At 43.2% G+C, this 72089-nt stretch overlaps 1 protein-coding gene across 1 annotated transcript; it reads left to right on the plus strand.

Annotated features, from left to right (window-relative positions):
* Positions 1-1929: 1929 nt before the first annotated feature.
* On the plus strand, positions 1930-37603 carry LOC115102825 (ski-like protein). Its single transcript, XM_029623153.2, has 8 exons — positions 1930-2073; positions 4328-5677; positions 29292-29393; positions 29833-29918; positions 30744-30889; positions 31335-31642; positions 32094-32324; positions 32715-37603. Exons 2-8 carry the CDS (start codon positions 4520-4522, stop codon positions 32979-32981), a joined length of 2298 nt encoding a protein of 765 aa, XP_029479013.2. The 5' UTR covers positions 1930-2073; positions 4328-4519; the 3' UTR covers positions 32982-37603.
* Positions 37604-72089: the final 34486 nt, after the last annotated feature.

Consider the following 72089-nt stretch of genomic DNA (forward strand, 5'->3'; position numbering starts at 1 on the left):
GGATGTGCAGGATGTGTTCCGGAAGGGTCTTGGAGAAGATCAAGATGTCGTCGAGGTACACAAAGATGAACCGATTCAACATATCCATAAGAGTGTCATTGACCAATGCTTGGAAGACTGCCGGTGAGTTCACAAATCCAAATGGCATGACTAAATACTCAGAGTGGCCACTCCGGGTGTTAAAGGCAGTCTTCCATTCATCTCCCTCCCTGATTCTCACCAGATTATAAGCGTTGCGGAGGTCCAGTTTGGTTAAGAATTGTTCCCCCTAGGCCAGCTCCAAGGTGCCGGACATCATGGGTAGGGGGTAACGGTTCTTAACCGTGATCCTGTTCAGCCCTTGGTAGTCGATGCAGGGACGCAGACCTCCATCCTTCTTTCCCATGAAAAAGAAACCTGAACCAGCTGAGGATATTGAGGAGCAAATGCAAAAAAATCAAAAAACCTGTTTTCACTTTGACATTATGTGGTATTGTGTGTAGATTGATGAGGATTTTTAATTTTTCAAATCCATTTTAGAACAAGGCTGTAACGTTACAAAATGTGGAAAAAGTCAAGGGGTCTGAATACCTTCCGAATGCACCGTGTGTATGCTATCTTGAACATGCACGCTTTAAATGATTTCATAAGAAGAAACTTTAACTTTTTTTCTAAATATCATTCAATTTGAAATCAACCAGAGCTTGAAACCCTAGGCCTATTGTAATTGTCTATTTTTTGTTAAATTCTGTGTTGAATTGAAACAATAGCTGTGGATGGGAGACCAAAAGGTAGCCGTAGATCGATAAATTCTCCAAAGGAGAACACTACGTTGACACATTACATTTAAACAACGTTGGTTTTACCAGTTTGTGCCCAGTGAGTGGTCTCTGTTCCACTCCGTTGGTGGAGTTTATCAGAAACTTCCTTCACCATGGAGTGGAGTTTAGTCAGCTATGGCTACTTTAAACAATCAAAGAAATGTGACCTAAAATCTGTTGTAATGATCTCTATCTGCCTGACAGAAGAGTGAACTTTTGACATTTACTTTCCTCTTTATATTAACACATTTTACTGCCAATCTCTGAAAGGGATTGCCTAGTGTATAGAAAGTGAGTCCAATATGAAACATTACACAGTCCCTTTAAGTACACTTATATAGTATAAAACTCCTCTAGCCCTTCTGGTTCAGGTCCTCAGGGAGGGTGTAGGGCTTGAAACAGTATCTGGACAATAGATAGAACTGAACTCAGACCTCCATTGCCCCTTCCCTTCCCACTTGTAAAAACACATAACATGTAAGAACATGAATGGCTCATTCATGATACAGGTATGAGTCTGAGGAAGCCACAGCAGCAGCAACTCAGTCAGAGGCGTAAATCATCACTATGTACATCCTAAATGGTACCATATTTCCTATATACAGGTATAGGATCTTAATTGGGCCTCTCTGCCTCAGTTTGCTCCTCAATTCATGCACCTTGGTTAGAAAGCAAGGTAGCAGCAGTGATCCATTCTCTCCTTTGACCCAACTGTTGCAGCATAACTTTCCTGCAATTCAGGGAATGTAAAACTTGTAGTGTATTTGAGGTTAAAAAGCTTTGTTTGACATTTTTTGGGGGACCTTCAGTGTAACGTGGCTCATTTAGCGAACATCGCTAGAATATGTTGATTATTAAAGACACATAGGGAATTGTTTCAAATAGAACATATTATTAATAGTTGGGCATTTGAAAAGAACACACACCTTGACTAATATGTAACTTATTTAAATATTTTACAGGTCTGGACATCAATGACAAAACGAATGGGAAACAAAACAAATCGTTATGGCCGGTGAGAGAGCGCAACATTCTCTCCCTGTCCATGAAGGCAACACAAACCAACCAGACTGCGAAACAGACACCCCTGCACACTGTTTCCGTGACGTGCCCAATTCGAGTCTGGGTGACGTATCTCCGTTAGTGATGTGACGTTGCGGGGCTGTAGATGTAGTGGTTTCTAGCTGCATCTTGTTGACGCTCGGTATTACAGAGGAGAACCAAGAGAAGAGGAGCTGAAACGACCTCACTCAGTCTTTTTAATCGGGTTTCGGTACGTCCTTATTTGCTTCTATGTACATGATGAAATGGGTAATGTGATGTATCGGGTGTTGGATTATTTTGACGGTTTACCGAAATGGTGGCATGCTTTAAGGGTTTAACAAGCGTTCGCTAATTGTTAACTAGCCTAGGCTAGTTTGCTATGGCTTCATACAGCGCAGGGTGTGTAACAGTAGCGGCTATGCTAACCTAACCTGGCTAATCCGTTTCCCCAGCTCGGGTATAACGTAGTACATTTTTGTAGCTAAAGCAATGCTAATTCGAGCTATCGAATTGTCTTTCTCTGTTTTCTGTTACGCGGTCCTCAGATGTGTTGCCATAATCATTGTAACGTTATTGGTTTCCTTACCGTTATTGGTTTCCTTACCGATACTCAATATATTCGCTATTTTATGTTTTATTTCCTTCAAGACAAGTATTTATCGAGGTTCGAGGTGTGAAATACACCACACAGCCGCATTTGCCAGCTTAATTCTCATGTCGGCTCAACTTGCTGCTACAAGCCGGGTATTTGGTTCTACGTTTAGCTAATGTTAGCTGGAAATTGCAGGTAGTTAACTAGGTCGATAGACCGTCCAGTAGCAGACGGTAGTTGAGCCAGTGAACGTCATTATCAGTGCTGTCTGCATACCCGTGCCACCGTGGCGAGCCAGAGGAATGGAACAGAGCGCAGGTTGTGCGCGGTGTCCTTGCTAGCTACGAAGAAGGGGGTGACACTGCTCGAGATGGAGGGAAACGACAGCAATGGAATCTCAGCGATATTTTCTGGAGAAATAGTTAGATTTGTTCGAATATTAATATGGTCTAAAAACCTTTCTTAGCCGGAACTCTATTATTTTGTTGCGTGGGGACAATGTCAGTTTTGGTTGTAAATCCACGCAGGAATCACGGGTGGTGAAGCTTGCATCGCCGCATACCTCCTTGCATTGATAATAATGTAATTATTACATTACTGCGACCAAAGCCTGCTCCGTGGTCCGACTTTTTGTACCCAGATAGTGCTAGCTTTGGTGGAAAGATCTGGCGGCGGTGTACTTACTGTAATTACTGCATGGAGGTCAGTGCTGGTTCTGGTATAATCTAGCTAACGCGTTAGTGTTGTCGCTGTAGTCCGCACACAGCTACATTTGAACTGCCTAAACGCATGTATAGTCTCTCTTCAGTTGTTTTATATATAATATATACACATTTAACCCCATTTTGTATTTGGCAGCCGATTTTAAATGGATGATATTGCAGTGTAAAATACATTGATCACCCACAAGCAAATACGATTGTAGCTTTATTGGAGGGTGGTTGTTTACACCGCCCAATGTTGAGGGTTCCCAGTGAAATGTTGTAGCCACATATGTACATTTTCCTAAAATTGGATCACAGTACAATTTCCTGTTAACAAAACCGCCGTTTATAGATGTAGCTAGGTATGAACAGTTTTTTATTATTTGAATTGATGCAGTGTAAATGCAGCTAGATTCCGGGGCATAGGGAAGATACCTCTTCAACATCCATTCCATGTCACGCTGTGCATTTCGATAACAATTGAACCGGTTGAATGAGAGCCTTTATACTCCTTTATCAATTGTTTTCACATAGTTGATGGGGTCAGCGTGGGGTTACCAGCAGAGCAGACGTTGGCTTGAGGACAGCAAGCAGGACAACTGGTGGGGTTGGGGTGGCTAGCTATTTGGTCAATTTACAGCCATTTGGGCAAATTGTTAATTTTATTACCTAGGCTACACCAAGTGTGAACTTTTTTGTCACAGTTTCTAGTGACTGAAAGAAGGCCAGAGAGAATTGCTAGAAACTAGTTGTTGGTTGCCTGGCCACCTGGTTGGTTTTACTTGACAAAACTAGCACTTTCTGTTGGCAATGAAATGGTGTGGTGGGTGAAAACGTGTCATTGCCCCATGGGGTTCAATGACAAGGGCTGAATGGGCAGATGTTTGGGTGGTGAGGTATGGTAAATAGCCATTTGGCCCCCAATGGGTCTATTGAGCCACTCAACCCCCAACCAGGATAGCCTCCATAAAACACCTTCAACGTTATTTTATGCTCAGAGAAAAACGCATCTGATGGGATAGTCTTCTACTTAGACCAATCCTTTCAGTTGACATGAAAAATGCTACATGCAGGCTTAACATAGTTTGAGATTTACTAGGGAGAAAAATTAAAATGTTCTCCCTTCGGTTTGTGTTAATGCCTGAACCATTCCACTCCCCCACTACCCCACCTCTCGTCCCCTACAGGAAGCAGACATACAGACAACAATCTGAACAGAAACACAGCAGTCTCCACCATGTACCTTTCTGAACACCAGAAGATCTGGAACATTTGAAACGAGAATAAAACAAACTAACAAAACCCACATTAACTCAAAGGGTTCTATAAATCCAAGTGAAGGTGGTATTGGAACGAAACGGACCTCTATCAACGCCGACATGGCCAGTACTCAGACGAGTCTGAAAACCTCTTTCAAAGATCTGACCTCGTTCAAGGGCAACATGAAGCGGCTGTACCGAGAGAGGCTAGAGGACGCGCCCATCAAGAAGAGGCTGATGGCTGAGATGAACCTGAAGCGACGCAGCCTAGACACCCTGCCCCAGACCCCCAAGGTGAAGAGGGAGTCTGGGGAGGAGCACACCCAGCACCGGGAGGCAGATAGAGGCATGGATAGATCCATAGAGATGGACAGTAGAGGGGAGCTCCAGGTATGTGGAGCCAAGGCTCTGGATCTCAGTCCTGGGCTGAAACACACACTGGCTGCCTTCACCCTCAGCAGCCAAAGCTCTCTGGGGGGCCCAGCAGCCTTCTCAGCCCGCTCCGGCCACGAAGCCTCCCCCGAGGTCAGCCCTGATTCCTGCCCCAGCATGGCCCCTCTACCCTCCCCACCAGTCCTAGGAGGTGGACCCCTCTTGGTGCCCAGCGACAGCTCCACAGAGTTAAGCCACTCCCTTCTAGAGGGTGAATCCATCTCCTGCTTTGCTGTCGGTGGGGAGAAACGCCTCTGCCTCCCCCAGGTGCTCAACTCGGTGCTCCGCGACTTCTCCTTGCAGCAGATCAATGCGGTGTGCGACGAGCTCTACGTGTACTGCTCGCGCTGCGACGGTGAACAGCTCCACATCCTCAAGGTGCTGGGTATTTTACCCTTCAACGCCCCGTCTTGCGGCCTCATCACCCTTACCGACGCCCAGCGCCTCTGCAACTCCTTGCTCCGCCCGGGGGCTGCCCTGCCCTCTGACCCCAGCACCAAGCGGCCAGGCCAGGGGCTCCTAAAGGAGACAGAGTCTAGCTTCCAGGTGGAGCACCAGTGTCTAGGGAAATGCCAGGGTCTGTTTGTACCCCAGTTCTACACACAGCCTGAGGCGCCCTGTGTTCAGTGCGTGGAGTGCCAGCTGCTTTTCTCACCGCAGAAGTTTGTGATGCACTCACACAAGTCCCCGGACAAGAGGACCTGTCACTGGGGCTTTGACTCTGCCAAGTGGCCGTGCTACCTGCAGCTGGGGAGGAAGTATATGGGAATGCCTGAGGAGCCGCAGCTCAAACTGCTGCTAGAGGACATGAAGGACAAGTTCCACTACAACAGGACCACTGACAAAGTAAGCACTGATTCTCTTATTGTGTGTCAGACTTCTTTAAATTTTATCAGTTCGTTTGGTTGCACTGTCGATATAACTACCAATAAATGGTATCTATTGAATCTCTAGAAGCCAGCCCCCAACTATGGGTTTCATTAGGTAGGTGTGTGTGTGTAAGACAGGGGACAGGTGTTTACCCCTCCTGCTGGCTGTAGTGTAGTAGATCCGAGCATTTCGCAGCACCTGCGATAACATATGCAAATTTGTGTACGTGATCAATAAACTGATTTTGCGGAGGGGCGGACAGGATGACCACTGACCAGCTGGTCTCTCTCTCTCTCGGTTGGTCCCTGTGTGTGTGTGTGTCACGGGGAAGGGCATCATTTGTCTTCCAGGTCAGCTGGAGGTCACTAGAACCATCACTAGACAATAGGCCACAACACTAACCGAACTAGTGGACTCTCTCACAGACCTCTGGGCTTGAATGGATGGGCTGACAATTTACATCCATTGCATCCACCCCGCATCACCCTTCCATATTTAAATGACTTTTTAAGTATTTTGAAGTAATTTAGTTAATTGATACTTTTAGGGATCGTTTAAAAAATATATATATATACATACATACATACATACAGTGGGGCAAAAAAGTATTTAGACAGCCACCAATTGTGCAAGTTCTCCCACTTAAAAAGATGAGAGGCCTGTAATTTTCATCATACACTTCAACTATGACAGACAAAATGAGAAAAAAAAATCTAGAAAATCACATTGTAGGATTTTTTAATGAATTTATTTGCAAATTATGGTGGAAAATAAGTATTTGGTCACCTACAAACAAGCAAGATTTCTGGCTCTCACAGACCTGTAACTTCTTCTTTGAGAGGCTCCTCTGTCCTCCACTCGTTACCTATATTAATGGCACCTGTTTGAACTTGTTATCAGTATAAAAGACACCTGTCTACAACCTCACAGTCACACTCCAAACTCCACTATGGCCAAGACCAAAGAGCTGTCAAAGGACACCAGAAACAAAATTGTAGACCTGCACCAGGCTGGGAAGACTGAATCTGCAATAGGTAAGCAGCTTGGTTTGAAGAAATCAACTGTGGGAGCAATTTATTAGGAAATGGAAGACATACAAGACCACTGATAATCTCCCTCGATCTGGGGCTCCACGCAAGATCTCACCCCGTGGGGTCAAAATGATCACAAGAACGGTGAGCAAAAATCCCAGAACCACACGGGGGGGACCTAGTGAATGACCTGCAGAGAGCTGGGACCAAAGTAACAAAGCCTACAATCAGTCACACACTACACTGCCAGGGACTCAAATCCTGCAGTGCCAGACGTGTCCCCCTGCTTAAGCCAGTACATGTCCAGGCCCGTCTGAAGTTTGCTAGAGAGCATTTGGATGATCCAGAAGAAGATTGGGAGAATGTCATATGTCAGATGAAACCAAAATATAACTTTTTGGTAAAAACTCAACTCGTCGTGTTTGGAGGACAAAGAATGCTGAATTGCATCCAAAGAACACCATACCTACTGTGAAGCATGGGGGTGGAAACATCATGCTTTGGGGCTGTTTTTCTGCAAAGGGACCAGGACGACTGATCCGTGTAAAGGAAAGAATGAATGGGGCCATGTATCGTGAGATTTTGAAAACCTCCTTCCATCAGCAAGGGCATTAAAGATGAAACGTGGCTGGGTCTTTCAGCATGACAATGATCCCAAACACACCGCCCGGGCAACGAAGGAGTGGCTTCGCAAGAAGCATTTCAAGGTCCTGGAGTGGCCTAGCCAGTCTCCAGATCTCAACCCCATAGAAAATCTTTGGAGGGAGTTGAAAGTCCATGTTGCCCAGCAACAGCCCCAAAACATCACTGCTCTAGAGGAGATCTGCATGGAGGAATGGGCCAAAATACCAGCAACAGTGTGTGAAAACCTTGTGAAGACTTACAGAAAACGTTTGACCTCTGTTATATACCCTTTGTTAGCAATGACAAAGTATTGAGATAAACTTTTGTTATTGACCAAATACTTATTTTCCACCATAATTTGCAAATAAATTCATTAAAAATCCTACAATGTGATTTTTCTGGATTTTTTTTCTCATTTTGTCTGTCATAGTGTAAGTGTACCTATGATGGAAATTACAGGCCTCTCATCTTTTTAAATGGGAGAACTTGCACAATTGGTGGCTGACTAAATACTTTTTTTGCCCCACTATATATATATTTGACCGATATCAGATATTGTCTTTGCCAAAAAACGATACCAATACCCAATATATATAGTTTTAGCTGCCTTTTTAAGCTTCTAGAAGGCAGCTAGTACAGTTAAATAGTTAACACACACATGAATGCATTGGTCTAAGGCACGTCATCTCAGTGCAAGAGGCGTCACTACTGTCCCTGGTTCGAATCCAGGCTGTATCACATCCGGCCGTGATTGGGAGTCCCACAGGGCAGCGCACAATTGGCCCAGCATCGCCGTGCCGTCATTGTAAATAAGAATTTGTTGTTAACCTTCTTGACTAGTTAAATAAAGGTTATACACACACACCACACTGACCAAGAAGGTATTTTGTTGGCATTTACGTATGTCCCCATTACCGGTAAAACAATCAAAAACCTATTTCTTTCACTTACTTGCTGTGCTGTTTCATTGTTCAGTTTTTTTTCATTCTCAACCAGGTTTTCTATGGAACGCCGTTTGGGTATTTGCATGTCAAAAAAGATTCAAATGAGCTTACCTGAATATGACTGCACGTCACATAATAATTTAACGCGTTCATACATGTTTTACATAGTTATTACACATTGATTACACTATCACTCGTATTTCATATGTTACAGGGATTCATCGATACATGTGTTATGACGCTGGTAAAGTTGTCTCGCGCATCTACAGTGCTGGTCATTTAAAAAAAGCTAGCTTGCTAATGGATGCAAACAATGTTCTTCCCCCAAAACATAGCAAAACGACAATCTGTTTCAGTAGCTATAGTTAGCTAGCTAACTATTTAGCTTTGTGTCATCTAAAAATAACCCTAATTTATAAGACATTTGATTAATGGTGGTCAGACCCATCTTTGTGAAGCTAGTCACAATAAGGATTTGCTGCAATAGTGGACTTTGCGGTTAGCCTTCAAAATAAAAGTATGGCATAAATATATTTATTTTGACCTCGACCCACAAATTCCACTATTGTGCCTAATCCTTATTGTGGCTAGCTTCACAACACATAACCCAGTCCACACATCACTAGCCAGATGAAGCTAGCGGGCTGCTTATAACGTTAGCTTTGGGAAACAGGGTTAAGTACCTGGTTAGCTATTTATTTTCATGAACTGAAGTTCAATTTCAATAGGTAAACAACAAGTGGCATCCTAGCTAATACTTACTCACAAGGATACCTAAATCATTGCTAAGAATAATGAAAATGACTTCAGTTTCTAATGGTCATTGTTTTCAGGCTGGTTGTATTGGTGCTAGCTAGGTACCAAGCTAAAGCTATCTACCCCAGAAGTTGCGGTCAAACAAATGATGCTTTATTACCAACGAGGTATTGTAAACTCATCGTTCTTGGCCGGTGTTTGCTTGTTTGCAGACTTTTTTGTACATCATTGACAGTGCTACTGTATCTTTTTTGATATGCAAACACCCAAACTGCGTTCCATAGTATGTATGTCATGAAGCTAATAGCAGCGACGCTATTACTGTGTAACTCCGGTAGGGCAACATCTGAAAAATAGCGCACTTACTAATGTGTACCGGTGCTCGTTCAGTCGGCGAAAGCAAACATCACCCACGACAGAGAACAGTTGATTGTCAAGGGGATGAATTCCATTATCTCAGCTTTAATGGATTTCGCCTTTGAGTTGTCTTGCTGAAATGTTCTTACTTTTTCAAATGACTGCTCGATTTGTTGACTGCTCGATCCACACAGCAAACATTGTGGGCTAGGTTAGGAATGCTGTGTTGCTCGTGTAGCGCACAATTTTACGCGGCGTCATTAGGTCATATAGGTATGCACGGTAGCTTTGACATCGGTTTTTAACATCGGCTTTACACTAGACATCTGGCCGATACCGATGTTGGCATTTTTAGCTAATATCAGCCGATTCCCATATGTTCACATATATATATATATATATATATATATTTTTTTTGGACTGATTACAGTTTCACCTGTTTTTTTTGCTCTCAAAACCACTAATTTTTAATGTAAAACAACTAAATTTTATGTTTTTAGTTCACAACAATACTTAAAACACCATCAGGAGACTTGAGGTCTGGAAAAAAATAAAGGAATGTGTAGTTACCATTTACCATGCAGGAGACCGTTGTTTGGTTAGCAATTTTTCTGTAGCGCTCATGTGATTGCAGAGTTGGCAAAACAAATGGACACTGGATTTATGCAAATAATCATCATTCGGCCATGTAGGCATAGGCTACTTTGTAGTTAACATTTCATTTAGGTGGTTTTTGGGAAAGCTGTTCCATCTCTACCAGAAGGTTATGATTAGCATCATCACTGGCAGCTACACAAAGTGGGCATTCGTGTTCCATTTCAGAAAGTTGCAGGAAAATACGAATCACTGTTTCATTTTGTTCATGTCTTGTGATTATCTTGGGCAAATTATCTTGGGTTGGCAAGTAGCCTAGTGGTTAGAGCGTTGGGCCAGTAACCGAAACGTTGCTACATCGAGTCCCCGAGCTGACAAGGTAAAAATCTGTTGTTCTGACCCTGAACAAGGCAGTTAACCCACTGTTCCTAGGCCGTCATTGTAAATAAGAATTTGTTCTTCACTGACTTGTCTAGTTAAATTAAGGTTAAATGTATAAAAAAAAACATTTGTATTTTTTATAAGTTCATTGCATTTAAGTTTTTCATATAGTTAAAAAAAATATATATTGTTGAATTATGTTTTAATGTCTTCGCAACGGGGACTAGGCTTAAGATGTTTCTGGGAAACCATCCTTTGATCTTTTTTTGTACCACTTAGCTGGAAGTGCACAGAAACAGGCAACCCAAGCCCTTGCATGGGGGAATGCCCATGTTGCATCACCACCAGTGCTTTCCACTAAAGACCAGAACCCAAGGGAGGCTTCTACAGAGCATAGGGGGTTTTGATGGGTTTTTTCTTTCTGTCATTCTTACAAAAAAGAAAGTGACAGTGGGAGAGAGAGAGCATTGCACAGGCTGGGACCTATAGAAATGTCAGACACCCTGAAGAAGGCAGGGATGCTGAAATGTTGGTTCTTTTACTCAATAAATTACTTGGAGTTTATACATATATATGGAGTGTGCGACTCTCTTTTGTTTTTATAGCTGAAAACACGAAAAGCTATAGATTGGTTCCCTTCCATTGACTGGTTCCCTTCCATTGACTGGTTCCCTTCCATTGACTGGTTCCCTTCCATGTCTCATGTTTTCTTCTTGACCAAACCGGACTATTAAGTGCGTCCCAAATGGCACTCTATTCTCTATATAGTGCACTACTTTTAACCAGGACCCATAAGTCTGATCAAAAGTAGCGCACTATCTTTGGAATAGGGTGCCATTTGGGACGTAGGCTCAGTTTTGTATTGCTGAGATAAACACTGACTTTAATTGGTGTTTTCTAGGTCAAGTAATTTGTCTTCACTGTAGCCGCCTGGCACATATGGGTTAAATAAGAGACTATGGACTCGGAGCAGACAGGCTTTAGTGTGTGTGTGTGTGTGTGTGTGCGTGCGTGCAGACAGGTGTGAGAACACTACCTGCTGTACAGTCATTTGGCACTCCCTGTCCGCTGTGTTTTGTGTTTGGCAGAAAGAGAGAGAAAGAGCGTGAGGAGCGAGAGAAGCCCCAGCCTCCCCCTCCCTGTGTGTTTGACGTGTGTGCGTGATTCTGCCGGAAATACTGTCTGGTGTCTAGTCTAGTGCCCAAACCACATTCCCACCCCCTTTTCTCTCTCCCTCGCTCCTCGGCTTGTCTCACTTTCGTCTGAAAGAGTCAGACAGATCGACCTGGGGCCACTCAGTCACGCAGACACGTCTCCACCACAGAGCAGACTAATCACACACACACACACACACACACGTACCTTATGGTGTATCATGTAGCCTACCACTGACTGGTTAGGTAAGCCTGTCACATGCTATCCAGTCAGCGGTTCGTGCATATATTATGATGAGATTTTGTGATGTTTTTGTTAGTTTAGGTGTTTGGCTGTTTTTTTTTTGTGGCTGTTCGCTACGGCCTGGACGATACCAGTATCGCGAGACTCATGGAAAGGAAACAAAATACAAAGCAGATTTAACTTCTTGAATGAATCATAAATAATGAGTGAGGAAGTTTGAGGCATAAATATCATACCACCCCCAAAAAAATGCTAACCTCCCCTGTTATTGTAATGGTGAGGTTAGCATGTCTTGGTATGGCATTTGAGCGTCTGTGACTTTCTCACTCATCATTGTTCACGATTCATTCAGGACTTACCGTATTCATGGTAACATCCATATTAATGTAAATGTTTTTAGAAACAAATTCTATTCTTATTTACATTAACAGTGACTCCAAAATGACACACGACATTATTTACCATTCATTTCTATTTACCATTCATTTCTATTGGGCACAAAATAATCAGAAACGCAACCAAAATAGCAAATGCATCCAACACATTTGTAGAGTCCCAAGCTAGATGTAGTCATTGTGTGCTAGGAATACGGGACCAAATACAAACTTTTTCCTTCTTTAATACACATACACTAAGTGTACAAAACATTAGGAACACCTTCAGGTTATGGTTACCCTTTGGGTTAGAATGACCAATTATCAGTCGTTCTCTAGTAATGATATTGTCAACCGAGATGTTGGTGAGACAACAGACAGATGCTACAACAAATGACTATAACTTTACAGTTTGTGTGTTTGGCGTCTAAAACAACGATGTAATGAGCCTGCGGGGATGACAAGCAGCTTGTACTTCCCTCTCGGCCAGACACGCACGCACACAGATTGATAGGGTGGCGTCATCTATGTTGGGAGGTGTTTTGTCTCTGTTCCCTGATTAGAGGGAAGCAGAAATTCCCAGTGTGTGACTCCTCCTTGGCCTGGTTGTGAAATACCTGCTAGACTGTCTGGAGGGACACAGTGTCCTGATATACACACATTCAGATGAGGAAAAACACTTTGTGACATACTTGTTAGGATAGTGTGTGAGGCTGGTAACATTTCCATGTCTGTCTGTGTGCCTGAGAGTTGTCCAGAAGAGCCAGCCATGTTGCCCTATACCAATCCACCCCTGTAGTTCTAGCCCTGGCACCATGTCAGCTGTGGTAGACAGACAACACTCCCTGTGCGTGTCTGTGTCGGCAGGTCCTAGACGACGATGACTGCTGTTCAGACAGCAGACAGCTGCTTCTCTATGCTTCCTCTATTGGCTATTTACACACCAGTGACTTCATTACCACAGACCAGACCTGCATTCTGTCTCACGTGCTCTCTCAAGTTCTCTCTCTCGCGCTCGCTCTTGCTCTCTAATCAATTGGCTTTATTGGCATGGAAAGTGTTACCACATACATTGCCAAAGCAAATATACACACATATCAAATCAATGAGGATGCAGATTGATAATAGGAAAAATGATAATACTCAGTAGCAATTAACAGGACAATGCAATAAGAAATGAATGAGGACAATAATGAAATAGTGAGAAAAACACAGGTAGAAATGTTATTACTGTGGTTTGTCATTCTGGTGGTTGTCCCTACCTGTGTGTCAGGATTCAGGGAGCTACATCATTTGCAACTAATATGGCAAAAAGGGGTTTTTCAGATTTAGTTTAAAAATCTTTGGATTTGTTTTCAATTTTGGGGAAGAAAAAAGATTGCCACTAAGTCTGTGTAGTTCTCGCAGATCTCTCTCTCTCGACCTCTGAGGGCAGAGTGGGCACAACCTGTCCTCTCTGGGTAGCCAGATCTGCTGCGATGGCCTGTTTCTATTGAGTCTGTGCTCATTGAATCTGTACATAGTTCATGTTTTTCTCAATTTTCTATTGTGTACCAAATAGCATGGAGGTTCGACCATTTTTTTGTGTGTGTCTTTCCAATAGGTGATATATTTTACTTTGTGATAATTTGGTTGGGCCCGATTTTCTGAGTGCTGTCCTGAGGCTTTATTGGGTTGGTAGTGGTTAGTGAACTTAGCTTCAGGGCCAGCTGGCTGAGGGGACTCTTCTCTATGGCACCTCATGGCATTTGAGGGCTTTGGAATTATAGGAGTGGGGGTCACTTGTCTGTCTCTTCCAAACCATTCTAGACTAGAGCATTCTACTCTCTGCAGATTTCTTGAACAGAACAGACTTTCCCACTTCGTGTCTGGAGCCCTGCCCCACCACATTTTTTATATTTTAAACAGTCAACATCCCTGAGGGCCCAATTAGAAGACCGTAGCAAAATAAGCATTGAAACTAGACGATAAGTTGATGCTTACATAACTCAGCAGACCACTCTCTTGTTTCTGACTCTCTCTTTCGCTCTACGCACGGCTCAGGCATGCAAAACCCCCATGCAGTATGTTATAAAGCCGCTTTACCCCCTCGTCTCGCACTATACTCCCAGTGTTTGTATGGAACGCATGGAAAAGTGATGGATTTTTAAAATGGTGTTTTCCAAGCCTGGAAAAGTTTTCTGAAATCTGAAAAGTAATGGAAATTCATTTTAATTTCTGTTATTATCAGTTATTTAGGCAAAGTTTTTAATATTTTAGCAATCAAATAAAAATCAACATATCAGCCAGGATCTGAATGACACATTAGCCCGTCTGGTTGTGCGCATCACCAGCATGTGTTTGTGAGATGTGTAGGCTGTTCCTCAAGGAGAGAGAGACAGTCGGACAAGAGTGTGCAAAGCTGTCATCAAGGCAGAGGGTGACTACTTCAAAGAATATCAAATATATTTTGAATTGTTTAACACTTTTTTTTTTTTTTTTGGTTACTACGTGATTCCATGTGTTATTTCATAGTTTTGATAGTCTTCACTATTATTCTACAATGTAGACAATAGTAAAGTAAAGAAACCCTTGAATGAGTAGGTGTGTCCAAACCTTGACTGGCACTGTACATCAAGGTTGGTCAACCGTCCTTCAGGAGAGCTAATGGGCGTGCAAGCTTTTATTACAGTTCCCCTCTAACAAACCACATTTTCGAAATGAGCTGCTCAACGGGACCTTCGTAAACTGTCTCTGTTGTGTTTGAGCAGGGCTTGATCAAAAGCCGGCACACCCAGTAGGTCTCCAGCCTTAGGGTTGACCACGTGTGTGTGTGTTATACAGTTGATTAACAACAACGACAGGAGATGGTACATGGCATCAGAGAGCAGCCTCCCAGTGTTGTTACCACAATACGCTTACTTTTTTTGTAAATACATAGAGACGCTGCCAATTGTTGATCATGGAAATTTGGTTAAAAGTCACGGAAATGTATGAACCCTGCTCTCCTCTCCCTCTTCTTTCCTCCCCCTCCTCGCTCCTCTGCTCTCTTCTTCTCCTTGTCCAGGGGGAGACTAACCTCACAAGACCTGGTCTGAACGAAATACTCAGCCTGTTACAACCCTCATGTTCAGCCAATCACACGCTAGAGCTGGACTCCTCCCTCTGTCTCCCTCTCGCTCCCAGCCTCTTTCTCCCCCCGTGTGGATGAGTTGGTCTTTTTTCTCTCTCTTTTTCCCCCTGTTTTTATTTATTTTCCCTCTGCTGTAATAACAACCTGCTCACAGTTGTGGTTGTAGATGTTTAATGAGAGTCACTACGTTATTTCTAAACAGCCACAGCTAAGGAAAGAATGATGTTTTTTGACTGTAACACCAGTGGTTACACTATTGTATTTACTAGGTGTGTAATGGTTCATCAAAACCATGGTTCAGTACGTATTGTGGTTTTTGGGTCACGTTTCGGTACAGCTGGGAAATGAAATGCTATTGACAATTTTCCGCAGTCACGATGTTTCTTGCGTTGTCTGTTGAGACCGGATTGTTATAATGTGCCTCAAGTTTCCACTCTGATGCTGTGTTTGAAGCCATGTGGGAGGTGGGAATTTTCAGTTGTGAAGTTGTAAGTACCAGTTGGATGCGTTCATGTGATTTTGAACTCATTGAGAAATGCCGATTGGCTAATGGCCAACAAACCGTCAACCATAAACAAAAAGTACAGCTATCGTACTTGTAAACAAATTTTAGTGTTAAAAAAAACACATTAATAGATTGCTTTTTATAAATAATGTTTTGTTGCATTTAACTGCCGAAAATGCTGTTGGAGGCCATTTTCTTAGTAGGTGACGTCAGAGGTCACCATGTGTGAGAAGTGGGTGCTCAGGATGAAAGACAAGTTTCCCACTAGTAATTACCAGTTTGAGGGCCGTTAAAGTGGATTTTTCCCAGTTGTATGTGGTAAATTCCCACTTTCCACTTGGCTACGAACGCACCATGACACTGCGTCCTTCAGTGCCAGATGGGTCCGTGCAATCCGGTATCCTTGAAGTTGCCATTTTAAAATGGTTAGGGAAGGGTACGGGTAGAGGTTAGGGTTCAGGGTAGGGGCGATCCAAGATTGCACTGACCATGCCAGATGTGCACTCTCTAAACCAGAGACTGTAAATATATAAACCGCCTACCTATCGCTCCTTTAATTTCTTTGGCCCGGTCAGAATCAGCTGCCAAGTGCTGCTTGAATGCAGAGGGGAGAACGTTGTTTTTTTCTTCTCTGGTATACTAGGGGGGATGTCAGTGTAAATGTGTCAACATATTGGAGGTATTGGCAGCTGCATAGGCTATTCTCATTGAGCGTGGCGACATGCTGTTAACATTTTATCCACAAATCTGTCCATCACCGTTTTAATCTACTGGGAAGCCAACATTTTCCCAAACTGTTGGTTTAAATGCTGATTTGAGGATCCTCCTGGTTTATCGACCCCACCACTCACCGTCGCACAGAACGAGTTCTCGGCTGCGCCTCACAAAAGGACAGTTTGAAATGTGCCAATTAAGATTATAGTTTTGAATAGGGCGTGCGCATAGGCTCTAGTTTTAACGGAATAACCTGAAATGTGTTTTCAGCTCAGATTTACTTCGAGGCATTAGGCCTACAACGCAGCGTAGGCATAGCCTGTTACCTAGTGTTTTATTGCCTAGCCTAGTGTTTTTTGCTTTTTCATTTTGTACATTTTTTTATTGTATTCGTTCAGGTTCACGGTCTGAATGGTACCGTTACACCCCTAGTACACACCCTTATGTTATACTAGGGAAATTGTGTTTCGATAGAGCTTGGGTAATACACTGAGGTAAATCCTGTATGGAAATGCGCTGTAGAATTACTAGGGAAAGTTCACTTCTCTCCATAGAGCTATGCTCCTGGCCTGTTGTTTCTGGCAGTGAGGGGCCCTGTCAGGGGGAGGGGAAGGGGTTCTCTAACTGCAGCTTACTTCATACGCACTCCAGCCCAGAGCCAACCAGCCAGTCAGGCAGCAGACTAAACACACACAAACACGCCTGTTCCCTTGTCTCACTAAAGTCGACAGATAGACAGAGCTGGCTCCAACAACATAGAGGAAGGCGGGAGGATCGAGAGGAGAACATGGAGACGAGGTTGTTAGCATGGAACCAGGGTTGTGTCCCAAATGGCACCCTATTTTCTATATACAGCCTTATGAGCCTCGATCAAAAAGTAGTGCACTATATAGAGAATAGGGTGCCTTTTAGTGCTAGTAGTACATAAATACATTGACCAATGAGAAGATTAACTGTCCAGTGTCTAGTCTCCCAGAGCAACCAGAGGGATGTGTGTACACACACGCACACACACACACACACACACACACATTCTCTAGTCTCTGTACATCTCCTTTCTCCATCCTTCTCTCCTTCCACCATCTATCTCTCCATTATACATGAGGCAGACGTGGGAAGAGGGAAAAGACCGTATTCCATTAAAGGAATCCTTTTCGCTCCCCTTTACTACTTCTATATCTGCAGCAGGTTCTGTAATGGCTGTCATTTCCATGGGGAAGCGATGACGTGCATCCTAAATAAATAATGCCTTTTATCGTGCACTACTTTTGACCAGTGCCCATTAGGGTCTGGTGAAAAGTAGAGCACTCTGAAGGGAATAGGGTCAGGGTCTAAAATTAACACCCGCGACCTGCCAAATGTCGGTAGATTTTGGAATTGGCAGGTAATATGTATATTTCGCCTGCCACGTTGGTGCGTGGTCAGGGCTCCACAGCGCAAGCATTTCATTCGCAGTCAAGCAAGCATGAGCACAAATTCTAGCGAAATGAATGAAGCAGTAGCTGTTTTCAAAGTGTTTCTGTCATTTTGTTTCATCGCTGGTGGCTAATCACACAGAACTATTAATCCTATAATACAGTTGAAGTTGGAAGTTTACATACACTTAGGTTGGAGTCATTAAAACTCGTTTTTCAACCACTCCACAAATGTCTTGTTAACAAACTATAGTTTTGACAAGTCGGTTAGGACATCTACTTGTGCACAACACAAGTCATTTTTCTAACAATTGTTTACAGGCATATTATTTCACTTATAATTCACTGTATCACAATTCCAGTGGGTCAGAAGTTTACATACACTAAGTTGACTGTGCCTTTAAACCGCTTAGAAGATTCCAGAAAATGATGTCATAGCTTTAGAAGCTTCTGATAGGCTAATTGACATAATTTAAGTCAATTGCAGGTGTACCTGTGGATGTATTTCAAGGCCTGCCTTCAAACTCAGTGCCTCTTTGCTTGACATCATGGGAAAATCAGAAGATATCAGCCAAGACATCAGAAAAAAAATTGGAGACCTCCACAGGTCTGGTTCATCCTTGGTAGCAATTTCCAAACGCTTGAAGGTACCACATTCATCTGTACAAACGATAGTACGCAAGTATAACACCATGGGACCACGCAGCTGTCATACCGCTCAGGGAGGAGACGCGTTCTGTCTCCTAGAGATGAACGTACTTTGGTGCGAAAAGTGCAGATCAATCCCAGAAGAACAGCAAATGACCTTGTGAAGATGTTGGAGGAAACCGGTACAAAAGTATCTATATCCGCAGTAAAACGAGTCCTAGATCGACATAACCTGAAAGGCCGCTCAGCAAGGACGAAGACATTGCTCCAAAACCGCCATAAAAAAGCCAGACTACAGTTTGCAACTGGGACAAAGATTGTACTTTTTAGAGAAATGTCCTCTGGTCTGATGAAACAAAACAGAACTGTTTGGCTATAATGACCGTTGTTGTGTTTGGAGGAAAAAGGGGAAGGCTTGCAAGCCGAAGAACATCATCCCAACCGTGAAGCACAGGGGTGGCAGCATCATGTTGTGGGGGTGCTTTGCTGCAGGAGGGACTGGTGCACTTCACAAAATAGATGGCATCATGAGAAAGGATAATTGTGGACATATTGAAGCAACATCTGAAGACATCAGTCAGGAAGTTAAAGCTTGGTCGCAAATGGGTCTTCCAAATGGACAATGACCCCAAGCATACTTCTAAATTTGTGGCAAATGCTACCAAATACTAATTGAGTGTAAGTAAAATTCTGACCCACTGGGAATGTGATGAAAGAAATAAAACCTGAAATAAATCTCTCTACTATTATTGACATTTCACATTCTTAAAATAAAGTGGTGATCCTAACTGACCTAAGACAGATCATTTTTACTAGGATTAAATATCAGGAATTGTGAAACTGAGTTTAAATGTATTTTGCTAATGTGTATATAAACTTCCGACTTCAACTGTTTATATCCCGCACAGCCACGCGGCCTGGCTGGGGAGCTGTGCGCACTGTGATTCGGCTGAAGATTCATTTTTAGAAGCGCTGTGCACAGGCATGAAAGTTAGTGTAATTTTCTCAAAAGTACTAAAGTGAAACTTTATCCTTGTGTCTTGGCTATTTACATTGTTTTGTTTACAAGAAAGGTTGTCTTCCAATGTTTGAGTTTGCTTCAACTGCTAGCAAAGATGCATCGGCTACTGGTCAGATTCTCTACACTGTCACAAGACTTGAGAGTTTGAGTGCCCTGCCCTCGTTGCCAAGGTAACCTCCCGCCCTTAAAGTGACAGCTGAATTTTCTTTTGTCTGGTCAGTGATACTCTGGTTACAAAAAAAAGGAAATAAAATGTATCAATATACCACATCACTTCTTACTAGTAATACATTTATTGTTTAACAAACATTACAAAGCATGCTCACTCATGTAAAACAAAAAGTAATTATGACCAAATATTTTGTCTGGTAAAAAATCTGTGGCTGTTTTTTTTGTTTCTTGTTGTCTACCTGCCACAGAACTGTTTTCCCTCCTTACCCAACTGGGTGCTGACAGTCAGGCCTCTAGTCGTGAGGTAGCTGAGGAAAACACAGCCTTTAGAAGAAGGCAATATACAGTACTGTTGTATCTGTTGTCATAAACTGATAGTACACATACTGCCTATTGCACATCACTGTGACACTACATACACAGCATGTGTGTCATCTATGGACATGAGGGGGGTTCAATCCTGTATAGTTTGGGCACGTTGGGGGTTTGAACGTTTAAACGGATCCTTAAAGTTAAGAAGAAGAAAATAAATATTTTGACGTCGATGCAGAAAGTAAACAGTGTAGTGGTTCAATTTCTGCAACAATTTAGAGTGTTGAAGTTGGAGGCTCAACTCAGCCTGAAGCGAACCTGTGCGGAGATGCTGTGAGCGTCGTTTTGCATCTCGCTCATCTCAGTATCCTAGCTTATTCATTGATGATAGGCCCTGCTTTACTGAAGTTGGGAGACATTGCAAGCCACGAAATTGCGAGATACAGCATTCCATTGCGAGATGCAGCTTTTGATTGCCGATAGATAGGCCTAGTGCACTGACTCTGCCTGGCGGTTGATCCTCTCTAGCTCGCTATGAAAGATGCAGGTATTTGTGTTCTCGGAAGTATGGCAACTAATCTTGAAACTCAGAAATAGGAGTTGATGTTCAAGGGTCCCACTACGTCATTGTCGTTAAGTTGGAGAAATGGCAGAGAAAGGCAAGCGACATGAACGAAGTGGAGAACCAGTCTTTTTTTGTGTTTTGTTTAAACATCCAGATTTTTCTCTCCATCTGTCACATCCTTAATGTACGTTACTTTGTTGCTACTGGACTGTGAAGGTATGACGTGGGGCCATTATCAGCATGCTCGAGGGACTGACACAGTCTGTGTAGTGGCATCATCAGGGTTCCTGTGACACACAGGCTATGGTACCCATGGGCAGAGGGTCAGGGCCATCTGTCCACACACAGACACAGCTCCCAGCCTCTTCACTTGGGTCACTTCCTCCCCGTCACTGCTCTGCTTCCTGTAGCTCTGTAGCCTGATGACTCATTGATGGTTGTGTGTGTGTGTGTTACTTGCTTGTTGCATGCCCTCTGCTTCTCTCCTCTCATCATCACAACAACATGACACAGATTCATCATCAGATGGGATTCTGACTGACAGGAATCAATTCCTCCGTTTGTACATCCATTAGAGAAATACTACTGTACTGTACTCCCAAAGCAATATCCCCTGGTGCCTGTCCTGTCCGTCTGTCTATGTCCCTTTACTGTTTGTTTACGTTCGTGTGTACACTGGTGTGCTTACTGTGAGGTGCGTCATCATCCTGTCCTCCCACTCACTCACTCTCTATGTGTGTGTGTTTTTTGAGATGACTCAGAGGTAAGCAGTGACAGCTGGGTAATTAATTATCTAGACGAAACTAGGCTGCAGACTAGACGAAACTAGTCTTCAGCCTGGAGATGGCTGAAAAGGGAGAGATTGGACTGAGTGGCTGGGAGGGGCAGACGGAGTGTGTGTGACGCTGCCACTGATGACAGGCGTCTAGACAGTGCCCATGTGGCCTGAAAAATGTGCCTCAGGCCAGCAGCCAACTCTGGTCAGGAACAAACCTGTCCTTATCTCTCTCTGTGTGTGTGTGTGTGTTGACTGATATTTATCTGTATGTCTGTCTGCTTTTGTTTTTCCTTCCTGTGTTTGTGTCTGAAGGAAAGAGACAGAGGAACAGGTGTGTCTCTGTGTGTTTGTTTAACCAGACAGTCACAAGGGTTCTTTCAGCATGTTTTTCTTAGGGCACAGAGAGAATGAAGTGAGAGAGAGACACACACAGAGTGAACTCTGATACTGCTCTAACAACAGTGAGCTCTGGAACAGGATGTGGTAGACTGCAGACAGTGCGGACCCACTGACTGCTGTGTCTTTTTCTCCCTTGTTCTCTGTCTGGGAGAGGGAGAATGCTAACCCAAACAGAGTTTTACTTCCTTGTAGAGACCAGCTCCTCTGTCTTTTCCTGGCCCCTTCTTCTTAACCGTCTAGAGTCTAAGCCCTGTCTAATCCGGGGGAGGGGGGTTCTAGGGTAACATATGGAATTGTTTTAAGATGGTCATGCCAATGATCATTTAGCTATTTAATTTAGAATTTTAAGACTCCTTAAAAAATATATAAAAATATTGGGTGAAAGAATACATTTGGCATTACTGCTATTAGCCAATGCAAATGCATTGAATAACATATTCACTACATGGAACAACAGATATCCCCCCAAAAATCTAAAATACTTTTTTTTCCTGAAGTGTCTGCCATATATCTGAGAGATAAGAAAGATCAGGAAACTTTTACATTTTCTGTCTGTCTGTCTGTCTGTCTGTCTGTCTGTCTAAAATGGATTAAAATATTTTTTCCCCTCATCAATCTACACACAATACCCCATAACGTCAAAGCGAAAACAGGATTGTAGAAATGTTTTATAATTTATTTGAACCCCCACCTATTACATACCCTTTTTCAATGATACTCGAAATTGAGCGCAGGTGCATCCTGTATCCATTGATCGTCCTCGATGTTTCTACAACTTGGAGTTCACCTGTGATAAATTAAATTGATTGGACATGCTTTGGAAAGGCGCGCACCTGTCTATATACAGCTCCCACAGTTGACAGTGCATGAAACCAAGCTTGAACTCTTTGGCCTGAATGCCAAGTGCCACGTCGGGAGGAAACCTGGCACCATCCCAAGGGTGAAAGCATGGTGGTGGCAGCAGCATCATGCTGTGGGGATGCCTGTTGCGCACGGCACCGCACAAAAAATCGATCAGAATTTTGAAACTGTCTAACCAGGAACATAATTCTTTAAAACCTGGAGATTTTGTGTAATTTTATGAAGCTGGTCTTACTTTGTTTCAAAGTAGCCTAGCCAAAATTGGACCTTAGAAATATTGAGGAATTATTTGATAAACACTTAATATGCCATTGAAACGAGCATTTTTCTCATGTTCTTTTGGTTTTCGAATCAACTTTTTTTTATTGTTCAACAGCAAAGGCATAATCCTAATCATATAAGTAACCAATGCTAGTTGACGATAATTCTAGTCATATTAGTAACCAATGCTAGTTGATGACAATCCTAGTCATATTAGTAACCCTGCTAGTTGACGATAATTCTAGTCATATTAGTAACCCATGCTAGTTGATGATAATCCTAGTCATATTAGTAACCCTGCTAGTTGATGATAATCCTAGTCATATTAGTAACCCTGCTAGTTGATGATAATCCTAGTCATATAAGTAACCAATGCTAGTTAATGATAATCCTAGTCATATTAGTAACCCTGCTCATTGATAATAACCCTAGTCATATTAGTAACCCTGCTAGTTGATTATAATCCTAGTCATATTAGTAACCCTGCTAGTTGATGATAATCCTTGTCATATTAGTAATCCTGCTAGTTGATGATAATCCTAGTCATATTAGTAACCCTGCTAGTTGATGATAATCCTAGTCATATTAGTAACCCTGCTAGTTAATGATAATCCTAGTCATATTAGTAACCCTGCTAGTTAATGATAATCCTAGTCATATTAGTAACCCTGCTAGTTAATGATAATCCTAGTCATATTAGTAACCCTGCTAGTTGATGATAATTCTATAAATAACCCCTGCTAGTTGATGATAATCCTAGTCATATTAGTAACCCTGCTAGTTGATGATAATCCTAGTCATATTAGTGACCCTGCTAGTTGATGACAACCCTAGTCATATTAGTAATCCTGCTAGTTGATGATAATCCTAGTCATATTAGTGACCCTGCTAGTTGATGATAATCCTAGTCATATTAGTAACCCTGCTAGTTGATGATAATCCTAGTCATACTAGTGACCCTGCTAGTTGATGATAATCCTAGTCATATTAGTGACCCTGCTAGTTGATGATAATCCTTGTCATATTAGTAATCCTGCTAGTTGATGATAATCCTAGTCATATTAGTAACCCTGCTAGTTAATGATAATCCTAGTCATATTAGTAACCCTGCTAGTTGATGATAATCCTAGTCATATTAGTAACCCTGTTAGTTGATGATAATCCTAGTCATATTAGTAACCCTGCTATTTGATGATAATCCTAGTCATATTAGTAACCCTGTTAGTTGATGATAATCCTAGTCATATTAGTAACCCTGCTATTTGATGATAATCCTAGTCATATTAGTAACCCTGCTATTTGATGATAATCCTAGTCATATTAGTAACCCTGCTAGTTGATGATAATCCTAGTCATATTAGTAACCCTGCTATTTGATGATAATCCTAGTCATATTAGTGACCCTGCTAGTTGATGATAATCCTAGTCATATTAGTGACCCTGCTAGTTGATGATAATCCTTGTCATATTAGTAATCCTGCTAGTTGATGATAATCCTAGTCATATTAGTAACCCTGCTAGTTAATGATAATCCTAGTCATATTAGTAACCCTGCTAGTTGATGATAATCCTAGTCATATTAGTAACCCTGTTAGTTGATGATAATCCTAGTCATATTAGTAACCCTGCTATTTGATGATAATCCTAGTCATATTAGTAACCCTGTTAGTTGATGATAATCCTAGTCATATTAGTAACCCTGCTATTTGATGATAATCCTAGTCATATTAGTAACCCTGCTATTTGATGATAATCCTAGTCATATTAGTAACCCTGCTAGTTGATGATAATCCTAGTCATATTAGTAACCCTGCTAGTTGATGATAATCCTAGTCATATTAGTAACCCTGCTAGTTGATGATAATCCTAGTCATATTAGTAACCCTGCTAGTTGATGATAATCCTAGTCATATTAGTAACCCTGCTAGTTGATGATAATCCTAGTCATATTAGTAACCCTGCTAGTTGATGATAATCCTAGTCATATTAGTAACCCTGCTAGTTGATGATAATCCTATAAATAACCCCTGCTAGTTGATGATAATCCTAGTCATATTAGTGACCCTGCTAGTTGATGATAATCCTATAAATAACCCCTGCTAGTTGATGATAATCCTAGTCATATTAGTAACCCTGCTAGTTGATTATAATCCTAGTCATATTAGTAACCCTGCTAGTTGATGATAATCCTAGTCATATTAGTAACCCTGCTAGTTGATGATAATCCTATAAATAACCCCTGCTATTTGATGATAATCCTAGTCATATTAGTGACCCTGCTAGTTGATGATAATCCTAGTCATATTAGTGACCCTGCTAGTTGATGATAATCCTAGTCATATTAGTAACCCTGCTAGTTGATGATAATCCTAGTCATATTAGTAACCCTGCTAGTTGATGACAACCCTAGTCATATTAGTAACCCTGCTAGTTGATGACAACCCTAGTCATATTAGTAACCCTGTTAGTTGATGATAATCCTAGTCATATTAGTAACCCTGCTAGTTGATGATAATCCTAGTCATATTAGTAACCCTGCTAGTTGATGATAATCCTAGTCATATTAGTAACCCTGCTATTTGATGATAATCCTAGTCATATTAGTGACCCTGCTAGTTGATGATAATCCTAGTCATATTAGTAACCCTGTTAGTTGATGATAATCCTAGTCATATTAGTAACCCTGCTATTTGATGATAATCCTAGTCATATTAGTGACCCTGCTAGTTGATGATAATCCTTGTCATATTAGTAACCCTGCTAGTTGATGATAATCCTTGTCATATTAGTAATCCTGCTAGTTGATGATAATCCTTGTCATATAAGTAACCAATGCTAGTTGATGATAATCCTAGTCATATTAGCAACCCTGCTAGTTGATGATAATCCTAGTCATATTAGTAACCCTGCTAGTTGATGATAATCCTAGTCATATTAGTGACCCTGCTAGTTGATGACAACCCTAGTCATATTAGTAACCCTGCTAGTTGATGATTACCCTAGTCATATTAGTAACCCTGCTAGTTGATGATTACCCTAGTCATATTAGTAACCCTGCTAGTTGATGATAACCCTAGTCATATTAGTAACCCTGCTAGTTGATGATTACCCTAGTCATATTAGTAACCCTGCTAGTTGATGATAATCCTAGTCATATTAGTAACCCTGCTAGTTGATGATTACCCTAGTCATATTAGTAACCCTGCTAGTTGATGATTACCCTAGTCATATTAGTAACCCTGCTAGTTGATGATAACCCTAGTCATATTAGTAACCCTTGCCTTTGAGAACAATGTTTTCCCACAAATTGTGTTTTGGAACATTTCCGCATTGCCTACATCCATGTCTGCATTGCTGAGCTTATAATATGAGGTAGAGACTAAATGATAAACCATTGTTGATGTTATTAAACATGGATGAAGTGGTGATACATGTGTACAATTGAACCTTACATGGCATGATGAATACAAAAAGACCACCATTGAACCTGGTGTGTTTTTTTAGTCTGAGTGAACAAGTTCCTAGGTTCATTGTACTTAGAGTTAACTATTGGTCTTCTTGACTCTAATGCAGTTTCTTTTTACTGTCTTCATTGGGGAGTATTTTACATCAGATTGATCTTAAATTGGTCAGCGGTGTTGAAAACATTATTATGGGATCATGCGTTATCTTCTCCAGCTGACATTATAGTAATCGACATTTTGTTTTTTTAGAATATAAATACACATTTTATTTCATTAGAGACAAATACATAGTATCGTATGAACTGAAAGAAGCCAATAATTTCCCAATAAAAATGGAAAATATAAAAACATTTTAGAGTCCACACTACAACAAAGAAATACTTAAATGCATGTTTTTGTCCTTGAAAAATGACATTGAAATGCTGTACATTTCTATGGAGGCTGTTCCTTGGGAGTGTCATTACTGACGGACGGCGCCCCCTGTCATTCATCTAGTGAATACATGTATATCATTGGTCTGACCCTCAGCAGTGGATGAGATGTGGAGTAGAGACATGAACCCTGGCAGTTTGTGTGTTTGTGGCTGGTAGATTATAACAGTAGGGAAAAGCTGTTCCTGTGCCTAGAATACTAATCCACATTGTCATGCAGCTTGTGGGTCTCCCACATGGCTACTTGTGTGTGTGTGTGTGTATATATATATAGGTATATAAGCACACATGCTCACACACTACAGAGTCACGCAATAATCCGTTTGTGTGTATGTGTATGTTTAATTTAGTTTATTAGTCACATGCACAGGGTTACAGCTGTGTCCTGGAGTACAGGCAGTGAGCACCCAATGGTGCGTTGGGCTGAGCGTACCACCCTCTTGTAGAGCCTTGCAGTCAGCGGCGGTGGAGTTGCCTTACCAGGCCGTGATGCAGCTCTCTGGTGCTCCTGTAGAACACTGTGTGCCCTCGGGGATGTGTCACATCAGCACAGATTTCTAATGGTTCCCTGTTTCTCCCTGGTGTTTGTGTGGTTTAATATGAGATGGAGGTGATGGAGAGAAAAAGGGGGAGAGAGGAATGGAGAGAGAGGGGGACAGACTGCCTCACCACTGCAGTGGCTGATTTGTTGTTGCTTATCTTTTCTCTCTCGCTCACAGTGTGCACTGCCTCTGAGAAATACAACAAACAATTTCAGACACACATACACACACTCGGGAATATTCACACTGGCTTCCACTGCTGAGGAGGGTCAGACCAATGATATACATGTAAACACACACATGGCCAAGCCTAATGCGTAAACACACACATTAGAGGTCGACCAATTATGATTTTTTTCAACGCCGATGCCGATTTTATAATAAAAAATATATTTTTTAAATATAATAATTATTATTATTATTATTATTTACTTATTTGTAATAATGACAATTACAACAATACTGAATGAACACTTAACGTAATACATCAATAAAATCAATTTAGCCTCAAGTAAATAATGCAAAAACAAGTGTTGGAGAAGAAAGTAAAAGTGCAATATGTGCCATGTAAGAAAGCTAACGTTTCAGTTCCTTGCTCAGAAAATGAGAACATATGAAAGCTGGTGGTTCCTTTAACATGAGTCTTCAATATTCCCAGGTAAGAAGTTTTAGGTTGTAGGTATTATAGGAATTATAGGACTATTTCCCCTATACCATTTGTATTTCATTAACCTTTGACTATTGGATGTTCTTATAGGCACTTTAGTATTGCCAGTGTAACAGTATAGCTTCCGTCCCTCTCCTCGCTCCTCCCTGGGCTCGAACCAGCAACACAACAACAATTAGCGCGTGCTAACTAGCTGGCCATTTCACTTCGGTTACACCAGCCTCATCTCTGGAGTTGATAGGCTTGAAGTCATAAACAGCGCAATGCTTGACGCACAACAAAGAGCTGCTGGCAAAACGCCCGAAAGTGCTGTTTGAATGAATGTTTACGCGCCTGCTTCTGCCTACCACCGCTCAGTCAGATACTTAGATACTTGTATGCTCAGTCAGATTATATGCAATGCAGGACACGCTAGGTAATATCATCAACCATGTGTAGTTAACTAGTGATTATGATTGATTGTTTTTTACAAGATAAGTTTAATGCTAGCTAGCAATTTACCTTGGCTTACTGCATTTGCGTAACAGGCAGTCTCCTTGTGGAGTGCAACGAGAGAGAGGCAGGTCGTTATTGCATTGGACTAGTTAACTGTAAGGTTGCAAGATTGGATCCCCCGAGCTGACAATGTGAAAATCTGTCGTTCTGCCCCTGAACGAGGCAGTTAACCCACCGTTCCTAGGCCGTCATTGAAAATAAGAATGTGTTCTTAACTGACCTGCCTAGTTAAATAAAAGTATAAAATATATATATATTTCTTTTAAATCGGCGCCCAAAAATACAGATTTCCGATTGTTATGAAAACTTGATCGGCCCTAATTAATCGGTCGACCTCTAACACGTATACACCTCTCTTGCTTACCTACTACTGGCTTCTCTCACGCTCTTCATCCCTCCTTCCCTTAGCTGCGTGTTAGAAATGTTATTGAGCTGTGAACCGTCCTGTTGCATTAGTACTGTGTGTGTGTCAGCCCTGTCTGTCTGCGATGAGCATTAACACATTAGCTCATGGCCTCTTGCTGAGAGTGACCTGGATAAAAACACACACGCACACAACCGGCAGCAGCTTCAGCATGGCAGACATTTTTGTTGCAGCCCCATACATAAAACAACTGATGCCTGTGTGTGCAGTCAATGCTGTTCCCCCCAAAAATAATTGAAAAGTCCTGGAAAATAAGTCTCTGGCTAATCTGCGCCATAACACAGAGGCCCGTCTCACTCTCTCTCCAGTGTCTAACCCTCTCTCTCTCTCTCTCTCTCTCTGGAAGATGGAAGATGAGGACAGGGACACCCAGGTGAGGAGATCGCGTCCTCCCAAGCCTCTGGTTTCTCCTAACAGTAAACTGGCCGACAGCGATGCAGCAACCAAGGTACACACACACGCACACACAGGAAGCGGTGTACTGCTGACGATGTAACATCGAATCGACTACACCCCCCTAACCTTCCTCGAATCCCCTACGACCCTAACCCAACCCCCCCTTACCACGTAACCCCACACAAACTGGGGTCAGCCCCTAAAACACACTCCTATTTGAAAAAGCACGCCATGCTCTCTCTCCTTCTCTCTTCTCACCCTCCCCTAAACACACACAGCCATTGAAAAATCCATGTGTTTTTATCACAATCTTCTCAAACACGCACACACAATTATAGCTACAAACATTGACATTCAGATATAGGTTTTATATGATAATTAATAAACATCTACAGATCTCTCCTTTTTGGTTTTTATCTTTGATTTTTGATTTTTTTTAAAATCTACAGTATATTAACATGTGTATTAATGTATTATTATGTTGTTTACAGGCTAAAGCCCAGGCTACTCTGGTGTTCAACCGCCTGTTCCCCCACATTAAGGAAGAGCCTGGCCACCCTGCCATGATCCATCCCAGGTACTTTTGTTTTCCTATTTTCATATATTTTAGCCCACAATGGAGGCTAATCTTCCAAGAGTCCTGGGGACTGGCTAGCTACAGTCTTCCTCCTGGGAAGACCTGGCCCTTGAGAATCCATTCCAAGTAACTTTCCCAACGTCCTCTCGGGGAGCGTTACTAGAGCAGCGCTGAAACCCCGCTCTGCCTCTTTACCCTGCCTCTAGTTAACCCGACCGTGGGCCCGTGCCAGCGTGACCTTTTGTGTTCTTCTGTTCAGTAATCGTTTCCAGATTCATGTGGAGACTAGCTGGATTATAGGAGGCATGGCAGCATGTGACCACAGGGAGGAAACAGACAGGCTAGACTATGGGATTACATCTGACCGCTCGACAGGACATGTCTGCCTTAGACTTCAGACCCGACCAGACCAAAGCTGGTTTCCCCGCATTCGGTGGTTTTTACAGTGGTCGTTACTGAAGTGCAACTTTAGAACCGAGTGTTTTCTAGAACAGAAGCGGCATGTTTATTAGCGGCGTGTTTATTAGCGGCGTGTTTATTAGCGGCATGTTTATTAGCGGCGTGTTTATTAGCGGCGTGTTTAGAAGCGGCGCGTTTAGAAGCGGCGCGTTTAGAAGCGGCGCGTTTAGAAGCGGCGCGTTTAGAAGCGGGCGTTTAGAAGCGGCGCGTTTAGAAGCGGCGCGTTTAGAATATAGTATATCCATTTTAGTGCAACTTGGATGCCAAAAATGCACAAGTGGTATACGTAGAATAACGGTGAGCATGTGTAACTCTGTACCTGTATATATTTGATAACGTCTACTCTCTCTTTCTCTCTCTCCCTAGTCACTTCCTGTATACATATGATAAGATGGTGGCTCCTAACGTGTCTCTGAGGGGTCAGCCGGAGGTCAGCCCTGAGGTACTGGGGGTGCTGCTCAAACACCACTACAGCAGGAGACTGACCCACGGCCACGGCGACACTGCTATGGGTCAGTACCACACACACACACACACGGATGAATCAGCCATGCTGCTGCACCCTCCTGTCACACAGGTCGTAAATTAGTGCGTCAAAGTCCCAGGTCGTGTCCCAAATATCACCCTATTCCCTATAGAGCACTACTTTTGACCAGAGCTCTGTGGGCCAAAAGTCTATGGGTCAAAAGTAGTGCACTATAAAGTGAATAGGGCTGCCATTGGGGGTTCAGCCCTAGAAGTACGTGTGTATGAGGGGACCATTTGTGTGGGTGAATATGTGGTATCGGGTTGTTAGGTGAATGGTTCTTCTCCAGCTGTGTGGGAGGATGTGTGTATTTGTCCATATATCTGCGTTGCACATGCATGTGTGTGGGTTGGCTATGCTGTGTAGGTGGATGAGACTTTGTACTGCTTCCATCTCTCAACTTCCCTCTTCTTCTCCTTCTTCCTCCTCAGATCTCCACGCCTCTCCTGTAGTTGACGAGACCAAGTCTCAGCAGCGCGTCGTTTCCGCTGCCGACCGGGAGCGCCAGCAGCCAGTTTCCATGGAGACCAGCCCCGGCAACAAGAGTTATTCTGCTGTAGCGGGAGCTGCGGCGACTGCGGCGGTAGCGTCATCGGTAGCGGCGCTGGGGAGTAAAGATGTTCTGTCTTCAGGCTGTGAGGACGACAAGGACAGGATCGTAGTGGAGATCGTTCAGATGTACAGCAGACAGCAGGAGAAACTGCACTCCACCCTGCACAAACAACTGCATCTAGAGATGGTGAGACACAAGACAGTGAGACAACTAGAGGTTGTCTACTCCACCCATAGAAACAGATTTAGCCAGGGAGTCAATAGCATAAAACAATATTTCTCAATCTGTTCATCAGGGACTCCTCAGGTCTTCTTAGTTCCTGCCCAGCACTAACACTCCTGATTCAATCAACAAGAGGGCTTGGTAGACCAAAGAACCAAGATGTTAGGTTGTCTCGAAAATATTGAGTCCCTTCAATTCATTGAATTCAACATGTTGAATTTAAAGAAATCACGCGTCAGGTATAGGACAGAATTTCAAAAGCATTTAGTATGTCCTTGTACACCTCAATGACCTGAACTGCATTTGGGGAATGTACCATCCCCTGTATCTCTCTCTTTCTGTGTCTGTCTCTCGCTCCCTCTGTCTCTGTGTAATTTAGAGCTATGTAACTGACCATGCCCCCCTCCGTCTCTAGGAGTTGGAGGCGCTGCGTGGAGGCGAGGCGGCCAGGCTGCAGCAGTTGTCTGCAGAGCAGCGTGAGCTGCAGAGTGAACTGGAGGCAGTCCACACTGAGCACACTCAGAAACTGGGGCAGGTGAGGGAGGAACAGAGGGAGTTGGAGCACAGGCTGGAACAGCTGCGACAGCAGAGCTGTGTGTGTGACAACAGCATACACACGCACCAGGAGGCACACTACGCCAATCAGGTAGGCACTGGAGATACACACACCACCACATCCTGCTTGACCTCAGACAACACAACACTTAGTCATTCTGGGAAAATATACTCATATCTGTTTGTGACACTGTAGTGGTGTGTAGAGAACACTGGGTCTTTGTTTGGGTTTCCAGTACAGAGCTTTATTTTCAGATAGTGCTGCTGGGCTCAGCTCAGGGAGGAATGTAAACACACACACACACACCCCTCCTGTCCTGCTGTCTCCTTCAGCCTTGGTGTCTGGCTCAGACTGTCTGGCTGTGTGTTTCTGTGTGTGTGTGTCCAAGTGTGTGAGTGTCTGTGTGCTGTTCAGACAGTTCAGACTAACCTGACCTCATCTCTCTTACTTCTTACGTCCTCCCTTCCTCCTCCTCTTTAGCTGGCAGAGCTGCGTGGGAGGTTGGATGGTGCGGAAGCTGACAGGGAGGAGCTCCAGGAGGAGTTGAAGAGGGAGCGGGACGCCCGGGAGAAGCTGGAGAGAATCATCTCTCAGCTCAAACACCAGATGGACCAGACGGCCTCTTCCTCGGCCACCACAATTGCTACAGGGAGCCCCTCTTCAAACCCCACCCCCTCCACACAAGCACCCCACACAGAGGGACACATCGCAGGCCTCGAGCAGCAGAACGGCCACGCTCAGAAGTAGCCCCTCACGAAACTCCCCTTTTCCATTTGTCTCTCAACCCCCCAAGCGCCGTCTGTTATGTTCCTCCAACTCACTCCCTCATCCCTCACCTCCTGCTGGCAGAGACGGCAGCCCTAGACAGACAGACAGACAGACAGACAGAGTACTCTGTCCCCCAAGGCTGCTTCTCTGCTCGGTCTCACCCGCTTCCTTCCTGGTCCCTCCCTCGTCTTTACTTCTTTGGAAAAGGATCTGTTTTTATTTAAAATCACATGAAATGAGTTTTACGTTTGTTTTTTTATTCCTCCTCACACCCCTTATCCTTAAACAGTATTTACATTTTGGGAAGTATATGTTTGTTTTAATTTATAGTTTTACTGAACAAACTAATGACTGCTTGGCAGACCGATAGGAGTTGGATGTTTTTAGGACCCTTTCCTCCATCCCTTCCTTGGACTTGGACCCCATAGAGCCCGGGAAGTCAGTCAGACAGAAAGACAGTTCTCTCCTGCACCACTCGACTCTGTTCTGAACTGTGGTTACACTAGCGCTCAGTCGCTCTTTCTACTACTACCTTGCACGCCAACTGGAGCCAAGATGGTGCCCGTGTGGGTGCTCTCAATCTTTGTACATACACCCAGCCCAGCCATTCTGGACCAGCTACCAGCCACACACAGCAGTAGACTGCATTGACAGACATTATCATTTCACCTTGGTTTGTTTTTGTACTCTTATTCTTGGTAAGAAGAGAAGTTGAAAGACAGAAGTTCTAAATGTGTAAAACAAAGGTATAGGGAAACGTAATTGTACAGAGCATTTGCAGTCGTCATTGTTAAGCCTTCTGAAGTGATATTAAGATGTAAAGACATGAGTGATGTGGCTCTGAGGACTGCTTAGGTTGTTGTGGTCTGGAACAACAACAAACCCCTGAACTAGTCTGGCTCGGTCTGTTTTGATAGGACATGTCACACACACACCAAATTTCCTTGTAGAAATCTGCAGTTTGTCCTGTTTTAGTTTTGATTTCCCTGTTGGCAGCAGTTGGTGTGTTTGCCATCCTCATCTCTCCTCGTGAGAGCAGCAGAACCTAGCTGTCTGCTTGGTGGAATGTGGGTCACAGGTGAATGGAAGTAGTGCAGATTGACAGAGTGTGGTGTGGGCTGGCTGCTGCCTTGGATCCAGGCCCCTGCTTCCTGCGCGTTATTCCAACTCACTAAACAAACAGATCCCGAGAGGGAGGAGGGAAAGACCAGGATGCAGGGAGGGAGGTACAGTCAAGCGGAGAGAAATGGAGGCGGGGGAAGAGGAGTGAGAGAGAGAAAGAAAGGGTATTGAGGTAGTGCAGGGGGCTGATGCCCTCTCTCTCTCTCGCTGGGTGGGCCGGGTGCGGGTGATGAGGAGGAGAGAGGAGCCTCTTTTGTCCTGTCAGAATTGGGGCCGTTTCTATAGTCTGGGGCCTCTTTCTCTCCTACCCCCGGGGAGCTGGTACAGGAGCTCCTCTCTCTGCCCCACACACACATCACCATCTCTCCCTCCCACAAACGTACACACAGAACTGGGGTTTTGTCTAGTTGCCAGACAGTCTTTCTTTTATAGCCTCCAGGCAGAGCCAGGCAGCGTGTAAATAGTTGTTTAAAAGAGGTTTTGGCCTTGGCTTTAACTAACAAGCTGCTTTTTTATGCATCTGCTGTACATGCAAGTTGATAGACATTCCACTGTGCTCAACCATTCAATGCAGATCTCTAAAGAGAATTCCCTACAACATACTCAATGCTCTGCCAGAGTACTAAAGTATAGTAGGTCTTATTTTGTAATCGAGTTTCAACTAAGCTACATAAAGTTATTTTCATGGGGAGAAAAACGACAACGATGAAACTAACACCCTTGGTGTGTGACGTGAAGTTCACTCGCATGCAGAAAAATCCAATCCATACTGCAAATGTATGCTCTCTACCAACCATTGTTCCATATAAACCTTTCTTGGAAATTGTAAACAAAATAAATAAATAAAAATATATTTAATGTATTAACTAAAGATTTATATTCACTTTGTACATACATTAGTCATTTAATATATTTACTGTTGTTATGGGATGATCTTTTAAAGGTTATTATAATATTAAAACTAGGCCAGGCCCGAAGCTCTAAACAGCCCTGATGTTTTTGTTAGCTCTGAATTCTTCAAAGATTCACTTAACTTGTTGTTTACCCTGTTAAAGGGTCAATACGCAGCGGAGTGACTTCCTGTTAACACATTATCAACAACCTAATTCAAGATTGCCACTTGGCTCTTAAAAATAAAAAAAGGGGGCCATGCCTACATTGGGACTAACCAATAGTGGCAGATTTGAATTTGTTGTCGCTCTGCTGTGTACGATGATATCATATTGCACCTTTTTAAAGGATGTAATCTTGCTGTTGGGAGTTGAAATGCATGGTGTTCAGATGTGACCACCTGACACAGGACAGAGGTCAGAGTTGAATAGGAAAGAAAGAGCATTGTTACAGCACTTCCCCAGAACTGATTGCTTTCATTTAGTTTCTTTTGTGGATGATTTCACCTTGATAGACTGTGTAATAATGATGTATAATCTTTCTCCCTTAATACCTTCCCTTTTTGTACGCTAAACCCTCAACCCAGACAATTTGAAAATGCACCGAACATTTGTTTAGAGAGAAAAAAAGAAACTGAAAACAAACCAAACTAAAGTTTGCATATACCGAATGGATCGATACCCCTAAGTTGTTTTGTTAGGTGAATGATTTCTTACTTCTCACTGAGCCACTCAATTGATATGTTTTTGTAAAAAATACATAAAAATAACCTGTCCTAAATGGCACCCTATTCCTGTAGTGCACTATATAGGGAATATGTTGCCATTTGGGATGCCACCAGTGTCTCCAACGTACAAGTTGTTGACCTGTCTCACTACTAGCAAGGAGACGCAATGGCTGAGGGCATCTGAGCTAGTTTGACCGTTGAAATATACTTCTGGCTTTAGAAGATGGCTAAATAGAACTAAAGTCCAACTACCTAATCATACCATACAAATGTAGCCTCATGAGATTCTGCAATGATGAGAGAGAGAAGTGTGTGTGTCGAGTTTGTGTCTGACTGACTCTATGCCATCGATTTGAAAGTGACCCGAAGCACAGTAGCTATGAAAAAGCGAGAGACTTATTCTCAAGTAGCACTGTGGTTGTCCTCATTTTTGTCCAACACACAGACAATTGTCCTCTTCGGGGTATAGAGTCTTTAACTGCATTGTGTTGACATCACAAGATAAATCAGTATTCAGTTTGTTATTATCACCATAATTACCTATCTCTACAGTCTACTGCATTTAGTTTTTTAACAATCGTTCTGGGGTATCTAATGTATTTCTGTGTTTTATTTTCTGTCGGTGTAAATGGAATGTTATATACAAGAGGGCGCTCTATATTGACTGTAGTTAAATGTCATAATAATGATATGATAGACACAGTGGATTAAAAGAAGTCAAAAATACTATGTAACACAGTGGGCTGGGCCCTCTTGCATTCGCATTGTTATGAGAACTAATGTTGTGTCCCAAAAGGCACCCTGTTCCCTACCCCGTAAGCAACCCTATGGGCCCTGGTCAAAAGTAGTGCACTATATAGGGAATGGAGTGCCATTTAGGACAGACTCTAATATGGATGTGCTTTGTACAGAGTTTAAAATAAAATTAAAAAATGTTTTTAGAGGGGTGCATTTTACTCAACTCACTACTAACTAGACCATTACCATTAGGCTTGGTCCTGGCCTTGCTTCAGAAGCACAGCTAAACAGTAACTATCATCTCCATTTTATATATATTTTACATGCATCCCCAATGGATTGTTCTCAGACATAAAAGGATAGTTCAGCAATTAATTATTATTATTTATTTTTTTTAACATTTTTGAAATATATACAATGGCTCAACTTTCCCTTTTAATGAAGAAGGCGATGAAGTGTAGAAGTGGCGCTCTTTAACAAATGGCAGCAAGTTATTTTGGATGGGTGATATAATGCAGGATCAATTGTTTCCATTTATGCTTTGTAGTTGAATATTTATTTACAAACACCCTTCTCTACAAGCGTGGGACCTGGACATTACACCTTGTCCTAGCTAGGACCCATCTTGTTAATGATTTCACAAAATGGTTCTTAAATTTACGTGTGCCTGGGATAAACATGCCATGTTTAAAGTTATTAGGCTACACCTGACAAATCATAGTTTAAAGAAGAAACGTTATCTTTTTATGGCTTTTTTTTATCCTTCAGAAACCTGTATGGCAGTGAGTGTCTATGTATGACCATTGCATACCATGTTGCCAACAACGATACAGTGTGATTGAGACGTTTGTTTTTTGTTGCATGAAACGAGACACTGTTCTCCTACCTCATGTTGTGATATAAAATGTTTTTTAAGCAGAGGACACTGCGTCTTTAATCGTGGATCATAATTGATATTTCCTAGTAAATGATGACGACATACCTGTACTTGCTTTTAGCGAATACCTCAGTTGTATATCTCGTGTTGTGTTTTTTCTCCCGCCCTTATTTCACATCTTGTAAATATACACTGTATAAACAATGAACTTGGATCACGTTCAAGTAAAGTTCTGTAGTGTCACAATTGGTGTCGGGAATCTTCTTTTCTTCGGGAGTCGAGACTGATGTCATGTGTTGTCGTAGACGATCACTGATAGCTTAAAGTAGAATAGATCATCTTTATTATCCCTCATAGGCAATTAGCTGTACATCAGCCAGTCAAAGTTTAGACAATAACTAGAGTACAAAAAACAGAACTGTACATCATAAAATTAACTCATTACATTGTATGCATCATTATCCAAAATACAACAATGGCCTACACATCAAGTAGACATAACTATGTGAATATGCAGATATTTTTCATGTTAAAAAAATATTATTCTCAGTACCCAGAACCAAACCTTGCGTTGTAATATTTCATGAGAGACGACATAATCTTACAAGTCAAGACTAAGAGTGTGATTTATAAATACCCTGTTAAGATTTGTACAGCTTTCTCGCCTGATAATGACAAAAAAAAAACAATGGACCTACAATATATGGACTCCATTGTTTGTCTTGTCACTGGACTTACAGAGTGGCCCTTAAGGCATCAGTTACAGGACACAAGTGTAGCTCCTCCAGAGCATCATGTGTGCTTAGGTGCAGTAGGTCTGTCAGTAGTCACTGATCCCTGAGCTAGCTGAAATGCTAGCCAGGCAGCGAACACACAACACAACCCCAAGAAGGAAGCTGTTGAGCAAACAGCCAGGGATCATTCAGCCCCAGGTATCTAGGGATCCCAACTTGGAAGACCAGACACAGGCAGGAACACCAGGAACAGAGCCCACTCTGAGGATAATCCACAACACCTGGCGAAACACCGCTACTCTGCACTGCCTGCCAGTGTGACTCCAAAATGGAGGGTGAATCCATGTGAGCATCCTTCCACCCCTGTGGATACCCATAGGAGACCCTGTGTGGCTATGAACGTACAGCACTGCACAGGCCACAGTCAGTAGCAGCACTTCGGCCAACTGAGGTATGAGCGCTAGTGAACACCCAGCACTGATGCAGCTAGTGAAAAGACTGGTTCCGCAACACTAGAATGACCCCAGACACCAGGAACACATAGAGCAGGGCCACAATCCACAGCAGAGAGATGACCACTAAGAACACCGGGAAGCTGATCCTAGATTTCTAACTTCACCCCAGAGCGAAGTGGTCTCAGTCCAGTAGTGGTCTAGCCCAGTCAGAACCACCACAGGCCAGAGGAGGCGGTCGTAAGACCAGCGGGCGATCTGGACTAGCAGACAGATGTGGTGGTTAGTGAGGTGCTAGCCCAAGAGGGAGGTGTCTCCCTGAGGGAGGGAGAGAGAGAATGTTGTTTATTTTACTCAGCAAGACCTTGTACAAGTGGCAGCAACAAGCTCAATTGTGAGTACAACTTACACTGAAATATTACAATAAGACAATACTAAATGAAAAAATAAGCAAACGATGAAAGTAAAAAATAAGATGAGTAATTTTGACTCCGGCTGAGCAGCCTTCTATCAAAATCAATCAATCAGCTGTACCGGGAGAACAAGCTCAGCAGGGTGTCCACCACGGTCAGAGAGAAGAGAACAGACCCAGGAAGCTTTGGTTTAGGTTAGAGGTCGACCGATTAATCGGAATGGCCGATTAATTAGGGCCGATTTCAAGTTTTCATAACAATCGGAAATCTGTATTTTTGGGTGCCGATTTGCCATTTTTTAAATATTTTTTATATATACCTTTATTTAACTAGGCAAGTCAGTTAAAGAACACATTCTTATTTTCAATGACGGCCTAGGAACGGTGGGTTAACTGCCTTGTTCAGGGGCAGAACGACAGATTTTCACCTTGTCAGCTCGGGGGATCCAATCTTGCAACCTTACAGTTAACTTGTCCAACACAATAGCGACCTGCCTCTCTCTCGTTGCACTCCACAAGGAGGCTGCATGTTACGAAAATGCAGTAAGCCAAGGTAAGTTGCTAGCTAGCATTAAACTTATCTTATAAAAAACAATCAATCATAATCACTAGTTAACTACACATGGTTGATGATATTACTAGATATTATCTAGCGTGTCCTGCGTTGCATATAATCTGACTGAGTATCTAAGTATCTGACTGACCGGTGGTAGGCAGAAGCAGGCGCGTAAACATTCATTCAAACAGCACTTTCGGGCATTTTGCCAGCAGCTCTTCGTCGTGCGTCAAGCATTGCACTGTTTATGACTATCAACTCCCAGATGAGTCTGGTGTAACCGAAGTGAAATGGCTAGCTAATTAACACGCGCTAATAGCGTTTCAAACGTCACTAGCTCTGAGCCTTCTAGTAGTTGTTCCCCTTGCTCTGCATGGGTAACGCTGCTTCGATGGTGGCTGTTGTCATTGTGTTGCTGGTTCGAGCCCAGGGAGGAGCGAGGAGAGGGACGGAAGCTATACTGTTACACTGGCAATACTAAAGTGCCTATAAGAACATCCAACAGTCAAAGGTTAATGAAATATAAATGGTATAGAGGGAAATAGTCCTATAATTCCTATAATAACAACAACCTAAAACTTCTTACCTGGGAATATTGAAGACTCATGTTAAAAGGAACCACCAGCTTTCATATGTTCTCATGTTCTGAGCAAGGAACTGAAACTTAGCTTTCTTACATGGCACATATTGAACTTTTACTTTCTTCTCCAACACTTTGTTTTTGCATTATTTAAACCAAATTGAACATGTTTCATTATTTACTTGAGGCAAAATGTATTTTATTGATGTATTATATTAAAATAAAATAAGTGTTCATTCAGTATTGTTCTAAAAATAAATAACAAATCGGACGATTAATCGGTATCGGCTTTTTGGTCTTCCAATAATCGGTATCGGCGTTGAACAAATCATAATCGGTCAACCTCTAGTTTAGGTATGCTCGGTGGAAGAGGAGCAGGGACAAGCCTTGCATAACCCCCCCACCCTTCAGACGGAACAGGATTGGGGGGATGGACACGTCCATGATGTGGCCTGAGTTCCAGATGAGTCCTGCTGCCCTTAGGGGACCTGGAGAGGGTTATACTACTGCCTTAGGGGTCCTGGAGAGGGTTATACTGCTGCCTTAGGGGTCCTGGAGAGGGTTATAGAGCTGCCTTAGGGGACCTGGAGAGGGTTATAGAGCTGCCTTAGGGGTCCTGGAGAGAGTTATACTGCTGCCTTAGGGGTCCTGGAGAGGGTTATAGTACTGCCTTAGGGGACCTGGAGAGGGTTATAGAGCTGCCTTAGTGGTCCTGGAGAGAGTTATACTGCTGCCTTAGGGGTCCTGGAGAGAGTTATACTACTGCCTTAGGGGTCCTGGAGAGGGTTATACTACTGCCTTAGGGGTCCTAGAGAGGGTTATACTACTGCGTTAGGGGTCCTGGAGAGGGTTATACTACTGCCTTAGGGGTCCTGGAGAGGGTTATACTACTGCCTTAGGGGTCCTAGAGAGGGTTATACTACTGCGTTAGGGGTCCTGGAGAGGGTTATACTACTGCCTTATGGGTCCTGGAGAGGGTTATACTACTGCCTTGGGGGTCCTGGAGAGGGTTATACAGCTGCCTTAGGGGTCCTGGAGCGGCGGTAACCTTGTGACTTGAGAGGCAGGCCAGTAGGCTACTCAGAGCCTTGCCCGCTTAAATCCCAAGGCTGACAAATTTTCGTTTTTAAGTTATGTTATTGAGGAGCTAACATGAGAATGCCCCAGAGGCTGTTGAGAGGTCTAGAGTCTACAGTGCAACCCCAGTGGCTAGCAAGAGCTGGGGGTCAATACCTTAGAGAAACACACCGTTATTAAAGATACATTGTGTGTTACTGTTATTCCATTAGGAACTCAACACTTACAGTACTGTATGTTCATTTCACCAGGTACAGCATACCACAGGGGGCTGCTGAAGGGAGGATGGCTCATTACAATGGCTGGAACGGAGAAAATGGAATGGCATCAAACAAATGGAAACCATGTGTTGGATGTATTTGATACCGTTCCACTATTACCACGAGCCAGTCTTCCCCAACTAAGGAGCCACCAACCTCCTGGGCTCCATATGTCCCGAAAATAAGGTTTAAGATGGAATTGAGATGTCGATGAAACATCAACAAAAAATGGCTATAAAAATGGTTTGTTTGTTGAATTGAAACTGAAAAGCCGAGGCACTAATTCTTGAATCTAAATGAAAAAGCCTTAATTGAGTTGGCTATCGTCTTTTAGAAAATACTTCTCCAGCAGGATGTGGTCAAAAAGACCATACCTTGATGATATGAAAGACACATGCATTCCTTCTCTGTTCATACACCCTTGGATTCAATGAGAACCCATTTGATACAGTATATAATACAGAATATATACATTTTAATAAACACATCTTCTGTATTTCATTGACACATATGCCACTTAGCAGACACTTTTATGAGTTTTATCCAATGCGACTTACAGTCATTCACGCATACATTTCACATATGGCTGGCTCCAGTGGGAATTGAACCCTAGGCATTGCATGTGTCATGCCCTACCAACTGAGCCACACAAGATCAAACTTTAAAAGTTGTAGATGCAGCATAGAATAATAAACAGTGTTTTCTTTGACACTATTCTCCATACATCATTCATATCCACCAGATAAACAGAACACATGAAATTAAGCACATGAAGTGAACTTGATAAATAACACTAAAAAAGGCATCAATCACAACTTGCCATGGAGTGGTAGGAGGAACAAAAAGCACACACCTTTCAATGGTATTCAAGCTGCTCTGCTCTGCTCTCTGCTGCTCTCCACTTCTTTTCAAATGTGATTCCCATAGATTACTATTTGTCTCATCTGATGGTCAAATTTCTGCCATGTCAAATAAAGTCAGTTAAAATATATATACATACACTACTGGTCAAAAGTTTTAGAACACCTACTCATTCAAGGGTTTTTCTTTATTTGTACTATTTTCTACATTGTAGAATAACAGTGAAGACATCAAAACTGTTAAATAAAACACATGGAATCATGTACTAACCAAAAATGTGTTAAACAAATCAAAATATATTTTATATTTGAGATTCTTCGAATAGCCACCCTTTGCCTTGACAGCTTTGCACACGCTTGGCATTCTCTCAACCAACTTCAACTGGAATGCTTTTCCAACAGTCTTGAAGGAGTTCCCATATATGCTGAGCACTTGTTGGCTGCTTTTCCTTCGCTCTGTGGTCCAACTATTCCCAAACCATCTCAATTTGGTTGAGGTCAGGGGATTGTGGAGGCCAGGTCATCTGATGCAGCACTCCATCACTCCCCTTACACAGCCTGGAGGTGTGTTGGGTCATTGTCCTGTTGAAAACAAATGATAGTCCCACTAAGTCCAAACCAGATGGGATGTATGCCTTGAATTCTAAATAAATCACAGATAGTGTCACCAGCAAAGCACCCCGACACCATAACACATCCTCCTCCATGCTTTACGGTGGGAAATACACATCGCGTCTCACAAAGACACAGCGGTTGGAACCAAAAATCTCCAATTTGGACTCCAGAACAAAGGACAAATTTCCACCGGTCTAATGTCCATTGCTCATGTTTCTTGGCCCAAGCAAGTCTCTTCTTCTTATTGGTGTCCTTTAGTAGTGGTTTCTTTGCAGCAATTTGATCATGAAGGCCTGATTCACACAGTCTCTTCTGAACAGTTGATGTTGAGATGTGTCTGTTACTTGAACTCTGTGAAGGATTTATTTGGGATGCAATTTCTGAGGCTGGTAACTCTAATGAATTATCCTCTGCAGCAGAGGTAGCTCTGGGTCTTCCATTCCTGTGGTAGTCCTCATGACAGCCAGTTTCATCATAGCACTTGATGGTTTTTGCGACTGCACTTGAAGAAACCTTCAAAGTTCTTGAAATGTTACATATTGACTGATCTTCATGTCTTAAAGTAATGATGGACTGTCGTTTCTCTTTGCTTATTTGAGCTGTTATTGCCATAATATGGACCTGGTCTTTTAGCAAATAGGGCTATCTTCTTTATACCCCCCCCCCCCCTAGCTTGTCACAACACAACTGATTGGCTCAAACGCATTAAGAAGGAAAGAAATTCCACAAATTAACTTTTAAGAAGACACACCTGTTAATTTAAATGCATTCCAGGTGACTACCTCATGAAGCTGGTTGTGAGAATTCCAAGAGTGTGCAAAGCTGTCATCAAGTCAAAGGGTGGCTATTTGAAGAATCTCAAATATATTTGGATTTGTTTAACACTTTTTTGGTTACTACATGATTCCATATGTGTTATTTCAAAGCTTTGATGTCTTCACTATTATTCTAAAACGTAGAAAATAGTAAAAATAAAGATAACCCTTGAATGAGTAGGTGTTCTAGAACTTTTGACTGGTAGTGTATATTTCTATTAACCAGTAAAAAAATATATTCTCTAGTTGTATTGCATGTTTTATGATGGCAGTTTGCTTGAATAGCTTCATCACAAGCTGTTTTTCAGTGTGTTGAATACAGAACATATCAATTAGCATACTATGATAGATTTATTCAAATATATGTTGGCTACCTCATTGTTCATCAAACATTGATATTTAAATTACCACAATGAATGAATGAATGTAATGGCTCTGCAGAGCCATAATATTTAGAGAGTTGGGACAGCTTTGAGGTTTATGTGTTATGATGCATTTACATTAAATATGGCGGCTATGTTAGCTCTCCATTAACATAACATTGGGAATATTAAGCAACTGAATGTCTTTTATTTATTCAATCAATATTCTAAATTCTCAAAGTTGTCCGAACTCTAAATATATGCCACTGTTGTAGCCTTATTGGGTGAACAAACATTTCAACTTAAGTAGAAGTAATATTCTCAATGTACCTTTGGCTGATGTGTAATGCAGACCTACCGTGAAGCTGTGAGTCTCTTGTGGTTCCCATATGAGCGTTGGGAATAAATGGCAGTGTAGTTGATGTTGATATCAAACATCTTACAGTGTTAAGTGACCTATCTGTCCATAGGTTGGACAATGATATATATAAGTACCAGAAAGGAAATATAAGTACATAGGGTGTTTATTCACACAGCAGGTGTGTCAATAGACCGGGATGATCTATAGACAGTAGACACGTATTGCTGTCACAGGTGTGTATCACAGGTCCTATTGTCGAAGGGTAGAAAAACATGAATCCTCAATTGTATGTTGTCCGAGGGGTTGGAAGCCAGGGATTAGTTGTCCGAGGGGTTGGAAGCCAGGGATTAGTTGTCCGAGGGATTGGAAGCCAGGGATTAGTTGTCCGAGGGGTTGGAAGCCAGGGATTAGTTGTCCGAGGGGTTGGAAGCCAGGGATTAGTTGTCCGAGGGATTGGAAGCCAGGGATTAGTTGTCCGAGGGGTTGGAAGCCAGGGATTAGTTGTCCGAGGGGTTGGAAGCCAGGGCTTAGTTGTCCGAGGGGTTGGAAGCCAGTGTATGTTGTCCAAGGGGTTGGAAGCCAGTGTATGTTGTCCGAGGGGTTGGAAGCCAGGGATTAGTTGTCCGAGGGGTTGGAAGACAGTGTATGTTGTCCGAGGGGTTGGAAGCCAGTGTATGTTGTCCGAGGGGTTGGAAGCCAGTGTATGTTGTCCGAGGGGTTGGAAGCCAGTGTATGTTGTCCGAGGGGTTGGAAGCCAGGGATTAGTTGTCCGAGGGGTTGGAAGCCAGGGATTAGTTGTCCGAGGGGTTGGAAGCCAGGGATTAGTTGTCCGAGGGGTTGGAAGCCAGGGCTTAGTTGTCCGAGGGGTTGGAAGCCAGTGTATGTTGTCCGAGGGGTTGGAAGCCAGTGTATGTTGTCCGAGGGGTTGGAAGCCAGTGTATGTTGTCCGAGGGATTGGAAGCCAGGGATTAGTTGTCCGAGGGGTTGGAAGCCAGTGTATGTTGTCCGAGGGGTTGGAAGCCAGGGATTAGTTGTCCGAGGGGTTGGAAGCCAGTGTATGTTGTCCGAGGGGTTGGAAGCCAGTGTATGTTGTCCGAGGGGTTGGAAGCCAGTGTATGTTGTCCGAGGGGTTGGAAGCCAGTGTATGTTGTCCGAGGGGTTGGAAGCCAGGGATTAGTTGCAGTGATGTGAGTGAGTGCCTCTGGAGCGGATTTATTGATTAAGTGCATCGTGGGTACTGATGCCAGAAACCCTCTTCGTTGGCAGCTCACTTCCCACCACATTTAAATGGCTGACTCGGGATTCAAATGTTAATGTGTTTTCAATCTAAACTTAAAAATAGGGAAATACATAAGCTGCTCAATTGGCAATAGTCTGTTGAAAGTACTAAATGGTAGGTTACACAGAATGCTTATGTTACAGCAGTGGTTACCGACTGAAGTTTGCTCTGGCCGGGATACCCATGGAAGTACCCCCTCTCCTCATGTGCATGTTACCAGTTATCCTATGGTCTCATAAGTCTTCCCCTGTGAATAGCCCAAGTACCCCCGGGGGTCCTAGTAGCCTACTACTGGTTGTGAACCACTGTTAGAGAGAGGAAGAATCCATAGACTCTAACCACTTCTGGGAAAATTGGAAAACACTAAACAAACAACAAACAGAATAATTATCTATCCAGAATGGAAATGTATGGGTAAACCACTTCTCCAATCTTTTTGGCTCTATAACAAAGAACAAACAGCAAACACATATACATGATCACATAAAAATCTTAGAATCAACTATTAAAGACTACCAGAACCCACTGGATTCTTCAATTACCTCGAATGAGCTACAGGACAAAATAAAAACCCTCCAACCCAAAAGGCCTGTGGTATTGATGGTATCCTCAATGAAATGATCAAATTAACAGACAACAAATTCCAATTGGATATACTTAAACTCTTTAACATCATCCTCAGGTCTTGCATCTTCGCCAATATTTGGAACCAAGGACTGATCACCCCAATCCACAAAAGTGGAGACAAATTTAACCCCAATAACTACCGTGGGATATGCATCCACAGCAACCTTGGGAAAATCCTCTGCATTATCATTAACAGCAGACTTGTACATTTCCTCTCTGAAAACAATGTACTGAGCAAATGTCAATGTGTCTTTTTACCAAATTATCGTACGACAGAACATGTATTCACCCTGCACACCCTAATTGACAAACTAACAAATCAAAACAAAGGCAAAGTCTTCTTGTTGTTTTTTTTTTAAAGCCTCCGACTCAATTTGGCATGAGGGTCTGCCATACAACTTGATGGAAAGTGGTGTTGGGGGAAAAACATAGGGCATTATAAAATCCATGTACACAAACAACAAGTGTGCGGTTAAAATAGGCAAAAAACACACACATTTCTTCCCACAGGGCCGTGGGATGAGACAGGGATGCAGCTTAAGCCCCACCGTCTTCAACATACAGTGCCTTGCGAAAGTATTCGGCCCCCTTGAACTTTGCGACCTTTTGCCACATTTCAGGCTTCAAACATAAAGATATAAAACTGTATTTTTTTTGTGAAGAATCAACAACAAGTGGGACACAATCATGAAGTGGAACGACATTTATTGGATATTTCAAACTTTTTTAACAAATCAAAAACTGAAAAAGTGGGCGTGCAAAATTATTCAGCCCCCTTAAGTTAATACTTTGTAGCACCACCTTTTGCTGCGATTACAGCTGTAAGTCGCTTGGGGTATGTCTCTATCAGTTTTGCACATTGAGAGACTGACATTTTTTCCCATTCCTCCTTGCAAAACAGCTCGAGCTCAATGAGGTTGGATGGAGAGCATTTGTGAACAGCAGTTTTCAGTTCTTTCCACAGAATCTCGATTGGATTCAGGTCTGGACTTTGACTTGGCCATTCTAACACCTGGATATGTTTATTTTTGAACCATTCCATTGTAGATTTTGCTTTATGTTTTGGGTCATTGTCTTGTTGGAAGACAAATCTCCGTCCCAGTCTCAGGTCTTTTGCAGACTCCATCAGGTTTTCTTCCAGAATGGTCCTGTATTTGGCTCCATCCATCTTCCCATCAATTTTAACCATCTTCCCTGTCCCTGCTGAAGAAAAGCAGGCCCAAACCATGATGCTGCCACCACCATGTTTGACAGTGGGGATGGTGTGTTCAGGGTGATGAGCTGTGTTGCTTTTACGCCAAACATAACGTTTTGCATTGTTGCCAAAAAAGTTCAATTTTGGTTTCATCTGACCAGAGACTTGATTACTTTAAACAACAGGTGGATATCTTTGAAATGGCTTTTATCATCTTTAGTCATTTATATACGACTGATTGTTTCAACATTGTAGATCAGTTCATCCAGAGATCCTCACTGAACTTCTGTTTAGAGGGAGAGGTCTTTGATTTGCACTCCTTCCATTTCAATATTATCGCTTAAATGCTCCTTGGGATGTTTAAATGGGAAATTTTGTATCCAAATCCGCTTTAAACTTCTTCACAACATTTTTCAGTTTTTGATTTGTTAACGGACCTCTGAGAAAAAGCATTTTGAAATATCCAAGGTAAATGTTGTTCCACATTTTCATTGATTGTGTCCTCACTGAACTTTGAGAGAGTTTGCTGCACTGATTCTTCATTTGTTAAAAAAAAATACAGTTTTATACAGTTTTATATCTTTATGTTTGAAGCCTGAAATGTGGCAAAAGGTCGCAAAGTTCAAGGGGGCCGAATACTTTCGCAAGGCACTGTATATATCAACGAATTGGCGAGGGCACTAGAACAGCCTGCAGCACCTGGCCTCACCCTACTAGAATCTGAGGTCAAATATCCACTGTTTGCTGATGATCTGGTGCTTCTGTCACCAACCAAGGAGGGCCTACAGCAGCACCTAGATCTTCTGCACAGATTCTGCCAGACCTGGGCCCTGACAGTAAATCTCAGTGAGACCAAAAAAATGGTGTCCAAAAAAGGTCCAGTCGCCAGGACCACAAATACAAATTCCATCTAGACACCGTTGCCCTAGAGCACCCAAAAAACTATTATCAAAATCCAGAAAATAGCCGTTAAATTCTACAATCACCTAAAAGGAAGCGATTCCCAAACCTTCCATAACAAAGCCATCACCTACAGAGAGATGAACGTGGAGAAGAGTCCCCTAAGCAAGCTGGTCCTGGGGCTCTGTTCACAAACACACCCCACAGAGCCCCAGGACAGCAACAGAATTAGACCCAACCAAATCATGAGAAAACAAAAAGATAATTACTTGACACATTGGAAAGAATTTACAAAAAACCAGAGCAACAGAGTTCCAGTAAACATGTGTATAAGGTTACATAATAAATAAAGTTACACTGAATGCCAGCCCCCCTGACCTGTTTGTGTTTGTTTCCTGTCCAGGTTAAGATGACATCTCTAACTGTATTGGCCCGTACTGACCTGTATTGATCTGTTTGGGAGGAGATGGGACTCTACTCTACGCCTTCTTTCTCTTCAAGGTACCCACTAACACAGATACAGTATATCAGGGTAGCCAACACACCTCCAAGGGAGCTACTGTCTATGCAGGTCTTTGATCCAACCCTGCGCCAACACACCTGCTTAATCTGTCCAGGGTCTTGTACTTGAGTGGCTCAGGGCAGGCTGGGTGTGTGTGTGTATGGTGATGTAAATATCTGAGGCAGTGTGTTTGGGTTAGTCATTGTTGTACTTGGAACATAACGTGGTGTTGAGCTGAGTTGTCCTTGGCCAGACTTGGTTGCGTCCAAAATGGAAGCACCCTATTCCCTACATAGTTCACTACTTTTGACCAGAGCCCATAGGGTGCCATTTGGGACACAATCTTGGAATGAGACATGCTGTTAGGTAATGTTCTTGAAATCAGGCCAGATTAGATTTTTTCTTCATATTTCCAGTATGTTATACAATGTTCTCTCTCTCTCTCTCTCTCTCTCTCTCTCTCTCTCTCTCTCTCTCTCTCTCTCTCTCTCTCTCTCTCTCTCAATTCAATTCAATTCAAGGGCTTTATTGGCATGGGAAACGTGTTAACATTGCCAAAGCAAGTGAGGTAGATAATATATAAAGTGAATATATAAAGTGAAATAAACAATAAAAAATTAACAGTAAACATTACACATACAGAAGTTTCAAAACAATAAAGACATTACAAATGTCATATTATATATATACAGTGTTTTAACAATGTACAAATGGTTAAAGGACACAAGATAAAATAAATAAGCATAAATATGGGTTGTGAGTATTTTGTGGGCAGTGAGCACATAGCCTGTCTTCTCTTGAGAGCCATGTCTGCCTACGGCGGCCTTTCTCAATAGCAAGGCTATGCTCACTGAGTCTGTACATAGTCAAAGCTTTCTTTAATTCTGGGTCAGTCACAGTGGTCAGGTATTCTGCCGCTGTGTACTCTCTGTTTAGGGCCAAATAGCATTCTAGTTGGCTCTGTTTTTTTGTTAATCTCTCTCTCTCTCTCTCTCTCTCTCTCTCTCTCTGCAGTGTTCCTCCACTTATGGCGTTCCATTTAGGTTCTCTGACTGCGTTCAAGTTTGAATCATACAAAACAGAGGTGGCTAAAGTATTTAATGGCTGAGGATTCTTTTCAAATAAAAAGTTATAGTGCTGTGCATCAGTGATCTGTCTGTCTGTCGGTCTGTCTGTCTGTACCAGGTAATGCAGCCATCACGCTGCATAGTCATCTGAAGGTTAAGATGGTGAAGTACATGCTCCATAGGACAAGCCAGCCAGGCCAGCATCAATACCAGGGCCTATGGACGCCAGGGACCTGGGGGCCAGGAGTATGGGGGCCTGGGCCAACCTGGGGTCCACATCGGGGGCCAGCCGGACACAGAGCACAACGCCACTGTTACACCAACAACAAGTTACTCTGCAAATGCAGATGAGGATAATAACACAAAGGACTTAATCCCTAACCCCTAGCTCCTAACCTTTACTCACTAGGCACTAACCCCTAGCTCCTACTCCTAGCCTCTTCCCTGTAGCCTCTGACCCCTAACCCCTAGTCCTTACACCTGGCCCCTAGCTCCTAAGCCCTATCCCCTAATCCTAGTCCCTTCTCCTAGCCCCTAACCCCTAGGCACGATTGTGGATCTGAGAGGATTGGATAGGTGTATAAGCAATAGGACTGGGCTAGACTGGGCAGATAAAGGCTGTAGTTCTTCCTGATATTTACACGGGGTCGTGTACGAGTTAGTAAACCTACTCCTCTGACCTGGCTAAATCAGAGGGAGAATGGAGCAGAGCCGTTATGGTGAATGTGGTGAACATTTACACGTCATTGCCATTTTCTCAAACTCCTTTTGAGTTTTTGTTCCTTTCCCGTAACAGGTAAAATAAGAACTACACTTCTACATAAGACAGCTTAGCAGTACATTTAACAAGTTATCCAACACATCAGATCAAGATTAAACTTGATATAGACAATCTCTATAATAATCTCTATACAATCTCCCCAGACCTATAAAATATATCCTGGTATTAAATAGATTCAGGTTAGTGTCCAGAGCCAAACAGACTCATAGGCTTTCAGACAACAGCTGTGAAACATTCAGGTGAACTTTATCAGTGGATAAATCTCAGAAAGCTTCTCTAGTCTAACTGGATTCATCCTTCAGACATGGTATAAATACTATTCCCTTTTAATAGTGCACTACTTTTGATTATGGACCATAGGGCTCTGGTCAAAAGGAGTTCACTATAGTGGACAGAGTGCCATTTGGGATGCATCCTGAAAGTGTCAAACCTTGTGACGTTCTTCCCAGGCATTCCCTCTTCCCCTTCTCTCCCTCCTCTCCTCCTCCAACCGTTCTGTCTGGGAGCGTCACCAGTCTCCATGGCAGCAGTCAAAATAAAGTGGATGTAAGCGGCCCTGTTGAGACAGTTGCCGTGGTTACGACAGCGTCACACAGACTGATTCAGACTGGGGACCCTAATGTGCTCTGACGCTTTTAGTCGGACACACACACACTAGTCTGTTGAACAACATGCCTCAGTCTGTCATGCAGAGGAGAGACATTATACTGTGTTTTTTCCCCTGCAAAACCATTTCCTCTCCTGCTACTCGTGAGTGATTTCTCTCACACTGATGTAATGCTGATTTACTAGTTATTTAGAGGGAGCTGAAGTTGAGCTTTTGCTTTAACGTTATTCTCCAGATGCCTTTTCTCCTCTTCAGAAAGGTGGGGATATCTAGTAAGTCCTAGATCAACCATCATGAGCTTTATGAACTTTTCAAGGGGCAATCTGCAGTTCAAACAATAGCAAAGCATAGGCCACACCACTGTTTTGGTAAAGTAATGAGGGTTGGGGCTGGAGGAATGTAACCACTTTCAAATTCCTAGACAGGGCTATGGATGTAAAGACTGACCATCCATAACATCAACATAGTTTGAAACATGTTTTGAGACTGTACAGGGTTTGTTTACACTTACACAAGCACATGGACTAGCCAGCCAAATAGAATAAGTAGCCAGACCCCCCTGGGTTAATCATTTTTGCTGAACAAGCTCTATTTTGTTGGCCCTTGATTCCATCCAAAATACTCAGTGAAATGATTGAATACTTTATTGAGTTTACCTCCCAGATTGGAAAAAGGTTACATTTAAAATCAAACAAATTGTGTGAAGGCCACTTTTTCAAATGACAAAATGGGTCTCTAAAATAAACAGAACAGATGCTCAATTAAGTTCTGGGTCCACACTTGTTAAGAGAACAGAGAGAACGACATCAGTTAAATGACTGAATTTCAACAAGTGTTTGCAACTCTCTTTTGTGAATAAAAAAAATACTTGTTTAGCAACTGACCCACAGATTTCTTCTTAAAGGTCTAATGCAGCCATTTTTATATCAGTATCAAATAATATAAATATTATACAAATAATAATTTCACAGTAAAAATTAAGTACCTTAATGTAATAGATATCATAAAATGGGCAAAAACCAGAAAACTAGCTGTTATTGGCAGAGATGTCTGGAACTGTCTTTGTTATTGGTCTGTTAACCAATTTGCCGCATGGGGATGTCACCATGGAAAGACAAAACTCCCGCCCATGCAAGCTTTATGATTAAAAGGTCATGTGTAAGATTATATTTTCTACCAGCAACTATAAGAAAATAACTGATCAACATTTTTCACAATTTTACAGTGTTAGCTTCATCAGCTGTTGTACAATATGATATAAAACACAGACAAACTTAATTTTGACTGCATTGGGCCTTTAAAGAATCCATTGAGAGTCTGCTGACATCCACAGGCTTTGAGCTTCCTTTTAATAGACATTTGATCAGTTATTTGCAATACAGGGATGATTGAAGAATGAAGCAGGTGTTAAACGTGGGCCATGCTACACAGAAAGCAGCAGTTGACTACACCATTGTCAACACTTTGATTAAATTAGTAGACATATAGCAATATCTTGGAAAATACCATACGCATCATTAGCTTTTGAAACAATTCAATCTGTTTTCTTGTATCATATTTTGGACCACAGTGAGGCTCTCTCTCCACTAGCCTACCTGTTTTTCCTGCAGTGAGGAAGATTCACCATCTTCATTTATTTTTTTGCTAGTAATTTATCTGCTGATAATCGCCAAAAAGCCAAATGAACAGCTCTCTTATCGATTTGGTAGGCTACTGACGAGTCACTCACTTCTGTTGGACTTCATATGGAAAATAAAAAGGAGATCTTTAGTTTACTTGTCCTGGTGTGATATAATAGACATAACTACATTGTGTGATTTATGAGTGGCAAGGATACAGTGCCTTTAGAAAAGCATTCTTTTTTTGCTCTTTTACATTTTTTTTAAATCCTGAAAAACTCCCCAGTCCTTAAAGATTACAAGCATACCCATAACATGATGCAACCACCACTATGCTTGAAAATATGTAGAGTGATACTCTGTAATGTGTTTGTTTGGATTTGCCCCAATCGTAACACTTTATATCATATTACTTTCGAGCCTTGTTGCAAACAGGATGCATGTTTTGGAATAGTTGTACTCTGTACAGGCTTCCTTATTCACTCTGTCAATTAGTTTAGTATTGTGGAGTAACTACAATGCTATTGAGCCATCCTCAGTTCTCCTATCACACCCATTCAACTCTAAATGTTTTAAAGTTACCATTGGCCTTCTGGTGAAATCCCTGAATGGTTTCCTTCCTTTCCGGGCAACTGAATTAGGAAGGACGCCTTTATCTTTGTAGTGACTGGGTGTATTTACAGTGCATTCAGAAAGTATTCAGACCACTTGACTTTTTCACATTTTGTTACGTTACAGCCTTATTCTAAACTTGTTTAACCCCCCCCCCATCAATCTACACAAAATACCCCATAATGACAAAGCTCAAACATGTTTAGAAATATTTGCAAATGTATTAAAAATAAAAAACAGATAACTAAATTGACTTAAGTATTCAGACCCTTTACTCAGTACTTTGTTGAAGCACCTTTGGCAGCGATTTACAGCCTCGAGTCTTCTTGGGTATGACGCTACAAGCTCGGCACACCTGTATTTGGGGAGTTTCTACCATTGTTCTCTGCAAATCCTCTCAAGCTCTGTCAGGTTGGATGGGAAGCGTAGCTGCACAGCTATTTTCAGGTCTCTCCAGAGATGTTCAAATGGGTTCAAGTCCGGGCTCTGGCTGGGCCACTCAAGGACATTGAGACTTGTCCCGAAGCCACTCCTGAGTTGTTTTGGCTGTGTGCTTAGGGTTGTTGTCCTGTTGGAAGGTGAACCTTCGCCCCAGTCTGAGGATCAGAGCGCTCTGGAGCAGGTTTTCATCAAGGATCTCGCTGTACTTTCCTCTGTTCATCTTTCCCTTGATCCTGATTAGTCTCCCAGTCCCTGCCACTGAAAAATATCCCCACAGCATGATGCTGCCACCCCCATGCTTCACCGTAGGGATGGTGCCAGGTTTCCTCCAGACATTACGCTTGGCCAAAGAGTTCAATCTTGGTTTCATCAGACCAGAGAATCTTGTTTCTCATGGTCTGAGAGTCCTTTAGGTGCCTTTTGGCAAACTCCAAGCAGGCTGTCATGTGCCTTTTACTGAGGAGTGGCTCCCGTCTGGCCACTACCCTAATGGCCTGATTGGTGGAGTGCTGCAGAGATGGTTGTACTCCTGGAAGGTTCTCCCAACTCCACAGAGGAACTCTGGAGCTCTGTCAGAGTGACCATTGGGTTCTTGGTCACCTCTCTGACCAAGGCCCTTCTCCCCCGATTACTCAGTTTGGCCGGGCAGCCAGCTCTAGGAAGAGTCTTGGTGGTTCCAAACTTCTTCTATTTAAGAATGATGTAGGCCACTGTGTTCTTGGGGACCTTCAATGCTGCAAAATAAATGTGGTACCCTTCCCCAGATCTGTGCCTCGACATAATCCTGTCTCGGAGCTCTACGGACAATTCCTTCTACCTCGTGGCTTGTTTTTTGCTCTGACATGCACTGTCAACTGTGGGACCTTATATAGACAGGTGTGTGCCTTTCCCAATCATGTCCAATCAATTGAATTTACCACAGGTGGACTCCAATCAAGTTGTAGAAACATCTCAAGGATGATAAATGGAAACAAGATGCACGTGAGTTCAATTTTGAGTCTCATAGCAAAGGGTCTGAATACTTATGTAAATAAGGAATTTCTGTTATTTATTTTTAATACATTTGATAACATCGATAAAAACCTGTTTTTCGCTTTGTCATTATGGGGTATTGTGTGTAGATTGATGAGTAAAAAAAATATTTCATCCCATTTTAGAATAAGGCTGTACGTAACAAAATGTGGAAAAAGACAATGGGCCTGAATACGGGCTCGTCTGGCCGACGATGTTTCTGACTCCTCAGATACAGAGAACTGAACACACACACACACACACACACACACACACACACACACACACACACACACACACACACACACACACACACACACACACACACACACACACACACACACACACACGCACAAACACACTGACATACACATAGATGTACACAGGAACTGAAAACACGCAAGCACAGACACTGTCTTGGCTGGGAAGTGCTATAGCAGAACAGTCGCATGCTGAACAGGTTATGATGCTAAGTGACTGGTTTTCATGGGGCCCATGGATGATTCACTTCACATGCAGCATGTATTAGTGTAGTTATAATCATCACTCTTTTGTAGTATCCAGTTACATTCCAAATATTTTAATTAAACTGACCTGTACAGACCGCACAAGTTGAGGGAGATGCCATAGAAATAGAATGAGATATAGAACCCATTCTAGTTCTGTGGATGATACTGTACATGTTTCTCACTCAAGGTTGAAAACCAATGGCCACTAGATGGCCATGCTGCAAAGACAAATACACTGAGTGCACAGAACATTATGAACACCTGCACTTTCCATCACATAGACTGACCAGGTGAATACAGGTGAAAGCTTTGTCACTTGTTAAATCCACTTCAATCAGTGTAGATGAAGGAGAGGAGACAGGTTAAAGAAGGATTTTTAAGCCTTGAGACATGGTTTGCCAATTCAGAGGGTGAATTCATGGGTATGGTTCATTTGGGGTATGGTAGTAGGTGCCAAGCTGTAACGCTCAATGAGTGATTGGGTGTGGAGTCAGGCGCAGAGAGCAAAGGATGCGGGAAAAAACACGCTTTAATGTCCAATATCAAAAATAACTAAATAGTTATACCCAACACAGGTGGAACTATTACTACAATAAGTACCCTTAGGTAAAAATACCAGGACAGCGAGAAAACCCAACAAAACACTAACACCTCTCACAAAATACAGAAGAACAAGCCCGCACAAACAGATGCGGGCTAAATAAACTTCAATAACCCCACCCTAACAACCAAACAATGAACAGGTGAAACCAATTAGACAAAACCAAACGAACACGGAACAAAGGATCGGTGGCAGCTAGTAGACTGGCGACGACGACCGCCGAGCGCCACCCGAACAAGAAGGGGAGCCACCTTCGGTAATATTCGTGACACAAGCGCACCGGTTTGTGTCAAGAACTGCAACGCTGCTCGGTTTTTCACGCTCAACAGTTTCCTGTGTGTATCAATAATGATCCTTCCTTCCTGTTTGGCCCTGTCCGGGGGTGTCCTCGGATGGGGCCACAGCGTCTCCTGACCCCTCCTGTCTCAGCCTCCAGTATTTATGCTGCAGTAGTTTATGTGTCGGGGGGCTAGGGTCAGTTTGTTATATCTGGAGTACTTCTCCTGTCCTATTCGGTGTCCTGTGTGAATCTAAGTGTGCGTTCTCTAATTCTCTCCTTCTCTCTTTCTTTCTCTCTCTCGGAGGACCTGAGCCCTAGGACCATGCCCCAGGACTACCTGACATGATGACTCCTTGCTGTCCCCAGTCCACCTGGCCGTGCTGCTGCTCCAGTTTCAACTGACCTGAGCCCTAGGACCATGCCCCAGGACTACCTGACATGATGACTCCTTGCTGTCCCCAGTCCACCTGACCGTGCTGCTGCTCCAGTTTCAACTGTTCTGCCTTATTATTATACGACCATGCTGGTCATTTATGAACATTTGAACATCTTGGCCATGTTCTGTTATAATCTCCACCCGGCACAGCCAGAAGAGGACTGGCCACCCCACATAGCCTGGTTCCTCTCTAGGTTTCTTCCTAGGTTTTGGCCTTTCTAGGGAGTTTTTCCTAGCCAACGTGCTTCTACACCTGCATTGCTTGCTGTTTGGGGTTTTAGGCTGGGTTTCTGTACAGCACTTTGAGATATCAGCTGATGTACGAAGGGCTATATAAATACATTTGATTTGATTTGATCCACCACCCAAAGGACATCCAGCCTTCTTGACACAACTGTGACAAGCATTGGGAGTCAACATGGGCCAGCATCCCTGTGGAACGCTTTCACCACCTTGTAGAGTCCATGCCCTGACAAATTGCGTTTTTTTTTCTGATGGCAAAAGGGGGAGGGGGGTGCAACCCAATATTAAGAAGGTGATCTTAATTTTTGGTGCACTCAGTGTAGATATTCTTCTATACATTACATTGCAGCCTGGCATAGTATTTATCTAACTTCCTGATGTTAAAGATATTCTACGGTACTTTTGTATACTTTTTTAGCCAGTAGTTCTGAAAGTAGTGCCTACGAGCCAAAAATGGGTACTACGCCACAAATGTGCAGATACTGTATGTGCGCCATGTCATTGCTCTCTCTCACTCTACTGTGTGTGCATCTTGCTAGCTATCATTCAAATGGCGAGGGGCTGAAGTTCATTGGCTGAAACGCTAATATCTAGGGGGATGGCCCACATGGGGGTAAATGTAAGGAAAATGGCACGCACAACTTCCAGAAAACTGTTGCATTCAAAGTAGGGATTTCCTGGCTAGTTGAGGTAAGACAGTAATTCTGCTCAAACAGTTGAAGTCAGAAGTTTACATACACGTAGGTTGGAGTCATTAAAACTCGTTTATCAACCACTCCACAAATGTCTTGTTAATTAACTATAGTTTTGGCAAGTCGGTTAGGACATCTACTTTGTGCATGTGTAGCCGATGCGAAATGGCTAGCTATTTAGCGGTGGTGCGCGCTGGTAGCGTTTCAATCGGTGACGTCACTTGCTCTGAGACCTTGAAGTAGTGGTTCCCCTTGCTCTGCAAGGGCTGTGGCTTTTGTGGAGCGATGGGTAACGATGCTTCGAGGGTGACTGTTGACGTGTGCAGAGCGTCCCTGGTTCGCGCCCGGGTCGAAGGGATGGACGTAAAAGTTTATACTGTTACACATGACACAGGTAATTTTTGCAACAATTGTTTACAGACAGATTATTTCACTTATAATTCACTGTATCACAATTCCAGTGGATCAGAATTTTACATACACTAAGTTGACTGAGCCTTTAACAGCTTGGAAAATTCCAGAAAATTATGTCATTTACATTTACATTTAAGTCATTTAGCAGACGCTCTTATCCAGAGCGACTTACAAATTGGTGCATTCACCTTATGACCTCCAGTGGAACAGTAGTGCATCTAAATCTTTTCAGGGGGAGGGGGGGTGAGAGGGATTACTTTATCCTATCCTAGGTATTCCTTAAAGAGGTGGGGTTTCAGGTGTCTCCGGAAGGTGGTGATTGACTCCGCTGTCCTGGCGTCGTGAGGGAGTTTGTTCCAGAGCAGCGAACAGTTTTGACTGGGCTGAGCGGGAACTGTACTTCCTCAGTGGTAGGGAGGCGAGCAGGCCAGAGGTGGATGAACGCAGTGCCCTTGTTTGGGTGTAGGGCCTGATCAGAGCCTGGAGGTACTGAGGTGCCGTTCCCCTCACAGCTCCGTAGGCAAGCACCATGGTCTTGTAGCGGATGCGAGCTTCAACTGGAAGCCAGTGGAGGGAGCGGAGGAGCGGGGTGACGTGAGAGAACTTGGGAAGGTTGAACACCAGACGGGCTGCGGCGTTCTGGATGAGTTGTAGGGGTTTAATGGCACAGGCAGGGAGCCCAGCCAACAGCGAGTTGCAGTAATCCAGACGGGAGATGACAAGTGCCTGGATTAGGACCTGCGCCGCTTCCTGTGTGAGGCAGGGTCGTACTCTGCGGATGTTGTAGAGCATGAACCTACAGGAACGGGCCACCGCCTTGATGTTAGTCGAGAACGACAGGGTGTTGTCTAGGATCACGCCAAGGTTCTTAGCGCTCTGGGAGGAGGACACAATGGAGTTGTCAACCGTGATGGCGAGATCATGGAACGGGCAGTCCTTCCCCGGGAGGAAGAGCAGCTCCGTCTTGCCGAGGTTCAGCTTGAGGTGGTGATCCGTCATCCACACGGATATGTCTGCCAGACATGCAGAGATGCGATTCGCCACCTGGTCATCAGAAGGGGGAAAGGAGAAGATTAATTGTGTGTCGTCTGCATAGCAATGATAGGAGAGACCATGTGAGGTTATGACAGAGCCAAGTGACTTGGTGTATAGCGAGAATAGGAGAGGGCCTAGAACAGAGCCCTGGGGACACCAGTGGTGAGAGCACGTGGTGTGGAGACGGATTCTCGCCACGCCACCTGGTAGGAGCGACCTGTCAGGTAGGACGCAATCCAAGCGTGGGCCGCGCCGGAGATGCCCAACTCGGAGAGGGTGGAGAGGAGGATCTGATGGTTCACAGTATCGAAGGCAGCCGATAGGTCTAGAAGGATGAGAGCAGAGGAGAGAGAGTTAGCTTTAGCAGTGCGGAGCGCTCCGTGATACAGAGAAGAGCAGTCTCAGTTGAATGACTAGTCTTGAAACCTGACTGATTTGGATCAAGAAGGTCATTCTGAGAGAGATAGCGGGAGAGCTGGCCAAGGACGGCACGTTCAAGAGTTTTGGAGAGAAAAGAAAGAAGGGATACTGGTCTGTAGTTGTTGACATCGGAGGGATCGAGTGTAGGTTTTTTCAGAAGGGGTGCAACTCTCGCTCTCTTGAAGACGGAAGGGACGTAGCCAGCGGTCAGGGATGAGTTGATGAGCGAGGTGAGGTAAGGGAGGAGGTCTCCGGAAATGGTCTGGAGAAGAGAGGAGGGGATAGGGTCAAGCGGGCAGGTTGTAGGGCGGCCGGCCGTCACAAGACGCGAGATTTCATCTGGAGAGAGAGGGGAGAAAGAGGTCAGAGCACAGGGTAGGGCAGTGTGAGCAGAACCAGCGGTGTCGTTTGACTTAGCAAACGAGGATCGGATGTCGTCGACCTTCTTTTCAAAATGGTTGACGAAGTCATCTGCAGAGAGGGAGGAGGGGGAGGGGGAGGAGGATTCAGGAGGGAGGAGAAGGTTGCAAAGAGCTTCCTAGGGTTAGAGGCAGATGCTTGGAATTTAGAGTGGTAGAAAGTGGCTTTAGCAGCAGAGAGAGAAGAGGAAAATGTAGAGAGGAGGGAGTGAAAGGATGTCAGGTCCGCAGGGAGGCGAGTTTTCCTCCATTTCCGCTCGGCTGCCCGGAGCCCTGTTCTGTGAGCTCGCAATGAGTCGTCGAGCCACGGAGCGGGAGGGGAGGACCGAGCCGGCCTGGAGGATAGGGGACATAGAGAGTCAAAGGATGCAGAAAGGGAGGAGAGGAGGGTTGAGGAGGCAGAATCAGGAGATAGGTTGGAGAAGGTTTGAGCAGAGGGAAGAGATGATAGGATGGAAGAGGAGAGAGTAGCGGGGGAGAGAGAGCGAAGGTTGGGACGGCGCGATACCATCCGAGTAGGGGCAGTGTGGGAAGTGTTGGATGAGAGCGAGAGGGAAAAGGATACAAGGTAGTGGTCGGAGACTTGGAGGGGAGTTGCAACGAGGTTAGTGGAAGAACAGCATCTAGTAAAGATGAGGTCGAGCGTATTTCCTGCCTTGTGAGTAGGGGGGGAAGGTGAGAGGGTGAGGTCAAAAGAGGAGAGGAGTGGAAAGAAGGAGGCAGAGAGGAATGAGTCAAAGGTAGGCGTGGGGGAGGTTAAAGTCGCCCAGAACTGTGAGAGGTGAGCCGTCCTCAGGAAAGGAGCTTATCAAGGCATCAAGCTCATTGATGAACTCTCCGAGGGAACCTGGAGGGCGATAAATGATAAGGATGTTAAGCTTGAAAGGGCTGGTAACTGTGACAGCATGGAATTCAAAGGAGGCGATAGACAGATGGGTAAGGGGAGAAAGAGAGAATGACCACTTGGGAGAGATGAGGATCCCGGTGCCACCACCCCGCTGACCAGAAGCTCTCAGGGTGTGCGAGAACACGTGGGCAGACGAAGAGAGAGCAGTAGGAGTAGCAGTGTTGTCTGTGGTGATCCATGTTCAGTGCCAAGAAGTCAGGGTGGAGGAGCCAATGAACTCTGCCTTGTTGGCCGCAGATCGGCAGTTCCAGAGGCTACCGGAGACCTGGAACTCCACGTGGGTCGTGCGCGCTGGGACCACCAGATTAGGTGGCCGCGGCCACGCGGTGTGGAGCGTTTGTATGGTCTGTGCAGAGAGGAGAGAACAGGGATAGACAGACACATAGTTGACAGGCTACACAAGAGGCTACGCTAATGCAAAGGAGATTGGAATGACAAGTGGACTACACGTCACGAGTGTTCAGAGAGTTAAGCTTACGTAGCAAGAATCTTATTGACTAAAATGATTAAAATGATACAGTACTGCTGAAGTAGGCTAGCTGGCAGAGGCTGCGTTGTTGACTAAGTAGGCTAGCTGGCATTGGCTGCGTTGTTGACACTACACTAATCAAGTCGTTCCGTTGAGTGTAATAGTTTCTACTGTGCTGCTATTCGGGGCCAGCTGGCTAGCTAGCAGTGTTGATTACGTTACGTATGCGTTAAAAGAACGACAATAGCTGGCTAGCTAACCTAGGAAATCGCTCTAGACTACACAATTATCTTTGATACAAAGACGGCTATGTAGCTAGCTATGTAGCTAGCTACGATCAAACAAATCAAGCCATTGTACTGTAATGAAATGAAATTAAAAATGTGATACTACCTGTGGAGCGAAGCGAAATGCGACCGGATTGTTGAGTGCAGAAGTTCTGTTCGGTAGACGTTGGCTAGCTGTTGGCTAGCTAGCAGAGTCTCCTATGTTAAGGACGACATAAAACTACACACTCTAAACTACACAATTATCTTGGGTACGAAGACAGCAAAGACAACTATGTAGCTAGCTAACACTACACTAATCAAGTCGTTCAGTTGAGTGTAATAGTTGTGCTGCTAATCGGTAGACGGTGGACTAGCTAACGGTGGACGTTAGCTAGCTGGCTAGCTGCAGGGCAGTGTAGACTGCGTTAGGACGACGAAATACGATAATTACGCAATTATCTATGATACAAAGACGGCTGTGTAGCTAGCTAAGAAGAAATTGCTAAGATTAGACAAATCAAACCGTTGTGCTATGATGAAATGTAATGAAATGTAATACTACCTGCGGACCGAGTGCAGATGCGACCGCTCGCTCCAACCCGGAAGTCCCGGCTTTAGAAGCTTCTAAAGTCATGGCTTTAGAAGCTTCTGATAAGCTAATTGACAACATTTGAGTCAATTAGAAGTCTACCTGTGGATGTATTTCAAGACCAACCTTCAAACTCAGTGCCTCTTTGCTTGACATCATGGGAAAATCTAAAGAAATCAGCCAAGACCTCAGTAAAATAATTGTGGACCTCCACAAGTCTGGTTCATCCTTGGGAGCAATTTTCAAACGCCTGAAGGTACCACGTTCATCTGTACAAACAATACTACACAAGTATAAACATCACGGGACCACACTGCCGTCATACCGCTCAGGAAGGAGATGCGTTCTGTCTCCTAGAGATTAACCTACTTTGGTGTGAAAAGTGCAAATGAATCCCAGAACAACAGCAAAGGACCTTGTGAAGATGCTGGAGGAAACAGGTACAAAAGTATCTATATCCACAGTAAAACAAGTCCTATATCAACATAACCTGAAAGGTTGCAAGGAAGAGGCCACTGCTCCAAAACCGGCATTAAAAAAGCCAGACTACAGTTTGCAACTGCACATGGGGACAAAGATCGTACTTTTTGGAGAAATGTCCTCTGGTCTGATGAAACAAAAAAATAACTGTTTGGCCATAATGACCATCGTTATGTTTGGAGGAAAAATGGGGAGGCTTACAAGCCGAAGAACACCATCCCAACCGTGAAGCACAGGGGTGGCAGCATCATGTTGTGGGGGTGCTTTGCTGCAGGAGGGACTGGTGCACTTCACAAAATAGATGGCGTCATGAGGGAGGAAAATTATGTGGATATATTGAAGCAACATCTCAAGACATCAGTCAGGAAGTTAAAGCTTGGTCGAAAATGAGTTTTCCACATGGACAATGACCCCAAGCATACTTCCAAAGTTGTGGCAAAATGACTTAAGGACAACAAAGGCAAGGTGTTGGAGTGGCCATCACAAGCTCTGACCTCAATCCCATGGAAAATTTGTGGGCAGAACTGAAACAGTGTGTGTGTGCTAGCAGGCCTACCAAACTGACTCAGTTACACCAGCTCTGTCAGGAAGAATGGGCCAAAATTCACCCAACTTATTGTGGAAAGCTTGTGGAAGGCTTCCCGAAATGCTTTGCCCAAGTTAAACAATTTAAAGACAATGCTACCAAATACTAAGAGTGTATGTAAACTTCTGAACCACTGGGAATGTGATGAAAGAAATACAAGTTTAAATCAATCAATCTCTCTTCTATTATTCTGACATTTCACATTCTTAAAATAAAATGGTGATCCTAACTGACCTAAAACAGGGATTCTTTGCTAGGATTAAATGTCAGGAATTGTGAAAAACTGAGTTTAAATGTATTTGGCTAAGGTGTATGTAAATTTCTGATTTCAACTGTACATTATGCAACTACACATTGACACATCCAGCCCAAATCGGGAGGTTTAAAAGACTTACTTGTCGCCAAGGTTCACTGGGCATGTCTTTAAGTCTCTGTACATGACAGATAGTGCTAATAGTCTCTCCCTCCTCTAGTTCACTTCTCCCCACACAGAAAAGTCTTTATATATTCAGTTAATCTAAATTATTATACCCACTTGTGTGATAGTCTTGTAATATTTATATTATTCTGGTTATGGGTTTTAAAAACGATTTCAGTGATACAAAGTTTGCTTTAGTAATCTCATGATGGATCAGTCATAGACATCTCTCCTCTCATTCAGTGTTCAATGTTTTGGTCAACTGTAGATCAGCTGTTTAATTATTATTAAATTATTCTTATTTATTCTGTATATAGATAATATATTCACTCACCACATTAATTATATTAATCTATTATTGCACATATATCTCCTCTAGTTTATACTTTGTATGTTTAGTGGTATTCTCTATCTTACATGAAGAGGTCAATTTACTGAATATTTAAAATAGGTGGTGGCGAGAATTATGATCTTTTCGTGGTCACAACATGCCTTTCACCATAATGTTGGAGAGATTGTTCCTTTTGAAACACATATTTGTCTTATTTAGGGTTGATCCTGTGCTGAAGTAAAGCTTTCTATCACAGTTACTTTGTCTCAATCTGTTCTATTTGGTGACAATGTGAAACGATAGGTCAGGTTTATACAGCGGTGTAAATCCCTAGGAACCAAATGTTCTATTTGCTGACAATGTCTTTCACCACTTGTCATATCCGCTTGGGGGATGTCTTTCACCACTTGTCATATCCACTAGGGGGATGTCTTTCACCACTTGTCATATCCACTTGGGGGATGTCTTTCACCACTTGTCATATCCACTAGGGGGATGTCTTTCACCACTTGTCATATCCACTAGGGGGATGTCTTTCACCACTTGTCATATCCACTAGGGGGATGTCTTTCACCACTTGTCATATCCACCAGGGGGATGTCTTTCACCACTTGTCATATCCACTAGGGGGATGTCTTTCACCACTTGTCATATCCACTAGGGGGATGTCTTTCACCACTTGTCATATCCACTAGGGGGATGTCTTTCACCACTTGTCATATCCACTAGGGGGATGTCTTTCACCACTTGTCATATCCACTAGGGGGATGTCTTTCACCACTTGTCATATCCACTAGGGGATGTCTTTCACCACTTGTCATATCCACTAGGGGATGTCTTTCACCACTTGTCATATCCACTAGGGGATGTCTTTCACCACTTGTCATATCCACTAGGGGATGTCTTTCACCACTTGTCATATCCACTAGGGGATGTCTTTCACCACTTGTCATATCCACTAGGGGGATGTCTTTCACCACTTGTCATATCCACTAGGGGGATGTCTTTCACCACTTGTCATATCCACTTGGGGGATGTCTTTCACCACTTGTCATATCCACTAGGGGGATGTCTTTCACCACTTGTCTCTGCATGTGTATTTCCCACCGTAAAGCATGGAGGAGGTGTGATGGTGTGGGGGTGCTTTGCTGGTAAAACTATCTGTGATCACACTTAACCAGCATGGCTACCACAGCTTTCGTCAGCGATATGCCATTTGGTTTGCGCTTAGTGGGACTATCATTTGTTTTTCAACAGGACAATAACCTAAAACATACCTCCAGGCTGTGTAAGGTTTATTTTACCAAGAAGGAGAGTGATGGAGTGCTGCATCAGATTACCTGGCCTCCACAATCACCCGACCTTAACCCAACTGAGATGGTTTGGGATGAGTCGGAGCGCAGAGTAGGAAAAGGAAAAGCAGCCAACAAGCACTCAGCATATGTAGGAACTCCTTCAAGACTGTTAGAAAGGCATTCCAGGTGACTACCTCATGAAGTTCGTTGAGAGGATGCCAAGAGTGTGCAAAGCTGTCGTCAAGGCAAAACTGTATATATACACTACCAGCAAAACACCAGTCTCAATGTCAACAGTGAAGAGGTGACTGAGGGATGCTGGCCTTCTAGGCGGAGTTCCTCTATCCAGTGTCTGTGTTCTTTTGCCCATCTTAATCTTTTATTTTTATTGGCCAGTCTGAGATATGGCTTTTTCTTTGCAACTCTGCTTAGAAGGCCTGCAACCCGGAGTCGCCTCTTCACTGTTGACGGTTGAGACTGGTGTTTTGGGGGTACTATTTAATGAAGCTGCCAGTTGAGGACTTGTGAGGCGTCTGTTTCTCAAACTAGACACTCTAATGTACTTGTCCTCTTGTTCAGTTGTGCACTGGGGCCTCCCACTCCTCTTTCTATGTTGGTTAGAGCCTGTTTGCGCTGTTCTGTGAAGGGAGTAGTACACAGCGCTGTATAAGATCTTCAGTTTCTTGGCAATTTCTCACATGGAATAGCCTTCTTTTCTCAGAACAAGAATAGACTGACGAGTTTCAGAAGAAAGTTATTTGTTTCTGGCCATTTTGAGCCTGTAATCGAACCCACAAGTGCTGATGTTCCAGATACTCAACTAGTCTAAAGAAGGCCAGTTTTATTGCTTCTTTAAATCAGAACAACAGTTTTCAGCTGTGCTAACATAATTGCAAAAGGGTTTTCTAATGATCAATTAGCCTTTTAAAATTATAAACTTGGATTAGCTAACACAACGTGCCATTGGAACACAGGAGTGATGGTTGCTGATAATGGGCCTCTGTACGCTTATGTAGATATTCCCTTACAAATTAGCTGTTTCCAGCTACAATAGTCATTTACAACATTAGCAATGTCTACACTGTATTTCTGATCAATTTGAGGTTATTTTAATAGCCCAAAAATATGCCTTTCTTTCAAAAACAAGGACATTTCTAAGTGACCCCAAACTTTTGAACAGTAGTGTATGCATTTCCAGCTGCAGACTAGTAATTATACGTCTGCTCTTAATCTGTAGTGATCGATAGTCTCAGAGTTGAACCATTTCCAGCTGTGTAGCTGTCTGGTCTCCGTGGCCTATAGAGTTGTAGTTCTGAACCATTTCAACATGTAGCGTCAGCTCCATATTTTCTGGTCTAATGGTCTATAGAATTGTAGCCATTCTAACGTGGGGACTCCGTCCCGGCGTTCTCTGACCTAATGTAGATTTAGTAGGAAGTGGGTTTTATACTCTGTAGAAGAAGGGGCGGTTCTATGATGCCTCGTTTAGAAGGTTAATATCACATTACATCTTTACACAAATAGTTTAATGTTTAAATCACATACATTTCACAATATTTAGATGTAAACCTGACAGCTGGGAAATGCACACTATAAGGGATAGAGTTATGTGTGTTTCCTGTCCTTCATGAGATCACCAAATGAAACACACTCATCATAACTGTCCCTTAAGTGTCCACGGACCATTCCCACATTCTCAAAAGTAGAAATATTGTTTAATTATTCAAACGTTTGATGTCCATGTGTCTCTCTGTGTTCCACAGTTTACATTCTAATCTTGAACACTAAAGAGCATAGGGGCAGCGTATTTTATGACCACCATAAAACAGCCAACTTCCCGCTCTCCTCCTCTATGAGAGAGAGCACGTTGTAGAGCAGACCCACTGTAATCTGATCCTTCAGATCATCACAGGAGAGTCATGCCACTCCCCCTCTACGAGAGAGAGCACGTTGTAGAGCAGACCCACTGTAACCTGATCCTTCAGATCATCACAGGAGAGTCATGCCACTCCTCCTCTACGAGAGAGAGCACGTTGTAGAGCAGACCCACTGTAACCTGATCCTTCAGATCATCACAGGAGAGTCATGACACTCCCCTCTACGAGAGAGAGCTGTAGAGAGGACCCACTGTAACCTGATCCTTCAGAACATCACAGGAGAGTCATGCCACTCCCCCTCTACGAGAGAGAGCATGTTGTAGAGCAGACCCACTGTAACCTGATCCTTCAGATCGTCACAGGAGAGTCATGCCACTCCCCCTCTACGAGAGAGAGCACGTTGTAGAGCAGACCCACTGTAACCTGATCCTTCAGATCATCACAGGAGAGTTATGACACTCCCCCTCTACGAGAGAGAGCACGTTGTAGAGCAGACCCACTGTAACCTGATCCTTCAGATCATCACAGGAGAGTTATGACACTCCCCCTCTACGAGAGAGAGCACGTTGTAGAGCAGACCCACTGTAACCTGATCCTTCAGATCGTCACAGGAGAGTCATGACACTCCTCCTCTACGAGAGAGAGCACGTTGTAGAGCAGACCCACTGTAACCTGATCCTTCAGATCATCACAGGAGAGTCATGACACTCCCCCTCTACGAGAGAGAGCACGTTGTAGAGCAGACCCACAGTAACCTGATCCTTCAGATCGTCACCGGAGAGTCATGACATTCCCCTCTACGAGAGAGAGCACGTCACAGGAGAGTTATGACACTGGGGTATTGTTTGTAGAATGATGAGGGGAAAAAACAATTTAATCCATTTTACAAGAAGGCTGTAATGTAACAAAATGTTGAAAAAGCCAAGGGGTCTGAATACTTTCCGAATGCACTGTAGGCATCTGGCCCCCCTACAGTGTGCAGGACCCCATTGGTTCGTACAACTTGTAACACTCATTTTCCGTCCGAAAGCTTGAATAAAAAGCCAATACAAAGAAACAAAATGTGATATGTTAATTACTTACAGGCTTTAGGAAATGGTACAGAGATTGATGGGTAGGGGAGAGGGAAAGGAGGTGGATCCATGTTCCCCACTTCAATTCAGGCTTCAGTCACCCACTTGGCTTCAGTCACCCACTTGATATGTTAATTACAGGCTTTAGGAAATGGTACAGAGATTGATGGGTAGGGGAGAGGGAAAGGAGGTGGATCCATGTTCCCCACTTCAATTCAGGCTTCAGTCACCCACTTGGCTTCAGTCATCCACAAGATTGAAGAGTGACACAAATCCAACTATGGCCTCCTTGTCAGGCCTCTCACACTGGGCAGACAGGGATCCTGGGATGGACAGCTCACACAGGTTCCTCACATACGGTGCTGGATCAAGGGTGACCTCATTGAAAAGGAGATCCAGGAGCCTGTCTACGTAGCCCGCAATGTATTTGAAAAGGGAAATGTTTATTAAACGGTGTCGTGACGTGACTATCATTAATATGATGACTGCTATTTATATAATAATTAAATTAATCATGTAACAATTAACTAATTAATTATTGTTTACCATGTTACTATCTGCTGACTTAAACTCTAAAGATGATCTAAATAAACTCAGCAAAAAGAAACATCCTCTCACTGTCAACTGTGTTTATTTTCAGCAAACTTAACATGTGTAAATATTTGTATGAACATAACAAGATTCAACAACTGAGAGATAAACTGAACAAGTTCCACAGACATGTGACTAACAGAAATGGAATAATGTGTCCCTGAACAAATGGGGGGTCAAAATCAAAAGTAACAGTCAGTATCTGGTGTGGCCACCAGCTGCATTAAATACTGCAGTGCATCTCCTCCTCATGGACTGCACCAGATTTGCCAGTTCTTGCTGTGAGATGTTACCCCACTCTTCCACCAAGGCACCTACCTGCAAGTTCCCGGACATTTCTGGGGGGAATTGCCCTAGCCCTCACCCTCCGATCCAACAGATCCCAGACGTGCTCAATGGGATTGAGATCTGGGGTCTTCGCTGGCCATGGCAGAACACTGACATTCCTGTCTTGCAGGAAATCACGCACAGAACGAGCAGTATGGCTGGTGACATTGTCATCCTGGAGGGTGATGTCAGGATGAGCCTGCAGGAAGGGTACCACATGAGGGAGGAGGATGTCTTCCCTGTAACGCACAGCGTTGAGATTGCCTGCAATGACACCAAGCTCAGTCCGATGATGCTATGACACACCGCCCCAGACCATGACGGACCCTCCACCTCCAAATCGATCCCGCTCCAGAGTACAGGCCTCGGTGTAACGCTCATTCCTTCGACGATAAACGCGAATTCGACCATCCCCCCCAGTGAGACAAAACCCTGACTCGTCAGTGAAGGACACTTTTTGCCAGTCCTGTCTGGTCCAGCGACCGTGGGTTTGTACCCATAGGCGACGTTATTGCCGGTGATGTCTGAGGACCTGCCTTACAACAGGTCTACAAGCCCTCAGTCCAGCCTTTCTCAGCTTATTGCTGACAGTTTGAGCACTGATGGAGGGATTGTGCGTTCCAGGTGTAACGCGGGCAGTTGTTGTTGCCATCCTGTACCTGTCCCGCAGGTGTGATGTTTGGATGTCTCCCTGTAGCGCTGTCTTAGACATCTCACAGTACGGACATTGCAATGTATTGCCCTGGCCACATCTGCAGTCCTCATGCCTCCTTGCAGCATGCCTAAGGCATGTTCACGCAGATGAGCAGGGACCCTGGGCATCTTTCTTTTGGTGTTTTTCGGAGTCAGTAGAATGGCCTCTATAGTGTCCTAAGTTTTCATAACTGTGCCCTTAATTGCCTAAGCTGTTAGTGTCTTAACGACCGTTCCACAGGTGCATGTTCATTAATTGTTTATGGTTCATTGAACAAGCATGGGAGACAGTGTTTAACCCCTTTACAATGAAGATCTGATTGTATTTTACGAATTATCTTTGAAAGACCGGGTCCTGAAAACGGGACTATTCTTTTTTTGCTGAGTTATCTCGTACATCAATAACAGTCAACTATGAATTATTTCTTCATATCATTCTCATTCTGAACATCGTTGACTTCGTAAATCTGCTCGTACCCTAACCTAAGTGATGAATCAGTGATAAACACATTGGCTTAATTATTTATTTACTAACTAACTGAATAAGCACACAGAAATACAGAAAACACACACACACACACACACACGGTATAGGTTAGTGATTACTAACATAAAGCAATGAATACAAGTCCCTAGTGGACTGACACGATATGACGGCTTGTTACACAATGGAAAGTGTGTGGGGAAAGATAAAGAACAGGGGAGACAAAGAGAGTGGACTTATTGTAAATACATTTGGAAACTACACTTACCGTAAATATGAATATTTAGCACCCTAACAACCGGTCATTCGAATTAGAAATGCAACATATATTTACGCATAGATGTCTTTCTCTGTCGTAACCACTCTATTCGTCGTTGGGGAGTAGTTCGATGTAAGTCTCTGGTTGTCCACCAGAGGTCACAATGTCCTTCTTAGTTGTAGGCTTCTTTGTTCTTAGAATGGATCCCTCCAGGTGAACCACATGGTGGTGAGATGGATCTATACTTCCCTTCCGTCAATTGAACTTGACTACTTCACATACCCAGCTGCAGACTGTGAATGTTTGGTCTAGTCTTCACCTTCTTCACTCATTGAGGGTTTCAGAGGGTCTTACCATTTTCTGGTCTTGCAGTTTTAACCATTTCAACGTGTTTTTATTTATTTATTTATTTTACTAGGCAAGTCAGTTAAGAACAAATTCTTATTTTCAATGACGGCCTGTTCAGGGGCAGAACGACAGATTTGTAACTTGTCAGCTCGGGGATTCGAACTTGCAACCTTTCGGTTACTAGTCCAACGCTCTAACCACTAGGCTACCCTGCCACCCCTAGTGTGGACTAGAGGTCGACCAATTTATTTTCATAAACAATACCCCAAAATAGCCGATACCGATTAATCAGCCGATTTCTAAAATGTATTTATTTATTTGTAATAATGACAATTACAACAATACTGAATTTTATTTTAACTTAATGTAATACATCAATAAAATCAACATATGAAAGCTGATGGTTCCTTTTAACATGAGTCTTCAATATTCCCAGGTAAGAAGTTTTAGGTTGTAGTTATTATAGGAATTATATTTCTCTCTATACGATTTGTATTTCATATACCTTTGACTATTGGATGTTCTTATAGGCACTTTAGTATTGCCAGTGTAACAGTATAGCTTCCGTCCCTCTCCTCGCTCCTACCTGGGCTCAAACCAGGAACACATCGACAACAGCCACCCTCGAAGCATCGTTACCCATCGCTCCACAAAGCCGCGCCCCTTGCAGAGCAAGGGGAACAACAACTTCAAGGTCTCAGAGCGAGTGACGTCACCGATTGAAAAGCTATTAGCGCACACCCCACTAACTAGCTAGCCATTTCACATCGTTTACACCAGCCTAATCTCGAGAGTTGATATGCTTGAAGTCATTAACAGCTCAATGCTTGAAGCACACGAAAGTGCTGTTTGAATGAATGCTTACAAGCCTGCTGCTGCCTACCACCGCTCAGTCAGACTGCTCAGTCAAATATCAAATCATAGACCTAATTATAATATAATAACACACAGAAATACGAGCC

This window comes from Oncorhynchus nerka, linkage group LG20 (assembly GCF_034236695.1).
Source record: "Oncorhynchus nerka isolate Pitt River linkage group LG20, Oner_Uvic_2.0, whole genome shotgun sequence".
Lineage (NCBI taxonomy): Eukaryota > Metazoa > Chordata > Actinopteri > Salmoniformes > Salmonidae > Oncorhynchus > Oncorhynchus nerka.

What these genes read in the sequence shown, in the direction of transcription:
- LOC115102825 (XM_029623153.2), top strand. Translation starts at nt 4,520, where the DNA reads ATGGCCAGTACTCAGACGAGTCTGAAAACCTCTTTCAAAGATCTGACC. An exon ending in ACAACAGGACCACTGACAAA is followed by an intron (nt 5,678 to 29,291) that starts GTAAGCACTGAT and finishes TCTCTCTGGAAG; the next exon opens with ATGGAAGATGAGGACAGGGA. An exon ending in ACAGCGATGCAGCAACCAAG is followed by an intron (nt 29,394 to 29,832) that starts GTACACACACAC and finishes TGTTGTTTACAG; the next exon opens with GCTAAAGCCCAGGCTACTCT.